The following is a 72089-nucleotide window of genomic DNA, read 5'->3' on the forward strand; positions in this document are numbered from 1 at the left end:
AGTGGATAGGTGCTCTAAGCCCCCCCACTATGAATCTTAAGCTCTGCTTCTCGATGAGTTTATCCCTGCAGAATGTTGGGCTTTCATCAGAATGCATCTGGAGGAGTTTTGTTTGGAGGCATTTTTACACACGATGCTATCTTACATTTGAAAATGACTCATCACATGTTCGCAGAGATACAAAAGATGAAGAGCTAAAGACCCTGAGAGTATCGGGTTGCCTGTTACCTTGTTGGTTCCATTGGCAGCCTCCGGTCTTGAGAAATTAGGCCCTTGTGGAAGTGTAAAATTGCAGTTCTTCAACTGTCCTCTTGATCCAGAGGAACCTACGAGACAAGGGAGCTCAGGGACTCCAGAAAGGTCTACGGTTAGTAACTTTAATGGGACAGGGAGAGGAGGATCCCAGTGTGTCAGTTCCCCCGGCAGTCTAAGCCTATAGCAGCATAACTAAGAGCTGGTCAGCTTTAAATATAAGCTTTTCCAAAAAGAAAGCCTACTCTTTAAAGAGCTCATAGTGCCCGATTACCCCTCTAGAACACTACGCTCCCAACATGCTGGTTGTAGCTAAAGTCTCTAAAAGTAGTATGGGAGGTAGAGCCCTCAGTTATCAGGTCCCTCTCCTTTGGAATCATCTACCAGTCAGGGTCCGGGAGGCAGACACCCTCTCCACTTTTAAGAGTAGGCCTCAAACTTTCTGATCAGGCTTGGACCAGCTCTTAGTTATGCTGCTATAGGCTTAGACTGCCGGGGGAACTGGCACACTGACACACTGGGATCCTATCTCACCCACTTTCCCCCCAAACCCCCTCATCACTTACTTTAACTCTTCCTGTCCCATTAAAGTTACTAACCATAGACCTTTCTGGAGTCCCTGAGCTCCCTTGTCTCGTAGGTTCCTCTGAGCTGCCGTAGACATCCTCCTGCTGCGGACGATCTGGACTCCAGCTGATACAGACGTGCTGGACTCCAGCGGCAACAGGTACTCGTCTCATCACTATAACCGATCCCTCTGTCTCTTATTCTCCTCTATCCCTCTTTCCAGACCAAACTCGTTCGATTGATTGATTGATTGATTGATTGATTGATTGATTGATTGATTGATTGATTGATTGATTGATTGATTGATTGATTGAAAAGTAAAAAGGGTGTCTCTGTCTACACCGAGCACTTCAGGTTTTGGATCTGCATGCCGCCTTCACATTTCTTCTTGTTAGTCAGGATGTGTGTTTGTTAAGTAAGGTACTTTTGGCTCCCTGTGTTGCTGCAGTGGAAACCAAACTACTCGGCCCAGATGTGACCTGTATAAAACTCATGTAAACTAGTCCACAGGGTCATGCTGACCAGGTTCCTCTCTGGGCTGCTAACTGGAGCTGATGCTCCGTCCAGATCGGCCCTCATCTGCTTTCTCTAAATCTAGCTACAGCTTGCTGCTCTATATGGGTCAGAGCGGGGTCACATTTGGTCCTCTGGTCCTCTGAGCACAACAGAGCGCACTAACACACACCCACATCCAGTCTGAAGTGGCTGAATCCCCTGATTGAAAATGATGTCAGAGGCAGAAATAGTTACTCTAAAGGTCAAAAAGAAGGCAGGACACTTCTTTCGGAGAGTCGAGAGGGAAGGAGAACTCCTCCCATTTTATACATCAAAGTGAGTCTAAGGGTGGAGGGTGCTGCTGATAAAGTGAATAAAAATATAAAGTCCTGTGTCTCCAGAGAAAGCATGCTAAAGCCTGATAACTAAAGTCCTCAATGCTGAGTGAGTCAGCAGTCGTTCTGAGGACTGAGAGATGGAAATGACAGAAATCTGAGGCTGTGGAGTTTCAAGGTGTTCACATACAACTAACCTGCAACAGGAAATGAGCTGCACAAGAAAATCACACAGACAAATATAACAGTTACTGATTAGATTTTATTTCTTGAATGCTCTTAATTCAACATGCACCGGGCAGGTTTAAAGACATTTGGGACACCACATATCAGAATAACTTACTGACAATGTATCTAAACTGCATTTTAATGTCTGCTCACAGTGACAACAGGATCAATGAAAGCAGCTTGATGACACAACTGATCCTTTTTGAACCTTTGACTGATTAGAGTGTGAATGCAAACTGTGGACAGTTGATTGGAAGTGTCCGTACACTCACACCCGAGCTCTCATCCCTGCACACACAGACTGTTTAGAACATGGATGTAGTCTCAGTGACGGTTTCAGCTGGTCTCTGTAGAGGTGTTTTGAGCTAATCGATGGTGGTGGCCATATTGATGACGCTGACTTGACCTAACCTTCTGTCAACCTAGACACAGGCAGAGTGGTGGACCTGAGGTGGTGGGCTTTTGGCTTCTTTGCAAGCAGCGCCCACATTTATGCAAATCTGTGCATTACTCTTAAGCCTGGTTTATACTTCAGCACTGAATCAACGCTGTAGCCTTCATGCGTAGGCCTGTGTTGCCCTGGTACATATGCAGAGGCCTACACATGTAGCCTGATGTGCACCTCCTCCAAAATGTAACTACAAATGAAATCAACATGGAAAGCAGGCCCTGTGATTGGGGTTGACGTAGAAGTATAAACCAGGCTTTAGCTTTGATATGATCAAAACAGATGAGTATTAAAAAAGTGAGAATGAATAAATGGATGTAGTCTCAGTGATGGTTTCAGCTGGTCTCTGTAGAGGTGTTTTGAGCCAATCGATGGTGGTGGCCATATTGATGACGCTGACTTGACCTAACCTTCTGTCAACCTAGACACAGGCAGAGTAGTAGAGTTGAGGTGGTGATCTTTTGGCTTCTTTGCAAGCAGCGCCCACATTTATGCAAATCTGTGCATTACTCTTAAGCCTGGTTTATACTTCTGCGTTGAATCTACAGCATAGCCGTCATCCGGAGGTCTGCATTGCCCCCGTACCTACGCAGAGGCCTACACACGTAGCCTGATGTGCGCCTCCTCCAAAATGTAACTACAAATCAAATGGACATGGAAAGCAGGCCCTGTGATTGGGGTTGACGTAGAAGTATAAAGCAGGCTTTAGCTTTGATATGATCAAAACACGAGTCTTAATAAAAGTGAGAATGAATAAATGCATGAGCCACTTAGACCAATATTCTTTTTTAGGTACCAGGCTGTAAACATTTTTTAATTTTGCTTTAATTATGGACATTTTCACATTGGTGTACACTGGGCTCAGGAGCCTGCCTCAAGTGGACACCCAAGGAACTGCAGGGTTTTGGACTTCTGTAATTGTGCCATTTCAGCATTATTCCACATGAATCTACTAAACTCAACTTTATTTTTAAAGCACCTGTCATACATACAAGCATGTGGCCCAAAGTGCTTCACAAAAGAATAGAGACAGAAAACAACAGACATGGTAAAATAAAATCAATATGGTAAAATTAATAGAATAAATAAGAGTAGAAATAAAACTTTGAAATCAGTTAAAGTTAAAAAGATCAGATAAATACAAGAAATAAATTGATAAATAAGATAAACAAATGTTACTAAAACAATGATTGTAATAATGCAGTCCAGGGCTAAAAACAAATTACTCCACATTAAAAAGGTCATTCTTAAGTTTACTTTGAAAATCATCCAGAGGCCATTCCAGCATCCTGAGGCAGAGAGCTCCACAGTTGTGGTGCATATAAACAGGAAGTTCATTGGCCGGCTCTTGTGATGGACTCATGAGGAACAATCTAGTATTTGATTCACTTTCAAAAGTGTTCTGTTGAACATGATCAAGGCAGCATTACGTTGTTACAGTAACATTATCAGCCGGCTTGTAGTCGACTACTCCTTACCTCTGCTCCATGCTCCAGGTTAGCACATCACACATCAGTCCTCGATCAGTCCCAAGGTTCATTTATCAATCAAACCAACATCCTCCTTCAACAAAATGCAAGCTAAACAGTCGATCTCTTAAGGTAGAGGTACAGAGGATGATTCATAGAATCTTTATCTTGAGGATAGAAGCAGCCCCTGAGACTCAGTACGGTGAACAGGTCAGACCTTTCTGCAGCTAGTCTGCATTGTGATGAGTTTGATGCTATGACAGTTTACTACACATGTAAGCCCAGACAACATTTGTACTACAGGTAAGAAAAGAGCCTTCAGCAGCAGAGAGAGCACTATATCTGTGTAAAGAGGAGTCCACCACTTGTAGGAGTAACTTCTGACTGATAACAAAACTTTCTCCCCTTTGTCCTCACATATAAAAAAAAACATGTTCTGACTGCGCAGAAAAAGAAACCACTTCAAAGAACTCCATTTTTCCCCAGGAGTGGCTCAGAAAGCCAAAGCTCTGTAGCTGTTGAAAAATAACTTTTTGTGTGTGTTTGTTAGCCGACTGACCGAGACTGCACATCCATCTTTCTTCTCTTCTGACATTTGGACAAAAATCCTTGCAGCAGTTTGGAGCCAAAAGCAAGCGTCTGATCTGAAAACAAATCAAAGTCCTCTGCCGTCACTCTTTTCTGCTTGACATTACACAGAATCAATTTAGTGAGAGAAAAAGCTTCTCTGCACCAAAACAATACAAACCTTAATAGTTAATAGGCACGGCTCCAGGGCTGGAGCTGAATGTAGAATGAGTACTGTGATGTGCTGTGATCTTCTGCTGCAGAGAAAACACTTTACATTAGCTCTTCTACATCAAATATGAGTCCAATGTGGAAGTGTTAAAAACTGCAGTTCATCGAGGATCTGCTTGAGGCTGGCTCCAGAAGTACCAGAAACCACATACACACCAATTCAAAACAGCCGATCTTTACAGCAGAAATAAACATGTTTACAGCCTGGTACAAAAAACAAGTGTAGTGTGGATAACTAATTTCTCAGGCAGTGTCAGGGCAAGTTCGGAGCCGGCGATCAATTGAGAACCGATTCTAGAGCGGATCCAACTCTCCTCATGTATGCGTGGGTTCTCCGGCTTCCTCCCACAGTCCGAAAACATGCTTACCAGGTTAATTGATCACTCTAAAATGCCCGTAGGTGTGAGTGTGTGTGTGAATGGTTGTCTGTCTATCTGTGTTAGCCCTGTGATAGGTTGGCGACCTGTCCAGGGTGTACCCTGCCTTCCACCCGAAGCCAGCTGGGATAGGCTCCAGCCCCCCGTGACCCCTAACGGGATAAGCGGTCAAGATGATGGGTGGCTGGCTGTATGGTTGGGTGGATGATGGGTGGATGATTGGTACATGGATGGATGGATGCTTGGATGGATATAATGTTGCATGGATGGATGGATGGCTGGCTGACTGGCTGGCTGGCTGGCTGTATGGTTGGGTGGATGATGGGTGGCTGGCTGTATGGTTTGGTGGATGATGGGTGGATGATTGGTACATGGATGGATGGATGCTTGGATGGATATATGTATGGATGTATGGATGGATGGATGGATGGATGGATGGCTGGCTGGCTGGCTGGCTGGCTGGCTGGCTGTATGGTTGGATGGATGGATGGATGGATGGATGGATGGATGGATGGCTGGCTGGCTGGCTGTATGGTTGGATGGATGGATGGATGGATGGCTGGCTGGCTGGCTGTATGGATGGATGGATGGATGGATGGATGGCTAGCTGGCTGTATGGTTGGGTGGATGATGGGTGGATGATTGGTACATGGATGGATGGATGCTTGGATGGATATAATGTTGCATGGATGGATGGATGGATGGATGGATGGATGGATGGCTGGCTGGTTGGCTGGCTGGCTGGCTGGCTGTATGGTTGGGTGGATGATGGGTGGCTGGCTGGCTGGCTGGCTGGCTGTATGGTTGGGTGGATGATGGGTGGATGATTGGTACATGGATGGATGGATGCTTGGATGGATATAATGTTGGATGGATGGATTCCAAGGCAAAACAGTGGTCGACCGAGGAGACAAGCTGCTGTTGCCCGCCATCGTTGTTGTTGTGAGGGAAAGTTTGCGCTAGCGCTGCTGGGAAAAGTGGTCACGTAAATCTGACGTCATGAGGTGCCTCTTCTGTGCATTACTCTTAAGCCTGGTTTATACCTCTGCGTTGAATCGACGCTGTAGCCTTCATGCGTAGGCCTGTGTTGCCCTGGTACATACGCAGAGGCCTACACACATAGCCTGATGTGCGCCTCCTCCAAAATGTAAGTACAAATCAAATGGACATGGAAAGCAGGCCCTGTGATTGGGGTTGACGCGGAAGTATAAACCAGGCTTTAGCTTTGATATGATCAAAACATACACAAACACAAACATATATTCTCAGTGACACTTTAGCTGTTGGCCAGGAGGCTCTTTACGCCACAATCACTCCACAGCAGCAATATCGCTCCCGCCGATGATTGGCTTCAAAACAGCGCTTCAGACACAGATGGGTGACGTCACGGAAACTACGTCCATTATTTATACAACATATAAGTTGATCTCACAAAGAATGAAACACGACGTGGTTTATGTCCAGGGAAAACTTTAATCCTTGTCATAGTGAACATGGTGACACCAGTGAAGCTGCTGAGAGGTGCTATGAGAACACATGAAAACAAACACCAGAGATCACATGTTCGGCTCACATGTCGGACACTTACTGCACGGAGGCCACTTCAAAACTAGATATTTAAATTAATGCATGACTGAATCTTGACCTCTGTCGTCACTATCACAAAAAATGCATCTGTAGTAGCTTACATTATTCAAAGGAATCTCCACTCAGTTTGGGAAACCAGACACAGGCTGACCGGTCGAGGGACGGACAATCAAGATTTGCTTCCTTGGATGTGTAGTGTTGGAAAATGAAGACAGTTTCTGCAGATGGTTAGAAAATGTCCAATTCAAACCATGCATTTCCAAATTTGATTACTGGATTAGAAACTAGTGGTGCAACGGATCATTGTTGATACAGGCTGTTACTGGGTCAGTTAGAGTCCAATGCTGCAAGTGCAATTTTTAACTTTCACTTTGTTTATGGAGCAGTTCACATATTGGCTCTTTGCCAGCTGTAGGACCCTAGAATGCACGAAAACGCTGTGATCAGCTCAAAGAAAAGTGGACGGTGAAAATCAGCAATTGAAAGAAGAATGGAGAAGCTTATAACCAGGATATCCCCCCAAACTCACTCTCAGCCATCTTTGGCATCCCCCCCCCCCCCCCCCCCCGACTCTAGCCTCCCTGTTGCGATGAAACAAGCTCTTGCTTTCACTACTTTGTTAGCTCGGCGGCTGATCCTGTTTGACTGGAAACTAGTTTGCCCCCCAACATATGATCGCTGGATCAGAGAAGTCCTCTGCAACCTTAAGCTGGAAAAACTCAGATTCTCCTTGAGAAACTCGTCTATGGAATCCTTTTCTAACATTTGCAAATTCCCTTACTTTAATTCCTGATTCTGATGATGAGTAATTCACCTTGCTCCCACTCTTTCCCCTCTTCTCCTCCAACTGCTGCACCTTCTGCTTGTTTGTAAGGGTTTTTTTCCTGTCTTTTATTAATTATTCATTTATTGTTTTTCTTTCTTTCTTTCTTTCTTTCTTTCTTTCTTTCTTTCTTTCTTTCTTTCTTTCTTTCTTTCTTTCTTTCTTTCTTTCTTTCTTTCTTTCTTTTTCCCTGTTGTGTGACTGTGTGTGTAGTGTGTGTCCACCAGCTTCCGTACAGTCTGGACCTGAACTGGGTGGATGGGGCTGTGGGGCTTAAGACATTACTGTAATCCTGTGCCTTATTAATCAAAGCAACTTGACATTGACTGTTAAAATGTTCAAAACTTAATAATAAAAGAGTTTGAATTGAAAAAAGGAAAGAAGAATGGAGTGAAACTTTTGAAGTTCCTCTGCTCCTTCATGCAGTGAATGAGGCAGGACTGGGCCCACAGACAGGGTGCTTTGCACATGCAGTAAATTTTGAGTTGAATGTTGTTTTTATTTAATGGGCAAAAGTTCACAAGTGTTTTAAAAAACAAATGGAGGACAAAGTTATATTTGTCTTCTTTTTTTTTTTGCTGATCTGAAAAATCTGATCCAAACCGTGAGTTTTTTGATCCATTGCACCCCTATTAGAACCTGAACCGTCTCCTGTGTAGTGTTGGTAAGAAAAGATGTCACTTTTTAAAATGAATGAAATCATATCAGTTTTGATAGAAGCATCGTTACAAAGCTAAAAAACAAACATCTGAAGAACTCCTTCACAGTAACAAGATTGTCTCAAACCAAGACCGTAACATATGTGGACTCTTAAACTGAGTGGAGTTTCTGTGGCAGTGAAAGAATAGTAACATATTTCTGAGACATTGTTCCAAGAGCTAGCATACAAAGAGAATACTTCATCACATTTCTGTTTGACGAAATCCAGACGGGCGCTCTAAAGACGACTGCATGAAATGGTTTGAGTCAACATTTGCATAACTCCATGATCAGACAATCCAAAGTCTAAAAGTGCCTAATTATGATTATTGTCAGCTAGAATCAACAATAACACCAATATTTAAAAAAAAAGTTCTGCAGGCGTGCATCATCATCATCTTGCCGTCACTGTCCTGTCGTTGCATTTCTTCCACACACACACACACACACGATGTGAAGTGCAGGACAGGTGATGAACTGAAGCAGGTCCTGTTGTGATGCATCTCAGAGATCAATCTGTCCCAGCGTGTGTGTGTGCGTGTGAGGCTGGAGATGTCTCAGTTCAAAGTTGTTCACGTTTCCCCCTTATCTTCAAAGTTCACAATCCATATAAAATATAACAAGAAAAAAAAGAGAGGGAGTCTTGAATACATCCTGATCACAGTGCAATAAAATCTGAGAAGATTCATTCAAAGTGAATCCATCATCGACTCAAACAGTGTCTGCTGGAGTCCACACTTTGAAATCTGCAGGAGCTTTTTAATCAGACCATCAGTGCTGCACTCTGCCTGTTCTCCAGCAGGTGGTGCCCTCGCACTGGGCTGCATATCATGACACTCAATCAATTAAATTGTAGGACTTAAAACAAAACAAAACCAGCATATTTCTGCAAACCTTGAGATTTTGAAACACAAACATCAATCTGTAACGTCTGGCTTGAGGTTGTTCTTATTCATGTGCACAGATCTGAGTCAGAGGACTGTGGACTGTGTTATGGTTTTCATTTCAAAGTGGTCCTTTAGCAATAAAACTCCTCAGAGTCTGGGCAGGACTTTGATGATGGAAGTGTAGATGTGTTCACTTCTTCTCCACTTTACAAAAAGAAGACATCTTTAGGTTTTAAAGGTGACATATTATGCTCTTTTTCATCAAAATATATTGGTCTAAGAGGTCCCCAAAACATGTCTTTAAAGTTTACTGCTAAAAAAAACACTTTGAAATCAGATTTTGGTCTGCCTGTAAACCCCTCTTTTTCAGCCCTGCTCAGAACAGGCTGTTTTCTGTGTCTGTGCCTTTAAATGAGAATGAGCTCTCTGACAACGACCCCTCAGGAAGTGGATGTGCCCTCGGCTGTCCAGCACGTTGATCTAATGTTTACATGTTTGCCGCTGACAGACCCGCGTTACTTCAACCCTCTGAATCTGATCCAGAATCTGATCCTGATGGAGAGGCGCCTGCAGCAGGACCTTTCTGAAGGATTGGTCACAGATTTAGTGTTTCTTGTTGTTTTATTTGTCAGTATGTCGACGTGTGTCTTGGTACACAGCTACGAACATGTAGCTTTGTGGCTATGCTAACTAGCGCTAGCACTTTTCTATGAAAAATAAAAATCATCCACTAGATCTTCAAATCTGCAGATGTGGGGAGTAAAACCGACCTTTGTGTTTATTAAGACAGCCTACAACTAGCATGCCTCCCTCCTAAGCTCCTTGTTAGCACACGTGTGCAGGAAATGAAAAACAGAGGAGGGGTTGAGTTGTATTTTATACAGTCTATGGGCTGAACAAGCTCCGAGCTCTGACTTCCTGTTACAGACCGGATGGCGTTGTGACGTTTGAAAAACACTGAAAACTGAAACCGCTCGTTTCACACACATTTACAGAAAGGTGGAGAAATCAGAACAGGAGCAGAATGGATTCTCATTTCATTTTCAGGGGGGGTTTGTAGACATGCCAGGGAAACGCTTCAGGTAGAGAACCATTAAAAAGTCGATTCTGCATGATATGTCACCTTTAAACTCTGAGCCTGCAGCCACACTGACCTCTGGTTACAACACTTTGACTCTGGCCTTGGTTCTCCCTTAGCAGCAGTAAATCCACCACCCAGAGGTGATCAGAAACTGAGACGTGTGTATCAAAGCCTGATGGATCTCACCGCTCCGTGTTGGAGAACTCAGTCGCTGATTTTATTTAAAAAATAGAGAACAGACATTTCCTTCATGACCTTGAACACACACTGTTTTTTAATTTGACCTTATCCCATGTTTACTGTCCTGTTGAGCTGTTTGAAGATCCTGATGGGATGCATCTATTCATCCTGTGTTCATAAAGTCACATTTGTAAGTGTGTTTGTAGATTTTAAGGCTTTAACAGGGATGAACAGGTTTGGGGGGGGGGCTACAGTACAGATGAAAAATAAAAACTAAGAATAAAGCAGAACTGTAAAGGTCTCCATGCTTCAGGAAGTGCTTGTTGGATGATCTGTGAGTGTCTTGAACAACCTGTGAATCAGGATCAGACACGACAGCATGAGCATGAAGCACGGACCAGGAGAACTTGAACACTCATGTTTGTGTTTTCTGTCTGCAACACTGTGATCTTGTTGAACTGAGTGCAACAGTATGAATGTCTGTGAGGTGACAGACTGAAACATCAAAGTCACCTGCGCACTTCTGCACTGCATCGCAAAAGAAGTCACGGTTCTTGTGGGGCGATGGGGGGACAGGTGCTGGTCTGACAGCCGACCTGTGACTGTTTCCTTTCTGCAGAATCTACAAACTGGAGCTGCAGGGTGTGTCGGCTGCTGAAACATAATCGACCAATGAGTGAGAAGACGTTCCAATAACAGAATGATGACGTGAGTTTGCATGGCGCCGCACACTGCTGGAGGCCTTCAGGATTCAGCACTGGAGCCAGAAATAAACCAACTTCTGTGCCCAGGTTCTGCAGGTTTTTGGTGGACTACAGGAGTAGATCTCTTGATAAGTGAAGTCTTTAAAAACTCAAGAGTCCACACTCAGGTAACAGCAGCCTCCTGTACAGAGCAGCAGACGGGCCTCCTTCAACACGAGGTGGAAAGGTTTAGATCCTGTTAATGTGAGCCGTCCTTCCTCTGGGATCAGAAGCAGTAAGTTTATTAAGCTTGATGGTTACCCGGACTGAAGACCGGATAACTTACTGTTTATGCTACACATGAAGCTCAAGGATGAAAGCTTCCAAGACTGAAGAAATGTAGAAAAAGAATGAAGGAGTTTTTTCTTCTTCTGACAATCATTAAACAACGCAGATGTTTTTAATCCGTCGTCGATGGTGTTCATAAAGGGCTGGCACCTTTAAAAAAAAGGGAGTGAAAGACAGAGAATTGCCTTCTTCTAATGACCTGATGCCTTCGACACACGAGCTGCTAGTCCCCGAGCAGCAGAGCAATCACACGCCAAATCAATGTTCCAGATTGAGAGGCTCAGAGGATGAGAACTTGGGCGGTAGTAACAGAAGAAGGACAGTCCGGTCCAAAGTGGAAGATTAACGGCGATTGATGGACTTCTTGCTCTCAGTGCACTTCAGGATAACCGTGAAGATAATCAGGTTATTCCAAAGTTAATGACCTCAGAGGGGGGTGGGGGGGAGGTGGGGGTGTTTGGGATCAACTACAGTTCAGAGTTTGTTCGTCTTTCCGTCTCGTCTTGTCTTTCCCCCCCCCCCGTCATCTTCCTCACCCCCTGCGTGAATCCCAGCGTCTCTTTTTGGGGAGGCACAAGAGTCGGTGAACACAGGCATCCACTGCAATGTGATGAGAAGTACGACCGTGTGTGTATGCGTGTGGGGGGGGTTAGAGGGGAGTTAGTGTTACCATATGTGGGATTCACAGTGAGTCATTTTAATAACGCCCACGCCTCCACCTAGCCGGCGATAGTTCATTCCTCCGTACAACCTGGAGAGGGACGAGTGGGAGAGGATGAGAAGAAGAAGAAGAAGAATAACATGAACATGATCTCTAGCAGGAGCTGTGACAGAGAAACAGAGACATCTTTACTTATGTCACAGCGGCACTCACCTCCATGTGTTGGCGTCAGGGTCATAGACTTCTATAGTTTTGAGGTATGTCGTCCCATCAAAGCCTCCCACTGCCATCAGCTGACCATTCACCACAGCCAAGCCCACCTACACACACACACAAACACACACGTAGACTTCAGCTTGACACACTTCAAAGCATCTTTTATACCGGTACATCAATGTTTACATTTACTAACTGATCCTTCTGTCTCTCTGGTTATTAATATATGACTTATGGTGTTCAAATTGAGGACGTGAACACACTCCTACACACACACACTCACCCCACTCCGTCTGGATGTCATGGCCACGACAGGAGACCACTGGTTGGTCCTGGGGTTGTATCGCTCAGCACTGCTGAGCTCTGTGGTGTCGTCTCTCCCTCCGACAGAGTAGATCATGTCCTGGTAGACCGCGCAGCCCAGGTGCTTCCTCCTGGTTCCCATGGGAGACACTGTATGCCAGCGGTTCTCTTGAGGGTTGTAGCGCTCCACTGAGAAGGAGAGGAAGACCAGGAGGGAAATAAAAGGAAACAGGAGGGTTAAAGAAGCTGTGTCTGTTTAATTAATCCTCACCAGAGACATTTACAAACATCTTCTGTTCCTCTCAATCTCATACATTCCTCCCTGTATTCAGCGTCACACCTGTGTTTAATGGTGACGTCCCATCAGAGCCTCCGACAGCATACAGGAACCCGCCCAGCACCGCCACAGCTACACCAAGTCGCCGGGTGCTCATGGAGGCCACACGCGTCCATTTGTTCTCCTTAGGATCGTATCTACAGCAGGAGACAAGCAGATGCTCTATTTACATTACCTCTGTAAGAATCCAACATCATATATCAACCCTTGTGAGGACAGATGTGACCTTTGTTGTGGTGTTGTGTTCAATATGTGCGTTGCTAAAGTATTAGTTAAAGCCACTGTTAGTGGGGGTTTATGTAATTAATGTGAAACATTTCTTGAAGTGATTGTTTCCTACTCAAAAGAATCTTTTAAGAAGTCTACACTTTGCTACAGGTGAAATGAAGGGATGTCCCGTCCAGCTTTTTTTATATTGAATATTTGCCGATACCGAGTCCCGATCCGATATGAGTTGAGCTGCACTGTTTTTTTTTTCCTTTAACAAAAATAAGTAATTAAAAAAAACAAAAAATATGTCTTATGTTTATTCCATTTAACTTAATCCAGCTAGCATTGTTGTACAACTCATCTGTTTTACAAGCTCTACTGTATGAGACCCATCAAACTGGTGTGCATGCATTACAGCATGCTTAAATCTGAGGCTGCTCTGAACGCAACTCTCAGGAGATGGTGCACGATTAACAACAGCAGCATCCGGCTGCGAGACGGAGAGTGTAAATATTGGGAGTGACAGCGAGATCGAAACATGCCCGGTTGCATGCCACTTGCTACGGAGCAGCATGCCAGTATAGAGACCAGCAGCTGCTGCTAGCTACGAGGATGCTAATGTAACAGACTGTCCTGTGTTTGGTTTGTGTGTTCACCTTTTTGAACCATGTGTCCCTGGAGAGTTATCATGGGGTGTGTACAGGAGATGTTTTTTCAGTAATGTATCTGGCGTTAAGGTCTGGTGGTGCTCATGTTCTACACTAAAATTGAAATCATGGCTTGAGTTCTACATCAATGTCCCATTTATTATTTTCTCATTATGTATACACAGTTAAGTGAACTCAGAACCCTCAGTTACACTCGCACCTTCAGCTGCAAATTCCGTTCAGTGACAGCGATGTAAATGATCAGCTAAAATACTGACCACACATCAATTAAAAAACGTCCAGATCGGCTCTGATCCGATGGCTGAGATCGAGATCGGGACATCCCTTGTAAGATGTGTTCTGTATTGAACTAATTCAAGTTGCTGGCTTCAGCTTCAGATATTCACTTGTGAAATGTATGTTTACACAACAACAAGAAATACCTTTCTACAATGTTGAGACAGGAAACTCCGTCTTGTCCGCCAACAGCATACAGGTAACCTCCGAGGACGGCCACTCCCACGCTCGTACGACAAGTGCTGGTGGGAGCCACGTCACTGCTCCACTGGTTCGTCTTGGGATCATACCTTCACAGGAGAGAGAGAGAGAAAGTAGAGCTTGTATACATTTTTCAAAGCCTCCTTTATGAAACATGGAATAATGAGAGTGTTCAGGTCGCACCTCTCCACAGAGTTTAGATACGATGAGCCGTCGTGACCTCCCACAGCATACAGCAAGTCATCCAGGACGCTGACGCCGACTCCACACCGCCGCTTACTCATCGAGGCAACCATGCGCCACTCATTGGTCTGAGGGTCGTAACGCTCCACGCTGGAAATGGCATCACCGCTACACCAACCGCCGACTACAGGAGTAGTGGGAGGAGGGTGAGTGTTATTATAGAGCACAAAAAGTCATGAAGGTGACTCATATCAGGCAGCATGAGATACCATAACACCGTCTTTCACATCTTGGAAAAGGGTTTCTAAAAGGAGGAACTTTACCCTGGAACAAGGGACTTTACACCGGAACTACGTCATTTCGACCGGTGGACCCAGGGTTTAAATTTAGTTCAGTGGTAGATAATCTCCCCCCTTAAAAGCCCCTGCTAGGGGGGGGTAGTACTTTGCTGAACGTGTCTGATTGGTAGATTAACCGCAGTGTTTTTATTCCTCCCTCCTTCCACAATAACATCACACACATCTGTGATTCACTTGATTTCTCTTTCTTTCATTAGTTTTTATTTGTTCTATATTTTTTGTATGTGTGTGTACTTTTCAAAAGAAGAAGCTGTGATTCTCTTGATTTAGCAGCTTGTAACAGTAGTCTTCTCTCAGCCCACCGTGAATGCGTCTCTCCCGGTGTTCCGGTTTTAAAAGTGACCCTGTAAACTGGAGACCCTCAGCTGAACGTGTCAGTGTTTGTGGAGTTTACACAGCTGTTGAAACACAGAGGGAGTTTTAAGATTTCAAAATATCCTCATCAGATATTTAATGATCGTCTAAAGATGTTTATGAGGGATGCATCCGGCTGAGAGTCTCCAGTTAACAGGGTTGCTGTTTAAACCAAAACACCGACCGATCTCTGCGACGGCGTTTTGAGTTAAAAGGATTTTAAAGCCGTGTTGAAACGTCTTTGCTACTCGCGCTTATCTCCTCTCACGTGTTGATTCAGTGAATCCATCTGTGATGAGATATAGCACCATCTTAAACAGCACCAGCTGAGTCTCTTCATGCTAACAGGCTAACTGCTGTGTTGCTCATAATGATACCTGCCTGTCCGTCTGCTTCTATGGTGTCATCTGTGATGAATGACATCCGTCTTTGTTTTACTGCCCTCTACTGGTCTGGTGGTGTAGTGCATTTACTTTTTATTTCCTCCATACGTCACTGGCCTGATTTGCACAATCTACCCGGGACTTCAGCCCACGGTCGAAACACAGACAACAATGGGGGCACAGGAACCTTTTAGTTCAGGGTGAAGTAGTTGTGGGGGCTAAAAGCACCTTAAAAGGTTGAAATGCACCTTAAGTTTTACTGACCTGCAAACAACACTTCACCACAGCGGATGGGTTTCCGGGGCCGAGTTCTGGGGCCCTGCATTAAAGGCCTCTCCTGTGGCAGCAGCAGGTAATTCTTCGCTTCATCAACCAAGTCTCTGAAATAACAGAGGAAACAGCACACCATGTAAGACTACTACTATTAGATTGAAGGTTAATCAGGCTTCTCTGAGAATTTAAATACATCCAGATCATCACCTGCACTCTTCGTCACTCTTAATGAGGGGATCTGACCCGACAGTGCCCACCAGGAACTTTGGGCTGAGCAGTGGAAGACGTACGTGCTGCAGGACCTACAGGACACAAACAAACCTACATCAGTTCAAAGTGTTCCTCTGCTCCAACTGAAGCCTGGAGGTGTGAAACAGACGCAGTGACTTTGTGCTGTGTGAGTTTTCCTCTCCACAAACCTGGGGCAGCTGCGGTCTGCGCTCCTGGATGCTGTATTTGACCCAGGCCATCACAGCGTTGAAAACCTGCTCCTCACTCCGCACGTTGAGCTCATCGCTGGAAATGATGTCAATCAACTGGTTGGCGGGCAGCAGCATGAACTCTTCACTTTCCATTACCTGAGAGAAGCAGAGCAGAGAGTCAGTCAAACACACACACACAGACACAGAGGAATGCAGTCTTACTCATCATCACTTCAGTGCTTTCTTCAAAAAGGGTTTATCCCTCTACAATACGACAGTTCAAAACATCACCCAGAAACCTGTGTGTCCGAATGTACTCCTCCTTCATGTGGTAATCAACAGAAGTCTGCCCATCGGAGAGGGAGGAAAGCTCTGAGCTAAATATTGATGATCCCACTCCAAACATTGAGTGAGAAGTGTTCCAGGACTCTGATGTGAAGCAGAATGACTCAGCAGTGAGATTAAATGTGTGACTTCAACAGAGCACAGTCACTGTTCATGTTAATCACTGACACCTGTTTTTACTCCTGCCTACTTGAAGGGCTCGTTCAGCCTGCAGGCACGTCACTGAGTTTACAAGCTCCGATCTGTAGAACATACTGCAGGTGTGTCAAGACTAGGGATGTCAATTTCAAGTATTTTCTGTTTTGGTCTTGTGACTGCATTCAAACTTTCTGGAAGGGGGTTCACTCTGTAATCCAGAAGGTGATTGGTAAACAGTTTTCACTGACTCCCTCTTTCTGTCTACTTAACCATGCTCCAGACATCCTCTTCGACTTGGACACTACATCTCTGTTGACAATTCTTTTGTTTCTGGCTAAAAAATTTTACTTTGCTGCAGTGGTCTACTCCTCAGGCCCCTATAGTTAACATGTGGATATCACAGATCTCTGCTCTTTTTCCTCTCCAGAAGTTGCCTCATGACCTTAATCAAAAACCAGACAAGTTCTGGAGGATCTGGGAACCACTGCACTCCTTCTTGCTGAAGACATAACTTATCATCTGTGCCTGGAAGATGAGGACTGTTTGCCCTTTCATTTATTTCTTGTATGTGCTCTTTGTTTACCTATCTCCTGTTGTCCTTTCATTTACTTACTTATTTATTTACTTATACATTTACTGTCTTGTGTATATGTACAGCGCATCGATCTCTGTTAGTTTGGGGTGGGTCTTTTTCTGTTTTCTATGTGTTTTGTTTTATTTTGTTCCAATGTTTGTGTTTATAAAATTGAAAAATCAAATTTAAAAAAAGAGTATTATAAAAAAAAAAAAAGTTTTCCATGTCAAAAACAATGCAAAATGCGTTTTTTCCCCTGAATTAAAGCTGGGGTTGGTGCTTGTCAGAGCCCCCATGGTGAGAGCTTTTTAGACTCTGATCCGGACTACAGTCCTGAGAAAAGCACTTCATCGGGTCAGAGGGGACAGGCCTGAAGTCGAGCGAGAGGGGCAGTTAATAGAGGCAGGGGACGTGGACTGAACGCCGGGGAAATGTACGCGCAGGAGGCGGGCAGAACGGCAGGACAGGATTTGAATGGTTTAAAATTATGGCACCCAAAAAACGGTGATTGGTTGGTGTTTTCCCAGGTTTACTCCGGCTGTAGATAGCAGCTTTTTTTCACTCTTTTTTTAAGAACACATTATGTATTGATTACCATCAGGACATAAAGATCATTTTAACCAGTATGACAAAAAGTGTATCTAAATCTGATTACCAACCCCAGCTTTAATTTTTCCTTTATGACACAATGTATATAACTGACAATATTAAACAGCTACTGATCGTATTGAGGTGTTAAAAACGTTAAACATGCTGAATATCAACATGTGGGGCAGGCTCATAATCTCTGCAGACATATAGTCATAAAAGTGAAGGCTCAGACTTCAACAAGGGGACTGAACAGAAACATATTTCAGACTCACAGTGTCCAGTTTTCTGTCTACTCGTTCTTATTGAGAAAAATAAGCATGTGAACGTGGTCAGGTGTCAGCCAGGAGTGCAACCAGGTCGAGATCAGTCCGGCAGCGGAGAAAAAAAGCGCTCGTGGAGACCTGTCACTCAGCCGCAGCCCCCAGCTGAGCGTCTCCGCTGTGAGTAACACCTTCAGTCAGCTGATTCACATGGAAACATGCTTTAAACTTAAAACACCTCCCTGATAGCTGAACGTTCCACGTGATAGAAAATCAAAACAAAAAAATGTGTTCAAATAAGTTCTTAACAATCAATCAATTAATGGTTTGCCTCTTGGTTGAAAGGGATGATTATAAAAGAACTTAAGAATTTAAAACAGTGCCTTATAAATGTTTTGCTTATAAACTCAAAAGCAGCAAAACGACTGTCTTCATGTGAAACAGAGTTTCCTTTCTTTCAGGCGGACTGAGAAAGGTTGCTTTTTGACAAACGCAGAGTGTGGCTGAAAACGAACAACTCTCTGTCAGGACCATCTAGGTGAAATCAACAAACAACTTATTCATGTAAATACATGTATTTTGTGCTGGACAGATTTGGCTCTTAGGAAAAGATCAAGAAACCTTCATTTGTGTTACTTGAGAAAATAAACTCAAAGGGCCTGATTGAAGGCGTGTCTCTCTCTCTCTCTCTCTTTGTCACATTTTCTGCAGTTTGTCCAGAATCTCATAAACCTTCATGACCATCAGTGAGGGAGTGAGGACCTTGGTAAAAGTTGGATATAAGACAACAAGAGATCAGCAAGGAGACAGTTCTGTGTAAGCCCCAGATCTCAACAGCCTGAAGCCTGTTTCCAGTTCCTCGTGACTCACAAGCTGCCGAACGACATTTTTCTGTATCTGCACGACTAAATTAAAGTCTTCAGGTGAAGGATTCCTCAAGTTTTCTTCTGTGTTGTTGTTTGAACTATCACAGAAGCAAAAGGTATGAAGGGCTGTGAACAACTGGAGTCTGACTGAAACAGAGAGCAGCTCTCCAGGAACAGAACATCAGCACCAGCTTGGTATCAGACGAGTCCCAAATTCAGGAATGGGCCGACACCAAGCACTGATCAACAACTTAATGTGGACCAGACTCATTTGGTGCAGCATACCAAGGTGCCGGGTACGCTGCACCAGAGGCATTTCCAATACTTGTATCAGTATGAAAACAGCTCCTTTTTTTAAAAGTCTGCCTTATCTCTCCATGCAGAATGATGATGTGACAGCTTCCCTTCTTCTGTACTCTCAAACCCTTCAATCATGCTCCCTCATCTTTGTCATCCTGAGTCAATAGACTGTACGGGGTTTTTCCATGTTGACCCAGTGAACCAGACACCAACAACTGTCTCAGAGTACGTGTGTATGTGTGTGTGCAGACGTCATGAGGGAGGTTTGGCAAACAGTGCTGAAGAAACTACGAGCGTGTGACGAGCTCTCCTGCTGATGACATTACATCATCGGTAAACACGGACACTTGTTGATTCTGGTTGTTTTCCAAAAGCTGTTTACGCACAAAGGATCAATTGGATCTGTAGTTTTCCCCACAGTGACGAGATACCAGAGATTTCAGAGTTCCTGGGATCCTATCTCACCCCCTTCCCCCCTAAACCCCCTCATCACTTACTTTAACTCCTCCTGTCCCATTAAAGTTACTAACCATAGACCTTTCTGGAGTCCCTGAGCTCCCTTGTCTCGTAGGTTCCTCTGAGCTGCTGTAGACATCCTCCTGCTAGCAACAGCTTCTACTACTCGTCTCATCACTATCTCCGCTCCCTCTCTCTCTTATTCTCTTCTATCCCTCTTTCCAGACCCAGCTCAGTCGAGGCAGATGGCTGTCTAACATGAGTCTGGTTCTGTTTGAGGTTTCTGTCTGTTAAAGGGAAGTTTTTCCTCACCACTGTAACTAGCTAAATATTGCAAGGTGCAATGCTCATGGTGGATTAAGGTGGGAACAGACTGAGTCTTACCCTGTCTTGGTGTTGGGTCTCTGTTCATAATTTGACAAAGAGTACGGTCTAGACCTCCTATGTTTGTAAAAGAGTCTTGAGATAATGTTTGTTGTGATTTGGCGCTATACAAATAAATTGATTGATTGAAATAAATGTAGCTGCATCATATACTGTGTTCTAACAAGTGTTTCTAAAGCCACTGAGCAGCTGTCCCTCTGTATGCAACCTCTTACCTCTTGAAAATTGTGCTGGGTGAACTTGTCTGCAATGCGGAGCAGCTCGCGGCAGGAGTGTGTGTCTGCGAAGGCCCTGATGCCCAGACAGTTGGAGGGATCCAGCTGTCTCTTGAGGAACTCGCAGCAGGCCTCCTGGATCTCAGCCAGCTGAAGGAGGCAGGCAGCAGGGAGCAGCGTCTGGACGTTTCCCTCCTCGACAGTCACCTGCAACATCAGAGTCTGGTCACATGCAGTCACAGAGCAACAGAGTTGAGACCGCTCACGCTTCAGTTAAAGTTGTTTTCTGTATCTTCCATCGCAGCTGTGGCACCCTGCAGCCGCCTCTCAGTCTCTACTGAGATCCTCATACTGACACTGGGTCACACCAAACTTGAAAAGTAGCATGAAACTAAATGAAGATAAAAAGTAATCCTCTTTTAATGCAACCACCAACAGGGCAGGTGAAATCTACCTCACTGGTTTATTGAAGATCCAGATTAAATCAGGACTACATTCTTATTGAGGTCACACATATCTTATTGCATTGAGATCCTCTCGGGCAGAAGTTTATCGTGCATTCTAAATACAAAAATGAAAATGTAAGGGGACAGGGTGTTCGCAGTGAGGGGTCCAACACTCTGGAACCATCTGCACGAGGAGATCAGGTCTGCTGAGTCAGTGAGCTCTTTTAAATCTCTTCTGAAAACATACTTTTATCACAGAGCCTTTCCTGATTTTATCTGGATTTAATCTAATTTAATTTAATTTAATCTGAATTTAAGCTGAATTTTATTTTATTTTGTTTGTTTTTTTTGGTTTTGTTTTTTTTGGTTTTGTTTTCTTTAATTTTGTTTTATTTTATTTCATTTTATTTTATTTTATTTTGTTTTGTTTTGTTTTGTTTTGTTTTATTTTATTTTATTGTATTTTATTTTGTTTTGTTTTATTTATTTATTTTTTGTTTTATTTTGTTTGGGGTTTTTTTTGGGTTTTGTTTTATTTTGTTTTATTTTATTTATTTATTTATTTATTTATTTATTATTTTGTTTTGTTTTGTTTTGTTTAATTTAATTTTGTTTTATTTAATTTTGTTTTGTTTTAGTTTATTTTGACTGTTTTAAGAAATATATTTTAAGAGTAGGGGACTTTTATGTATTTTAAAATATGTTTTATTTCATTATCTTGACTTGTGTGATTTTATGAACTGCCTGTTTTATTTTGCTTCCCATGTAAAGCACTTTGTAACTTGTTATTTTTTTTTTTAAGTGCTCTACAAATTAAATCATTAAATTAGTATCATTACACCAAACATGAGAACTTCCACATCATTTAAGCAAGATGAAAATTAAACTTCTCTTAAACCTTTGATAGAACTTAATTTTAAATTTAAACTCTGTATAAACATTAGAGCTTACACTTACAAAGGTTTAACTTGATATTTTATGATTTGGCCATCATTCTTTTTGAGTCTGCACCGACTGAAATATCGAAATCAACAAGATAAATTAAAAATTGAAAAATAGGGGAAGACTTGAAGTTGAAAGTTCTCCGCTCTAAATCCTTGTAGCCGTCAGATTTTACCTCCTTGGAGGTTCTATTAATCATCATTACTGGCCCACAAGCATTTCTCACTGAACAAGATATCACAGCAGACATGTGAAGTATGCTACAGGACTAGCTTGCTGGAAAACAGTTTTTATAGTCTCATTTTGCTCTGTTTTTGTTTTTGTTACTGTGCTCTTTAAAGACCGGACCGGACATGGATCTAGTGGAAGTCCCATGTAAATGTGACCTTCTTTGTGGACATCATGGACCCTGCATCCTCCGCTCTCAAGAGGAGAGAGACCACCTAGCTTTTTGTCAGCGCACAGTTCAAATGCAAGCATCCATGATTGCATGGGGATGCATAACATGGGTAGCTTACACATCTGTGATGGCTGCATTAATGCTGAACATACAGTATATACAGGATTTGGAGCGACATATGCTGCCATCCAGGGAAAGCCTTTTATGGGGAAGACCCGCATAATGCAGGAGGAAGATACCAGACCACATTCCGCATGTTTTACAACAGCATGGCTCTGCAGCAGAAGAGTCCACGTGCTAAACTTGTCACACATTGAAAATATTTGGCACAAAACATATGACAAGGGAGTTCCTGAAGTGTTCAGCAACTGAAATAGTTATGACAGGTATGTGGTTATATTTGCATGTAAGGTGAATCATTCCTCACTGATGAAGCTCATTTACATGAAAAAGCACTCTCGTATGTTTTTGCTAAAATGCTTAAAAATAGAAAAGCCTTGAGGCGCTGACGCAGATCCTCACAGATAATAATATCTTGCCTAGCGAGTTCTGCAGGAGCACATACAGCCATCATATGTTGTACAAGCTCCCCTTAGCTTTGTCATGTTCAGTGGAATTAACAGAACTGAGCAGAAACAACACATCAGCCTAATATCAGTGAACACAGTCCTCTGCTGCTGTTACCTGTGAGGTGTAGGCAAAGTCAATAAGAAGCTCCATGGCTCTCTCATCGATGTCCCGGATTACCACTTCAGTCTGCCTGCTCTCTGCCAGCTCTCCTGTGAACATCGCTCTGAAAGGAACACACACATAAAGAGATGCTACCGTGCCAGCTGCAGCTCTATTGTAATACGGCTCCGTCAGATTTCACATGAATGAAGAACACAACAACGCGGCGTCTCTTTGTACCTGAAGTAGGGGCTGCAGGCGGAGAGGATCACACGGTGGGCGTAGATCTTCTTAGCGCCCACCACCAGCACCACGTCGCAGAGCTCCCTGTGTTTCCTCAGCAGGTTGATCACCTCCAGGGTCTGCCGGGGATGTTTGTCGGAGACGTAGGGCATGCGCGCGGGCTGGGGGACCCCTTCAGGGAGCTTGTTGGGGTCCCCCAGAGTACAGCGGCTGGTGATGTCCATTCCAGTGGCGTCTTGGCGTGCGCTGGTGACCCTAAAACATCAAACAGATGATGAAATGATGACGCAGGGTGTTTTGAATGAATTAGAATACACACACAAAGAAACAAAGTAAATACAGGTGTCCTTGAAGTCGTTCTTATAACTTGTTGCCTTATCCAAAAAGCACCTCCCACCATCCTTCAGTCTAGAAATAATTATAATAATACTTTATTTATATAGCACTTTTCAATACAAGTAACAAAGTGCTTTAAAGTGGGCAAGAAAAACAAGAAGGGCAAAGCAAAATGAAGCGATTAAAAATAAAATGAAATAAAAGCTTAAAAACATACAAACTTATAAAACAGACTCTTAAAATCAGAGCTAAAATGAAATAAAATCACACAATAAAAGCTCTCCTGTAAAAGTGCGTTTTGAGTAATGACATAAAAACACGGGACTGATTCTGCAGGACTGATCTCCTCTGGCAGGCTGTTCCAGAGTGTAGGAGCCCTGACTGAAAAGGCCCTGTCCCCCTTTAGTTTTTAGTCGGGTCCTTGGAACAGCTAGTGTAGATGAGCTAAAATCAGGGTGATGTGGGCACATTTTTTAGTTCCTGTTAAAAGACGAGCTGCGGCGTTTTGAACTGTTTGAAGACGGTGGATTGATTTTTGACTAAGACATGTGCACAGGGAATTACAGTAAGCGAGACGGGAGGATATGAAGGCATGAATACCTTTTTGAAGACCTTTTGCTGACATTAAAAGGTGACATATCATGCAAAATGGACTTTTTAATGGTTCTCTACCTGAAATATGTTTCCCTGGCATGTCTACAAACACCCCCTAGAATGAAAAAAATCCATTCTGCCCCTGTTTTGATTTCTCCACCTTTCTGTAAATGTGTGTGAAACGAGCCGTTTCAGACATCCGTGTTTTTGTTACGTAACAACAATATCCGGTCTGTCACGGAGTCAGAGCTCGGAGCTTGTTCAGCCCATAGACTGTATAAAATACAACTCAACCCCTCCTCCGTTTTTCATTACCTGCACACATGTGTGGTAACAAGGAGCTTAGGAGGGAGGCATGCTAGTTGTAGGCTGTCTTAATAAACACAAAATCGGTTTTACTCCCCACATCTGCAGATTTGAAGATCTAGTGGATGATTTTATTTATCATGGATAAGTGCTAGCGCTAATTAGCATAGCCACATAGCTACATATTCATAGCTGTAGCTGTAGCTGTGTACCAAGACACACGTCGACATACTGACAAATAAAGCAACAAGAAACACTAAATCTGTGACCAATCCTTCAGAAAAGGTCCTGCTGCCTTTCTGGTAGAGGTCGGTTTTACTCCCCACGTCTGCAGATTTGAAGATCTAGTGGATGATTTTTATTTATCATGGATAAGTGCTAGCGCTAGTTAGCATAGCCACATAGCTACATGTTCGTAGCTGTGTACCAAGACACACGTCTACATACTGATAAATAAAACAACAAGAAACACTAAATCTATGACCAATGGTTCAGCAAGGTCCTGCTGCAGGCGCCTCTCCGTCAGGATCAGATTCTGGATCAGATTCAGAGGGTTGAAGTAACGCGGGTCTGTGAGCAGCCGTGTATATTCAGCCAACATGTAAACATTAGATCAACGTGCCGGAGAGCCGAGGCACATCCACTTCCTGAGGGGGCGTGGTCAGAGAGAAAACAGAGTGTTCTGAGGAGGACTGAAGAAGAGGGCTTTTCAGGCAGACCAAAATCTGATTTCAAAGTGTTTTTTTTAACATAAACTTTAAAGACATGTTTCGGGGACCTCTTAGACCAATATATATTGATGAAAAAAGCGTGATATGTCACCTTTAAGGACTTGACTTTGGATATATTTCTGAGCTGATAAAAACAATACTGGACAACTTTTTTCACCTGTGGCTCAAAACACAAATTCCAATCAAAAATCACACCAAGGTTTTTGGCTGATGGTTTGACATTATTTGAAAGCTCACCCAATTTTGGCAGGATATGATCCCTCTGTGCTGGGGGGGGGCAAACACAATGACTTCAGATTTCGAGTCATTCTGTTTCAAAAGGTTGTCTGCCATCCAAGATTGAATTTCTGACAGACAGTTGTGGAGATGAGTGATTTCTGATTGGTTATTATGTTTTATTGGGATGTAAAGTTGCATGTCATCAGCATAGCAATGATAACGGACATCGTATTTATGAATTATATGGCCAAGGGGGAGCATGTAAATGGAAAAAAAGAGCGGGACCCAGGACTGAACCCTGTGGAACCCCATGTGATAGGTTCGCCATAGATGAATATGAAAGAAAGAGCCTTTACTTTACACTGTATCTGTTTTAGACATGTGTCGCTTATTTTAAATGCACTAACATATTCAGAGTACTTGTCAATGCAAAGTCCACTCATCATAACACACCTGATCTTCTGTCTCAGTGTGGGGTATTTAAATATAGCTGTAAATGTATCTCCACGTCCGCCCTCATGTTGTGGACGTGGCTGACGTACGCTGCTAACACTAAACCCTGCCTCTGGAGTAATGTTTGACTTTTGTTTCTACACATTAACGACTGGAACTTGTGTCAAAGTCGGGTTGTTTTTCAGATTTAAGTGATGAAATCTTTACAAATCTCAGCAGCGTATTTAAATCTGATCTGACTCACCGACACAATATCTGAGTCCGGCAGGCTGAGGCGATTTGAAAGGAGGAACTCCACACACTTCCTACACAAAGACCAGTCTACTCTTCACAAAGACCGGGCTGCTGTTCAGCCTGTGAAAACTGCCGTATAATGAGCTTTCTATGATGTGAAATAATCCTGATTACATAATCTGGGTAATCTGAGCTCACATTAAAGACTGAAAACTTTTAACTCCTGCTTTGCAAACTAGAGTTTTGTGTTTGAAAAACGTGAGATCATCCAGTCATGGAGGGAGCAACTAAAACATATGTGATAGACTGCTTATTACAGGTATACGACACATCAAGTGGGCACAGGTCATCTGCTAACACAGAGTACATGAAGTAATTATATGATGTTCTTTTTAGAGGATCCTCTGCCTGAAATCTTCTCCTCACAAACATGAGATCAAAAACTGATAGTCTTTTAAAAAGTCAGAAACACACACTGATTCATTTCTCTTACATGTTGTTATGTAATCACTGTTTGAAACTTGTTTTTTTAATTTTGGTGCCACATGTTTGTGACCATTTTGTTTTTGTTCCCATTATTCTTTAATTTAATGCTATTTTTTGTTTGTTTGCTCAATTACTTCATTTTAAGGATGGAACATGATTTTCAAATGCTCGAATATTCGTTCACGTATGAAAATTTAAGAGTTAATGTGAATATTATCTCATTTCAAAAGTTTTTCATTGTTTTTTTTTAATTAACTGTCATCATGGATAAAACAATATTACAATATTACAAAACAATATTCTATATTCTTGTCTCTCTCTCAACCTTACAGGTTAGCTGTCTTTCCAACAGCATCCATTACAATTCAGATTATGCAAACTAAGCGATGACGTCATTTAGCGACTTCTAGGACAGCCAATAGCTACTTTCCTTACTGAGGAGTTGACAACCCTGGTTTGTTAGGTGTTGAAGAAGGGTCTCAATACTGGGCAATGGCATATATGCAACCAGTAAGTTTGCAACACAACTAAAGGCCAAATTCCACCAGATCCGTCTCTGATCTGATGATCTAGTCTTGCCGGATGACGCACGATGCATCAATCTCAAAAGAGCAGATGGAGCGGGACAGGAAGTCAGGCACCAAAACAAAATAAAAACCTGGTTAATTTTCAGAATAAAACACTCTGTGTTATCGTTTGATTGTTTTTAACTTAACTATGACAAAAAAAAATGTCATTTTGAGCGGAGGCAGGCCAGGAGTCAACAGGTCAGAGGTTTTCAGAGGACCAGAAAGACAACATGGATGAGGAGAGGAGGAGGGGAATCCTTGATTGAGTGATTGCCGTGGGAAAACCTCGGTCATTCCAGCTGTCCGGCGGTCCTGCTCCGTGCTGTGTTCTGAAAACGCAACCAAAGGGTGTTGACGGACGAGAGAGCACAAAGTAGGACCGCAGCGGATCAGAGACGGACTGGACACGGATCTGGTGGAAGTCCTGTGTAAGCATCAAGGGTTGCTGCAATAATTGATTTATTTATAGAACTGTTTTTCAGATCTGAAATCATAGATCTGCTGTGACAGATCAGAGACGGACCAGACATGGATCTGGTGGAATTTGGCCATAACTGGGCAGGGCAGTGATGGATCAACGTCTCCTGGGTTCTGCAGGGTTAGAGGACTCTTTTTGTCAATAGAATCAGGTTCTACTGAAAACAGCACTCTGCTTTAAAATGAGAATCTTACTACTGACAGAACGTTGGATCTCTGGAGGAATGTTTCCAGTAATGGTGTCACACTTTTTGAATCACAAGTGAGCCAGTCTTTTAGTGGGCGTATTAGTTTGGGCACAGCTGCCTGCAGGGATGACACTGATGGCATGTCTCCCTGCTGCCAGATGAAGATCTGGAGAGATTCCAAAACTTAGAAAAGATTTGACTACTAAATATCTCACAGAGGAAGGGCCCAGGTTTTTAAAAGTACTGAAATCCTAATGTCATCCAGCAGAATCAGCATCTACAGAGTCCTTCACACACTGAGAGCACACGTACCTGCGCATTGGCTTTGCGTCCATGCACTGAAGATCAATGATTGGTCCCACAACTTCAGGTCAACCTACAGAGAGGACAGAAGAGTCAGACAGTCTTAGTGATCCACCTGATGCAGTGTTAGTCACAGGGTCCTTTCATAATCTCCCTGTTGTGGATTTGGTTTTTGATACAGTACAGTGTGACAGGGGTGTGGTGAGATCTCACCCAACAAGATCATGAGATATTAAAATAATCATCAGACTAACGCGTGAACGATGACACTTTTCTTTTACTGCGTTTTGTGATTCATGCTCCGTCACATGATGATGAAGAATCTTTTCATAATGGACCTGAAGAGTTTTGTGTTTGGACTTTCAGTGGATCTATTAGATGTTGGGTGGTCAGGCACCCTGTGTGGGTGTCAAGAGGTCTGAGCCAGCTTCAGGCAGCGGCTCCACACAGTAAGGATTCAATGTGTGAGTCTGAATCCTTGGGAAGAAGTTCTGAGATGAACTGATTATTAAAGGGTTCATTTCGGTTCAAACAAGACCAGTTGTGATTCTTTGTCCGGTGGGAGAGTAAGACTCTACAAGTTACAGACTTCAGAGCAGTGAGGGGGGACGATTATTTTGAGAGAGGGAGAGAGGGGGAGAGAGAGGGGGGGGGGGGGGGGGGGGGGGGGGGCAGACAGACAGAGAGACAGACAGAGAGAGACAGAGAGAGAGAAAGACAGACAGAGAGAGACAGACAGACAGACAGACAGACAGACAGACAGACAGAGACAGACAGACAGACAGACAGACAGACAGACAGACAGACAGACAGACAGACAGACAGACAGACAGAAGGAGACAGAGACAGAGAGAGAGACAGAGAGAGAAACAGAGAGAGAAACAGAGACAGAGACAGAGAGAGAGACAGAGAGAGAGACAGAGAGAGAGACAGAGACAGAGACAGAGAGAGAGACAGAGACAGAGACAGAGAGACAGAGAGAGAGAGAGATGGCAGGGATTGGTTGGTGTTTTCCCAGGTTTACTCTGGCTGTAGATAGCAGCTTTTTTTCCACTCTTTTTTAAGAACACATCATGTATTGATTACCATCAGGACATAAAGATCATTTTAACCAGTATGACAAAAAGTGGATCTAAATCTGATTACCAACCCCAGCTTTAACTGAAGTCTTACTGTCCCACCGGACACAGAATCACAACTGGTCTTGTCTTAACCAAAATGAACCCTTTAATGAATCAGTTCATCTCAGAACTTCTTCCCAAGGATTCAGACTCAGACATTGAATCTGTTCTGTGTTGAGTTGCGTCCTGGAGCTGGCTCAGACCTCTTGACACCTCCCGCAGGGTGCCTGACCAGCTGCCCAACGACATCCAATTTAAATATGACATTAAATTGTAAAATATCTCATTTAAAAAATGACACTGAACAAACATAAGCATTAACACATAAAAAATAATTTAAATATATAATTAAGAAAGACAGAGCGAAGGGCACACTTATTATTTTACATTGATAATTACAGTTTACAGCACCCTGCTGTCCTTCTATCTTTCATATCTGACCTGAAGTAAACTCCCCATTAAGTCTGTACTCAGATTTGTGTGTTTGCTCACACTGATTGAACACCTAACAAAACAGACACACCTGTCCGTTCTCAATAAATCAAACATCACTGCCCTACAGTGAACCCGGCCTCTGCAGAGTTTATACAGTTGTTGTCAAACAGGTGTTGCACTGGAGGCCTGTGTGGTGACACTTCAGCTTTTTCTGTTACATAATCACATCAATTAAAAACATCAACATGACATTACAGGTTTAATGCATTTTCTGATACTGTTTGGAAGAGATCAATTTGCACAAGATCCACCAGGGCTGCATTTCCTGAGAGGCACTCTGAGCAGCAGATATTAGAAACATGGACTTTCATAGGAATTGGAGCTGTGCAGCTGAGCTTCCAGACAACATCACACTTAAAGTACTTAACCTATCACAGATCAGGATTCATTAGTGGGAACCAGGACAGTTAAATGGTTACTACTGCACGCCATCAGCAGGACAACAGATGTTAATTGGCTTCCAACATTACCTTCCAAATATTCCTCTGTATTCCTTTAAAGCATATATTTGTATATATAAGGATGCATTCTCACAGGTACTAACAAACCTGCTAACACTCCAGATTTAGGCGGGAGTCTACCGCTTTTTAACTTATTCTCCCGAGTTGTTATTTCTCCCGACAATCTCCTGTTGATGTCAATCAAATGAGTGTCCCTCAACTTCTTTTTCAAGCAGTCCGCTACTTGATCCCTATATTCAAACCCCCAAAAACATCCTCCTCTCCTCTCCCTGTTGATGGTTTGATTCAAAAGACGCTGCATGAGATGGTTTTTGACAGCAGGTAAACACAGACACAGAGCGACAGGTAGATCTGTGACACCGGTCATGAGAATTTGTAAGAGTTCAACAAACTTCTGCACTGTTTAAAGATTTCATCCATCCCTCATTAAAGTGGGTTAGCCCTGTTCTTCCTAGCTAACTTAAGTTGTGACGTGCAATAACGCAGCATCCTCTTTAAAGTTCATGAGGAGAGTTTAGAGCTGTGCGACTCTGATGACAGTGAGAGAGACTATTACAATATCACAGGTGAAGTTATTAAATCACTAAACTCTATCTGATAACCTCAGGTGGAGATGCAGAGGAAGTCTCTTCCTTCTTTAAATAAAGAGCAGAAACCAGCTGAGGATGCAGAGGTTACTGTAGGTCAGATCACATGTAGCTGTAGGTCATGAATAGGACTTAAAGGACCCAGATAAATGACTTTAAAAAGCACACAAAGATGTAGATTCATGTTACAGAGACTCCTGCATTGAAATAATACCGTAATGGTATTAACATCAAAATATGGTGTCAATGCAAACCTCTACCTGGAATATGTGTGTATTAGTCCTCACTGCAATGGCTCACTCTCCTCTCACTCTTCAACATGTTTATGAAGTTTGTCATATTTCTAAGACATGGACTTTATTAATTGTTTATGTTTTTATTGCTAGTTTTTAGTGCAAACCTTGAATTTAAGAGACATTTAAAGTATTTGACTTACATATCTGTTTTTTTTAAATGTATTAATCTGTAGTTCAGGGTCATATATGGACAGGGTTGCATGGGTATTGGTTGATTTTACCATACTCCCTATAATTTCCCTATTTTCCACAGTCCAGTGTTTGCAGGTATGGCACTAATGTGGGCTACGTGTGTGTTTTCAGCAATTTCAGCAGACAGACCCGGTGTTCCGGCTTAATCAGTGACCCTGTTAAGTCGCGACTGTCTGCCCTAACTCGGTAGGGGTTGTTTCTTGCAACAGCTCATGAAAACGTCCACCTTGATTAGTTTTTTCATTGAAGGCACATCCCATCAGTGTAATTTGGCACCATTAATACTAAAAAATAAACCTGAAAGCTTTCTCTGGAACTCTATCCGTGTTTTGACAGCTGTTGTATCCACCACAACCAGTGACATACTTGGCCGAAAGACGCCAGTTAACAGGGTCACTCGTTGCACCGAAACACCGGATGCGAAGTCGGCTAGCTTGGTAGCTTATCTCAATTCCTTCTGCCTTAGGATTAAAGTCCCAGTAAGTCACAAGAATAGAAGTAAAAAACAATTAACCAGAATGTTATTTCAGGGTATTCACGCAAGAAGAAGTCATTATCTGAGGGAGCTAAGGGGGAAGATGTCTGAGGACGCCATGTGCTAACGCTGCTAGCACCAGGGTTAGGAATCCACAGGCGGCTCCCCTCACAGGATAAATGAAGAATGTAAAGTTACTCGACAGGATGAAGGGAAGACACCCTTTAATTAACAGTAAACACATCCCTGAGAGGAGTGGAGTGTTGGAGTATCTGCTTTAACAAGCCTGCCTCAGCCTCGGATCACACAGCAGCTTTTAAAGTTCTAAACTGGGACGTTAATGCTAACGTAGACTCACTTGTTGTCAAAGACCGCGAGAGTTTGGTCGGTATTAACAGAAGACATGAAAACTAGAAACATTAAAGAAGGTTTTTACCTTATACTGCCATCCCAGAGACGCAGGAGTCCCCCGGGTGTCTAATGTTTACAATTTAATGCCGTCAGTGGAACACTGGAGCTTTTCTTCCTCGGTGTGATTATGCGCATGCCAAATGCCAAGCGCAACTTCCGGTACAGGTTTTTCACAATAAAAGCACATGACGTCATTCTATTCTTGGGTCCGAGAGCTGAGCCATATGTGGGAACCATAGAGGGAACTATCACACCCTGCATATTAAACAGGGACGACAAATCAGAGGAAATGGACCACTAAAAGTAAGACCAAATTTAGTCATTAAAGCAATGTTTAATGGCTCTCCAGTTTCAAAACAGATCATATTTTATTCTGTTTTTTATAAAAGCTGAACAAGTGAACAAACAATTCTGGTTACTTTTTTCTACAACTGATTAAGAGGAATTTTAATGAATGTGTGAGATTTTTCACTGCTTTCCTCATTCCTGGACGCAGGGGTGCATCTGGCTCGGCTGGTGGTGAAGCTTTCAGCAGTGTGTCTGCCCCCTGGTGGCTGGCTGCAGTATCGGTCAAAAAATCCATCTCCCCATTCATTTGAATGGGGGAGCAGTCAAACTTTAAAAAATAAATACACGTCGTACGAATGTTTCTCCCATCCGTATGCTGTGGTGATATGTAGTTAGTATTTGAGTGTTTTGTGTTCAAGGCCTCTTTTTTTCTGAAAAGTTTCTTTTTCGTTAGTTATACGAGTGTAAAAAACGGGGTTTTACTTCCTGTTTCCTTTGATTCACAGCCGCCGTAGAGGGAAACTTCAAAGGATACACAGCGTCTTATGACGTTACGCTGTAGGGCGGAGCTTATTACAGTGGCTTCACAGGCTCTGGCTGCACAATGGCGGCGCCCAGGAGAGGGATTTTTTGGCTTCAGAACCGTACAACGGGAAGAGGCGGAGCAACGCTGTCCATTTTTATTTACAGTCTATGCCTGGACCTTACTCATTTCAACTCATTCTTCACCTGTCTCAGTAAAACATCTCTAAATTGATTATGATAAGTTCAAAACACAGCAACCAGACTTCTTACCAGTAGTCATCTCTACACTGGCTTCCCATCAACTTCAGAATTCATTTTAAGATTCTTATTTTTATCTTCACAGCCTTGCACGGACAGGCACCTGTCTCTATGGAGGAGTTGTTGCAGCCTTACAATCAAAGCAGGCCTCTGGGGGTTGTCTGATCAGAGTTTGTTGGTTGTTCCAAACTCCAAGCGTAAGATCAGAGGAACTCTCTGCCACTGAGTTTAAGATCAGTGGACTTAAACCTCCGGCCGTGAGAATTTAAGCCAATGCGGAAGCGTTAAAAACTGCAGTTCATCGAGTGTCCACTTGAGGCTGGCTCCGGAAGTACCAGAAACCACATACACACCAATTCAAAAAAGACGATCTTTTGGGGCTTTTAACAAAAGGGTCATATACCTCTTCAGTTCTGCTTCATCATTCATGTGTAATATTCTGCAAAGAAAATGATTTCTTGTAACATTTTAACTCACTTTAAAACTTGAATGGGGAAAATGTGAAAAAGTCTCTTGTGTCTGCTTTGGTAGAATCTAACCAGATGGTCTCAGTCGAAAAGGAAAATAAACACTCCTCACGGTACATTTAAGATTCTCTGAATAACCTGAGCAAAAGCAGCCCGTGTAGTTCAGTCCATGGCTCACTTTGTGAAGCCTTGTTCCAAGAAGCATAGTAAACTTTGAGAAATAAATCCAGCTTTGTGGTGCAGCCATGAACTTTTATTTCCAGTTTCTTATACATGAAATGAGACAATCCATCTTTTCCCAGTGTGCAGTTTAATCATGGCTTATAGTGGCTTCTAACATTCCCAATCCAGAAAAGCAATTACATTTCTTTTGTTCTCCAGCCTTATAACATGCTCTACAGAAAAGCATACTATTAGACGTGTTGTGTGTCCTAAATGAGATACAGTATGTGAATGTTTGGAGAACGATGAACTGTGCACCCGGCGGTGAAGATTGGTCCAGATGGAGACAAATTTCAAACAAAACATCATCAAGAAACAGAGGAGTCTGTGTGTGATCTCTGGTGGTTTTGATTCACCACACTCTCTGAATATGTCATGAGAGAAGAAAAACTATTTGATACCGTCTTCATGAGGCCGAGGTGACATTTCTGTTCTCCTAAAACACACATTCAACCATCCAACTAAACACCATCCAACTGAAAACAATACCTTTACTTAAGCTTACATCATTCTCAAAGTGCCTTTTCTCATTAAATTCTCCAAATAAATTAAAGACAAAAATAATAACATACATGTAAACACAGGGTTCATCTCATAAACACCTGTGTTTGGCTTGACTTTCTAACATGTGAACTCTGCAGGAAGTTATTCATTGACCCGAATTCATCAAGCACCTGAATGGTTCAGAAATTAAACTTATGATTGTACTTTCTTTTCTTTGTTTTGACATTTAATCATCCAATCCTCTGTTCATGGAAGACCTGGGATCAGCTCTTTACCTTCCAGTCAGCCAATCAATGTCTTCTGTTTGAGGAGGCGGGCTGTGGCTCAGGCGTGGCTGACTGGCAGCTGTGTCAATGAATGGGATATGAGAGGCTGAAGCAAAAGTGGATCTGGGTTTTGGACTGAGGGAATCAAAAGAAGGAAAGACAAATGTGAGTGTTCATCAACAGACCATAAAAGAGACCATAAAATTAGTTTGTTTTTTCCAGTTTTGGACGGTAACAGTAAATTTACTTGAGTACTGTATATATTTTTTTTATTGTATTGTCATTATTGTGTGTCTATTTGAATGTTTGTAAAAACAAATACATTTCAAATCATAAAAATGAATTAAGCACAGCTGTTATTCAGCTCCAAAAACTGATGCATGGATTGTAAAAAGTCAGGGATGATTCTGATGTTTAAGATTTCAATTTTAATGCCCCCGGTTTGACTTAGTGGTTAAAGCGCTTGTCCCATATACAGAGGCTTAAGTCTTCATTGCAGGGGTCACCAGTTTCAGTTCTGGCATTTGCTGCATCTCATCCCCTGCTCTGTACTCTTATAGGGGGAAAAAAAATAATAATAACTGGAGAAAAAAATAAAATAATGATCAATTTAGTGAAAAAAAAAACTTGAGTACTGTCCTTAAGTACATTTTTTGAGTATCCAAACTTGTTACTTTTGCTCCACTCCATTAGAAAGACAAATATCATTGACTCCACTGCATTTCTATCAATGCTCTAGTTACTCACTACTTTTGCTTTGAAGTCAGCTGATGAATTTTCTTTTCAGATCAGTCCGTTCATTTAGTCGTGGTGATGATGGCTGTGACTGAGATGGATGATGATTCTCTACCTGAGCACCACGGCCATATTTTAAACCCACGTTTGAGGTTTTTGAAATACAGACTGATTGTTTGTATTGTTGTAAATCTCTGATCTGTTTCCCACACAAACTTCATCACAGCCTACAAAACATCACCACCATCTAACCTGAGAAAGCATGTGGAGGTCTGGAGCTAACACACTGCTTTGGTTCCACATGAACATTGTAAACTTGTCTGTGCTTGTAGTAACTTAGTTTATAATTCATGGTAGACTTTTTAGATATGAAGTCATGTTTTCTAAATAATGTTCACCCATGCATTCCTGACTGCACTCATGCTTTGTGAAAATACGTTTAGAGATATCTAAAAAAAGTAATTTGAAAATGTCAGTATTTTTAAAAGCAAGTACTCCAGGATTTTAACTCAAGTCATAATCTGACTGAACAACTTTCACTTGTATTGGAGTAACGTTTGACCAGGAGGATCTATACTTTGACTTCAGTAATGAAAACGTCTATAGTCCGCCACTGGTTATTTCTGTAACAATGACCCTGGCACTACATGTTTTTCAAAGATAACCTCAAATTCAAGAACTGGAATGATAACATGACTCCCCCAGATGTGGGCCAAGCTTTGTGACAACCCCTTGCTATTCTATTAGCACAATCCTAATCATCATATTTCACCAAGTGTGTGAGCTTAGGGCTGCCCAGATTTAAAACATAATGTGCATGAGGGCTTAGAGGATGACTTTAAACCATCTGCAGACCTCCCTGTAGGACCGTCCCATCGTTCATTGAGATATTGGGAATGTGTAAAATTTGTTTGTCCTTAACCAAACTGTGACAGCATCCGGACATTTGTGTAGCTTATTATGTTCAAAAGCAAACATTTAATTGGACGTTCATTCATTTTGGTATTTAGCTAAATGTATTAGACTTTCAGAAACAAACAGAGTCTGGTTCATGTTGATGCTTGTTCAGTAAAAAGTTTTTGTCATCTCAGAAATGAGAGTTTTCAGACTATATACTGTAAATGTGTGTGAAAATGTTTCTTATGGGGCGCTGGCGGCCTAGCAGTCTAAGCGCCCCACATACAGAGGCTGCAGTCCTCGTTGCATGGGGTCGCCGGTTCGATTCCCAGCCGGTCGACAATTTCCTGCATGTCTTCCCCCACTCTCTACTCCCCACATTTCCTGTCTCTCTTCAGCTGTCCTATAAAATAAAGGCAAAAAGGCCAAAAATATAACTTAAAAAAAAGAAAATGTTTCTTACCATCCATGTAAGTCAGAGAAGTGAGGAGTGGTGCGTCTGGGGAAATATAAGTAGTGTATTGCAGATCCTCCATCAGAGGTGGGGTCATCTGACCAGGAGTTAGTGATGTCATCATAGTGGAGCAGACTGGATTTGGGTTGATGTATTTCTTTTGACGAGCTCGGCAGTTCTGAAACCAAACCTGCCAAGAGAAAGGATTAATAACTGCTATAGCATCTCTCTGATAGTCTGGTCATCTGTTATGTTAATCTACAGCTGATACATGTTGCTGTTTATCATACAGACATGATTACAGGGAAGAATAGAGAGGAGGAAATGAAATACAATGCCGCCTAGCCAACCAATCACAGGGCTTGAGCTCTGTAAAGAAACACCTATCAATACAAATTCCCGGGCCCTACAAAGACCCCTCTCTTCCTCTTCCTCTTCAGAGCATTTCGCACAGCCACTAAATACAAAAAAGGCATATGCTACTAGATGTCTGTTCTATACTGTGGAAACATGGTGGTACAACATGACAGCCTCTGTGGAAGGGGACCTGTTACTTATGCTGGCATGCTGATTCATTCTAAGTTCACTGAAACAAAATATTAAGTTGATTCTTCACTGGTTTAAACACACTTATGAACATTCATTTCCATTTCTAGCAAATCTGCTCTGCTAAATGTCCCTAAATACTACACACTGCACCTTTAAAGCACAAAGGGAAGAGCCTAATTTAATTCAAAGATACAAATACTTCGGCTGTTAGTTGAATTTAATTTATCTTCAAGTCTTTGAGTCGTTAAATATCACCCTGCTAAAGTTTCAGGCACTTCTTCACTGACGATGCATTTACAGCTTTAGTGCACCTTAATACCTAATATGTTGTTTGTTGCACAGAGCCTGAGTACACAATTTAATCTCATGCAACTGAAGTTAATTCTTAGTCATATAAACAACATTGATGAGAGGAGAACTCTCTCAGAGGCAGCACTGATACTAACCTGAATAACCCTGCGGCTCAGACCCGTCCTCTCTGCCAGTTTCTGGAGCGTTTGGGCGTCTGGGTTGTTATCTTTAGCAAACTGAGTCTGCATCACCTGCACATGTAGAGATAACAGAGGGGGGCATGACCATGAGATGACCACACAGAGAATGTTTTGAAATACAATGCACTACCTAACACTGACACCAGAGGGCAGAAAACACCATTGGTCATATATCACAGTAGAGGATAGCCTCAGTCCTTACTGGAAGTTGCACATAGTACAGTCAGTGGTGGGCCGTACCTGTAACTGGTCAACAGTGAAGCTGGTCCTGGCCCTCTTGGCAGGTCTGGGCATTGTGCTGGACTCCTCCTTGTTCCCCACCTCTTCCTCTATGCTCGGTTGGTCTAAAGGAGAAGAGACATCATCTACAAAGATCAGGGATGGCATATGGATCATATAGTGTTACAAGAGGTCCTCGAGGGGGCATCTAAAGCTGAGCTTTTTTTAACTTTAGAGATGCAGATTTGTTCACTCTTGTGGTCAGGCTGCAGAAATAAACCAGTATTGATGATAACCATCTGTTATTAGACACATTTAAATATTGATATTGTGCTATAAATAAGCCTCTGGTGACCCTTGTTACCCATCCATTATCCAATCATCACTCCACGCATACACTCACCACTATCCTTAGCACGCTTGATGTTCTCCATCATGGCGTCATAGTGGGGTCGACAGAAGACCCTGTTCTCTAGAAGTCCACATTCCTCCCCAGTGGACAGCTGGCGCTTGCAGGAGGTGCAGGAGAAACAGGCCAGGTGGAAGGTACTGCCTCGAGCCCGCCGCACCCAGTCACTGGAGTGGATGTTACGGCCACAACGGGCACAGCGAGTCCCATACCTCCTGAGCACAGATGTGAGACAGAAGCAGAGGCAGAGGATCAAGACTCTTCAGATAACCTGACTGACAGGATTTCCTGCTGATTCATTATTCACTGATAGTTATAAGTCTTTCTCCTGCATATATACAGAGACTACAAAATTAGTCTAAAACCCAAAGAAAACACAGAAACATACACTAACAGTTGAAGTGCAGGGGAGAGATACAGCACTGCTGGCCTCATTTCTTCCACTTTGACAAGTCTTTCCAATGCATGTATCAAAATGTGGCGAAGCACAGCCTACCTGATTTCATATCCTGCACCACAAATCACTTCACATTCTGCACTGTTCTCTGGGTTTACCATATTTAAGTTACTGTGCTGACGTTTGACATTCAATATTTATACTCCAAATGAGGCCAACAGGAATAATTTACAATGCCCGATACCTGGATCACACTAACCCATTATTCTTACAGTCAAGAGTCAAACAGCACTAATGGAAATTAAAGCAAAACACAATATTTCACCAGGAAATATTCAAAACCTGTTCAAGGAACAAGATGGGGTTTATAATTTGAGGGGAAAGTTTAATTTAAAAAGAAGGTGATGGCAGGGATTCATAGTTATTGGTTATTGTGCTTGTATTAATATGTATCTATGAATATGTAAATAATTATTTATAGGTATATGTATGTTTATTTGTAAACTAGCATGTAGGTATGCATGCGTATGTTTGTGGATGTGTAGATATACATATATATTTATGTATAGATTTACAGGATATATGCCTGTGCATGTGTATTGTCATACAAAAAAATGAAGGTAACTGGTCTGAACTTATATCTTTATAATGTAAAATATATATTTATGCAGAATTATCAAGTAAAGTCAATAAGAAACGGATGGAATAAACTAATCTTTAAAAAGACATGATTATTGTTTATGTTTTTATATAAAAGGGAAGCTGACTGGATTATTATATCACGGAGATAAGGTGTGTAGGAAACAGTTTAATACATTTTTTAAAGTTTGCTTTTTTGTGTCTGTTTGTAGGTTTGTTCTTTTTATATGTTCAAATAAAAAAATCTATTCGATATCATTTCAGTTCAAACATCAACACTGAACCTCAGGCTGAAAGGCAGAAGCAGAATACCGTCCTCTGTTCGCTCACTGACAGAACATGTATCATCTACACACATGGACAAAATTGTTGGTACTCTTCCGTTAAAGACAGAAAAACCCACAAATGTCACTTAAATAACTTGAAACTGACAAAAGGTAATAAAAAATAAAAATGTAACGAATCAGACATTACCTTTGAATTTTGGTTCAACAGAATCATTTTAAAAAACAAACTAATGAAACTGGTCTGGACAAAAATGATGATATCCCTCGAAAAGATAGAAAATAGTTTTACCATAGAGACATTTTAAACTTAGGTGTGTCCTTTTAGTAGCAACACAGGTGTCTTCAAACTTGCAATCAGTCAGTCTGCCTATTTAAAGGGTGAAAAGTAGTGAGGAGGTGTGTACCATACTGAACCTAAACCACAGAAAGCTAAGGAGAGAGAGGGCTCAGGAGATTAGAGAGAAATCTGTCTGATTTTCATTAGTTCATTTTCAGTAAATGTTTGTATTCTATTACTTTAGTCAGTTTCAGGTTATTTCAGTGACATTTGTGGGTTTTTTGTCTTTAAAGGTGACATATCATGCAAAATTGACTTTTTAATGGTTCTCTACCTGAAATATGTGTCCCTGTCTACAAACCCCCCGAGAATGAAAAAAATCCATTCTGCCCCTGTTTTGATTTCTACACCTTTCTGTAAATGTGTGTGAAACGAGCCGTTTCAGACTTCCGTGTTTTTGTTACGTAACAACAATATCCGGTCTGTCACGGAGTCAGAGCTCGGAGCTTGTTCAGCCCATAGACTGTATAAAATAATACTGAATCCCTCCTCCGTTTTTCATTACCTGCACAAATGTGTGCTAACAAGGAGCTTAGGAGAGAGGCATGCTAGTTGTAGGCTTTCTTAATAAACACAGAGGTCGGTTTTACTCCCCACGTCTGCAGATTTGAAGATCTAGTGGATGATTTCTATTTGTCATGGAAAAGTGCTAGCGCTAGTCAGCATAGCCACATAGCTACATGTCGTAGCTGTAGCTGTGTACCAAGACACACGTCGACATACTGACAAATAAAACAACAAGAAACACTAAATCTGTGACCAATCCTTCAGAAAGGTCCCGCTGCCTTTCTGGTAGAGATCAGTTTTACTCCCCACGTCTGCAGATTTGAAGATCTAGTGGATGATTTTTATTTATCATGGATAAGTGCTAGCGCTAGTTAGCATAGCCACATAGCTACATGTTCATAGCTGTGTACCAAGACCCACGTCGACATACTGATAAATAAAACAACAAGAAACACTAAATCTATGACCAATCGTTCAGAAAGGTCCTGCTACAGGCGCCTCTCCGTCAGGATCAGATTCAGAGGGTTGAAGTAACGCGATCTCTGAGCAGCCGTGTATATTCAGCCAACATGTAAACATTAGATCAACGTGCTGGACAGCCGAGGCACATCCACTTCCTGAGGGGGCGTGGTCAGAGGGAAAACAGAGTGTTCTGATGAGGATTGAAGAAGAGGACTTTTCAGGCATGCCAAAATCTGATTTCAAAGTGTTTTTTTGAGCATAAACTTTAAAGACATGTTTTGGGGACCTCTTAGACCAATATATATATTTATGAAAAAAGCGTGATATGTCCCCTTTAACAGAAGGGTACCAACAATTTCGTCCATGTGTGTATTTATTCCTGTTTCACAGTGCTTCATCTGTTGAGCCTGCTTTTCTCTTTGTACAGTTTTCTTCTCCTCACTCAAACACTGACCACATCAATATCTATAAATACTGAGATTATAAACTGATACTCTTTTTTTTTTTATTTAATTCTATTTTATTGAGTGTACAGGTCCAAATACATCAGTACATCCTGTGATTCAAATAATTAGTCGTCTTGATTCCAAATAATAAAAAATAAAATACAAATAAAAACACAACAAACAAGCAAAAGACAGAAACAAAACAAAGAAATCAAATTTCATTTCATAGATTCTGTGTTGTTCATTCACATTACAGTTATATTAATTTGATCTCACAGGTAGTGGGTATCCCTTACACCCACTCTGACATGTTTACACTTGTCCACCATACACCTTCACCGACATATAGACTCACACCAACACTAATACCAACACCCACATCCACCCACCCTCACACCCACCCACACACCCACCCACACACCCACACACACACACACACCCACACACACACACACCCACACCCACACCCACACACATACACACACACACACACACACACACACGCACACACACGCACACACACACACACACACGTGCGCTAATACAACAAGTCTGAGGGGGGTTCCTTAATGTTTATGGTACTCAGGTGACTTTGTGGCTTCTCTCGTCTACAGAGCTTCATAAATCTTGCTCCATATACTGTCAAATAGTTTTCCTTTATTGCTGTCCTCCGATATTGTCCTTTCAATACTCAAATAATATTTCATGAGTGTTTTCCACATTTGAAGCGTAGGTGCTTCCTTATTTTTCCAATTTTTCAAAATAAGTTTCTTATAAACTGATACTCTTAGATGGTCTTTTCATGTCCACACAAATAAAATGACTATTGAAATCAATTAATGCATCCTTTTTGTTTAAGTGACAGATATGTGTAGGCTACTATTAAAATAACACTGGAGTATAAGTTGTGTTAGGTGTGACCTACCTGAAGTAGTCTAGTTTGCAGAAAACTTGCTTCTCCTTGATGTAGCAGCTCACATGTCGCCCCAGAGATGTTTGACACACACTGCACGAGAGGCAGCGCACATGCCAGCACAGGTTGTTTACCTTGGATGGAAAAAAAGATGAGACTGCTAAAGATGAGTAAAATCCGGTTTTCAGGCATTTGATGCATGAATGAGATTTTTTTTAGTTACATGTTTTATCATTAATGACATGTTGCCTGGATGTTTCTTCATTCTATGATCTTTTCTCATATAGAATACTGTAGAACAAACTGGTCAAATACAAATGCAACAACACTCAAACCAATAGAATCTCTTTTCAAAAAAGCACTAAAGGTCTTTGACAGAAAACCACTTAGTTTCCATCACTGCATCATACTTCAGAAACATCACCTCCTTAATTTTTACATTTTTAAAAAGTTGAAGTTTGTCTGCTCGATCTACAATATCTTGCATGGACTTGCTCCACCGCCTCTCTGTGAATATATTAAACTTAAATCTAGTGACAGAACCGCAACCAGAGCCTGCACTAGAGGAGACTGTGTGATACCATATAGCCATACTATATTTAGTCAATCTGTGCTGTCTGCAATAAGGGAATGCCCCACTTCCCCCACATTCACAACCCATCTTAAACGATAGCTCAAGACACATCAGATCGGTAATCACTAATCTGTATCCATTGCTGTCTCTCTTTCCCTTTGTGTGTGTGGGTGTGGGTGTATTGTGTGTGTGTTATCTTAAAGGTTTAATGTATGCATTTGAACTTGTGTGATATTCTGATATGTTGGTCCATGTTTAGTTGGTCAAACTCAGGACATATTACTTGATTATGCTGAACGGCACTTTAGTGCATTTACTTGCACTTTTGCATAACTTATATATGCTCTTGTGATGTATTGTTGTTTTCTTTGTCATGATATCATGATGTGCTGTTTCCATGAATTCTGTTTCGACCTGCTGGGAACTACAGATGAAAATTAGCCTTATGGCTAACTCTGGCATATTTACATTGATGCAACGCTGAAATGTTCATTAATATGAACTGTCCCTTTAAATAAATACATAAAATAATGAATTATGGTGCATCATTTTCAGTTAAAATAAAGCTGTGTATTTTTGGTATTAGCTCATTATCTGGTCCAAAGGCTGAACTGCTCAATACTATGTTGTACGCCGCCCGCCTTTCAATTTTGCAAGCCTGGCTTGATGCACATCCACCTACATTGTCAGTATGGTACGACAAATTATTACCTATTGTTCCTCACAAGAGATTATCCCATGTACTACAAGGAACCCTTGATGACTTTATCAAACAGTGGTCCCCCCTCAGTTTGTATCTTGGCGACAAGTGGTTATCAATTATACCTGCAGTGGAATAGACTGGGAATTATTACTATTATTATTTCCTTTTATCGACTTAAATTAATCATGTAATACTTCAATATCTCCCACTTTAGTGTTTAGTGGGTTTTTTTCCTTTTTGTCTGTCTGTGTTCTTTTTTTTGTAATGTGCTTCATGATTTCATATGAAAAATAAGATTAGACAGGCAGCACTTATACTGTTTTACAATCATTAAACCTGAAAATATTTCACCTTTTGCATGAGTTATTATTTGTGCTGCAAAGAAAAGTCACTACTGAAGGTATTTGGTGACACCTTTACCATAGAATGAAATCATTAAGGCCTCTCACTGAATAAAACCAGAACAAATACCAGAAAACAGATTTACTTCAATGAAATGAGCAAAACCTACAACAGGAAAGCCAACATCTCAGTAAGTAGCCCACTATACTCTCACTTGTTGATTAATGTTGCCCTCATGCAGTGTGTGAGTCTGACCTTGAGGAGGTATCGGTCCGCTATCTCCTTGCCGCAGGAGGTGCACAGAGTCCTCCCCGGCAGGGAGGCCACAGTGGGGACTGAGGAGGAGGACGAGGACAGGGAGGACGGAGAGTAGCAGTCCTCGTCGAAGATATCTTCAGGCCCAGAGGAACCCTGACGGAGGAGAAAGTTTGAGACATTATCAAACTATTAACATGCGTAATGTGTGCCATTCAAATACCAATGCTGCTTGGTCAGCTTCTGAGCGTCTGGATTTATATCAGGTCAAACATTCTGCAGAATAGACCTCTATGCATGTACCGTTCATTTTCTAAAGTGTGTGTAAACTCATTATTCTGTGAGAACACCTACTGAGTCGAAAAACAGATTCCCCTGCAGCTGAGTGAACACAGCCTCCGTGGGTCGCCTGTCTCCCTCCGACATGCTGTCAGTGAAGTCCATGATGCACAATGACGACAAGGTGAGCTAACCTCCCCTCATACTGTATATCCATGACAACAGGGCAGGTATAATTACCCCACACACCCAGAGAGCTCATCCCCAAAAACACATGCTCTGTCGGCCTGTACATATCTGTGCCTGGGTTCATTTATTTGGACACGTGTTTGCATGTTATCCACTCTTACTGAAGTGTTTTCGCTTTATTCTACAGAGAGCATTTGAAAACAGTGGGTAGCTTTTTGCAAATAAAAATATATCCAAGTTGAAGAAAATGGGGACCGGTCGCGTGAGCAGGTGAATTCGATTTGGACTGATTGGTTTCAGCTGCGCACGCGTGATGAGGTAAAGAGCCATCAGCTGGGCCAGGTGTGCAGAGATTGTTGGAGTGGTTCTGATGCCTCCCTTAGGATGTTATGCGATATTTTGCACAACAAAACAGCTATAAAAAAATAAACTGTCTTGCATGTAGCCTATTTTTAAAATATAGGCTAAATTAAACGTTGTGGGCAAAATTAAAATAACTAAAATACATGAAATCAAAACTTCATAGATTCCCCCATGAGTTACTTTATACCATATAGATCATATTAGAATTACTGTGCTTTATTAGATTACATTATCCACATATAGACCGCTGTTGATGCAGACTAAAGTACCTTTTAGATCACCTTTTAGTGAGATGGTACACAATAAAATACTCAACAAAACAATTGAGCCTATGCAAAATCAATTCCCCTGATTTCACCTGGTAGGCCTAACACCCTTTAATGATCTCAGTAAATGTCAGGTTTCCCTAAAATAAGTTATAGCCAAGTGGCTTTAACATAGGCCTGTATAATGTCACTTATTTGGATTGTCTGTGTCTGTGTTCTTTTTTTTTTTGTAATGTGCTTCATGACTTCACTTATTTAATTTTTATTTATCTACTCAGTTTTATTGATATTTTATAAAATCTATTTGTTTTAACTATTTATTTATTCTTAATTTTAATGCTTTAACTTATTTTAATTACACATATTTTATTTTGGTGTGCATTGGTCTCTATTTTATTTTATTTTATTTCATGCTGTTCCTATTTTTAATTTGTATTATTACTATTTTTCTTCTTCTTATTATTATTGTCCCCTAATATGTCTTGCCATTGTTTCATTTCTGCTTCTTTCTCATTTTTCAATCGCTGTACAGCACTTTGGGTTGCATTTGATTTGTATGACAGGTGCTATATAAATAAAGCTTCATTGATTGATTGATATGAAAAATAAAATTGTTTTAAAAAAATAAAAATAAAGATTAGACAGGCAGCACTTATACTGTTTTACAATCATTAAAATCAATTTCCCTGATTTCACCTGGTAGGCCTGACACCCTTTAATGAGCTCAGTAAATGTCAGGTTTCCCTAAAATAAATAAATAATAGCGAAGTGACTTTAACATAGGCCTATATGATGTCACTTATTTAGATTGCATGGTGAAGTTGCTGGCCTATTACCCTTGGTTATATGACGTGAGGATAATAATGTGGCAGCAAATTAAAACCACTTTATTAGCAGAGTAGCTGTATTTTACAGTGTTGCATAGAGCGGATATTGCCTCTATATGGGTCTATTTATGTATATAATTTAATGATAAATACAATTACACTATGAAACTATGATGTAATGTTGAAAAGTTTATTGTAGCCTGCAACCAGAATTCCTTATGCCTTTATTCAGATCCCAATTAGCTGCCAGTAACAGCAGCTACTCTTCCTGGGGTCCACATAAAACAAACATAACATACAAAATATACATGAAATAAAAAGCTGCTAAAATGCAACAAACATGAAACACAGGAACAGAAAAATGTAAGATACAACAACTGGAAATGCTACAAACCTAAGATAGAAAAACTGACTTGTGAAAAAAAAAGCTTCTCTCCAGCTGTAAAATGAATAAATAATACAGTCTACAGGAAGAGCATGAAGTTCCTCTGGGAGCATAATAATAATTAATAAAAGCAGAGATTTCCATGCACAGTAGACCAAGTGTACAGTAAGCTGTGGGTTATTACTCACCCCACTGTTCGAGTTAAACATGTTCACGGAGCTCCAGCGCGCTCCCCCGGTACATCCAGATGTTTGTATTCCACAGCAGCAGCAGACTCAGAGGCCGGAGTCTCCCCCCCTGTTAATAGTCCACTGTCCTCCAGCCTGCTTCCACTTCTGGCTTTTCTCTAAACTTATTTCTCTCACCGGTTCCCCTCCAGTCTACTTTGAGTTCTTGTCATTTAAAGCGCACCGCCCACAGAGAGGGCCGTCCGTGAACAGGCAAGGATCCTATTGTGCAGGTCTTTGGATTTAGAGATTTGATTTCCTTTCTTCTTTGGGTTTTATTCGTTTTCTTTTTGCATATTTTTTTTTACCTCTCTTTTTTTTTTAATCTGTGAAAAAAAAAGTTAAAAAAAAAATCAAACAGGTGAAGCAGCAATGCTGAAAAACTCATAGTGGATTCAAACTTTAAAAAACCCACATCCATATTAACCCTCCTGTAAGTTACCCTCAAATATACTAACATCTTTTATCCATGGGGTCAATTTGACCCTCCAGAAACTGATTGTTACCCAGGTTTATGTGTCAGGTACTTTATGTTTCTTTGTTGACTACCTAAATAACACTTTAAATAAAATATATTTCAAGCATAAACAAAATTTAAAGCATTCAGAAGGACTTTATTTTAAAACAGAACATCAAGCAGGCTGTTCAGGGTCATTTAGTTAAGAAGAGACCAAGAACTGATGCGGTGAGCAGATCTGTTATGTATAGAGCCATCACACTTTGGAATAATTTACCAGTCACTATAATTAAGGCCCCATTAAAGCCAGTTTTAAAAGACTCTTAAAGGAACACCTTAATCATAACTCTAACATTAATGAATTTTAATGAATTTTAGTAAACATACTGTTTTGTTTTTTGATATATTTTATTGCATGTTTGAAGCATTTTCATTTTTTCTATTTTATGTTTGTAGCATGTTTCTGTTTTTTGAATTTCATGTCTGTAGCATTTTTCTGTTTTTTTGTATTTTATTTCTATATAGCATTCACAGTTTTTCTTTGTAATGTTTGTAGAATTTTTAGTTTTGTATTTTATGTATATTTTGTATGTTATGATTTGTTTTATGTAGACCCCAGGAAGAGCAGCTGCTGCGTTAGTGGCAGCTAATGGGGATCTGAACAAAGAATAAAGAATAAACTGCTGAGAGTTTGTCATGCTCTCGTCAGCTCTGCCTTGTTTCTATGTGATCAAAACATGACACAGGACAGGATATCCACATATATGTATGCATATGTGTTCTTATGTATGTGTATGTACATATGGATATGTTTTATATATGTACATTTTTTTAAGTTATATTTTGGGGCTTTTTGCCTTTATTTTATAGGACAGCTGAAGAGAGACAGGAAATGTGGGGAGTGGAGAGTGGGGGAAGACATGCAGGAAATGGTCGACCGGCCGGGAATCGAACCGGCCACCCCTGTGACGAGGACTATGTATGTGGGGCGCTTAGACCGCTAGGCCACCAGCGTCCCTGTTTTATATTTTTCATACTAGCTCCTTAAAAGAATTCTGCTGGCAATCACCAGGAAGAATCCCCAAGCACTCTCTCTGTTTTTGTCTAAAAAATGTTGTATTGTCTGTTTGTCTGTGAAGCCGAAGGCAATTTTCCACATTGTGGACAAATAAAGGTTCTAAGTCTAAGTCTAAGACACATCATTGAATGTCTTCAGAGACATGGTGGCTGGAAATATTATATCTCAATCTAAAGGTTGGAGGTTCGATCCCAGCTCCTGCAGTCACATGTGGAAGTGTCCTTGGTTATAGTGACCTCAATATCATTCAAAACAACCAAAACTAATGTGTGTAAAATGTTGATATTTCTTATGTTATATACAGCTAAAACAGCCTGGGGTCAAATTGACCCCAAGGAACACTGATGTGTAATTTCTTTTACACTAAATTGGAACATATGAACATTTTAATTTCATGTTTTCCAAGTTTTCCACATTAAATTAGTAAAAGTCATGAAATATGAAGCCAAATAAATTATGTTAGTCATTAATTTAGAGACGTTAAACATTGAATGGGGTCCAATTGACCCCAAGGATAATAGGAGGGTTAAAGAATCAGTAAAATAAAGATTTTAAAGACAGAAGCAACAATGAGAAAAATCTCCTCTAATGCATTAAAACTTTAAAATAAACTCCTCAACATGCTTTAAGTTCTTCTGAGCTATCAAGCGTTATTAATAGTCAACCTTTTCCTGTTAGAGGCACTTAGTCCTGTGTGACATTATCAGTGTTCCTCATCTTTTCCTTTCTCACCATCAGGGACACAATGAACACAGCGCAGCTCGAGTCTGGGGACTAGTTATATTTATGTAGACATCCACACCAGCACTCACAGAGCAGCCCACTGACACAGACACCACTAAGGGCTGCACAGACACCTACAAGACTTACACTACCTAAGAGCCTTGGGGTTTTATTTTTGTGTTGCTGTTGTAGTTTAATCTCATATATATTGAATGGAAATATCTTAAAGTTATTGCTTAATTTGTCATATAACTCATTTTTATGTGAATATAACTAAATGTTATAATTATATGAATTGATGATGTTGTATTCTTTAATGAATTCATTAGAAATAACTTGCAGTGTGGGTCTTCTCAGAGAGGAGAGGCTGCTCTTACTTCTTCAGGGCATGCTGTCAGATTTAAGTGAGGATGATGGCTCACCAAAGTCTGGGGGTCAAAAAGGCATGAATGAAACATTTTCAGAGGTCACTTAGTGAATGGAGAGGTAACGGACTGGGTCTGCAACCTGATACCTCAGTCCCCCCAATCCTTCCAGACTTAAGAGAATATTTAAAGGCAGGGAGGTGGGCTATGGTGTGTTTGATAAATGGGGGTTTAACCAAAAAGTCAAAAGCAGCCTTTAAAAAATTGTGCTATTATAGATTCACTAATATAAATAAAGCCCTTAAAGTACAGCTGACCTTGTCACACAGCAGAATAAATCAGAATCTGCTGCAGAATTAAGTTTTTGGTTTCATTATGTTAAATCAAATATCTGCATCAGTTTGTTGGATGTCCAATTAGTGACCCTCTATGCTGACGGGGTCTTCAGGCTGATAAATTAAACAAAATTTAAAACCTTAGTCGATGCCTGAGCCTCATAAAAATCTAATTCAGAAACTTGCTGTAAATTCTTAGATTGTCCTGGGCTTCATTACATTTTTTATTTACTCATGTAAAAATAAAAATAAGGCTTTTGGAAGTCTTATACGATGTAAAAATGAAAAATAAACATATTAAGTGTGTGTGTGACGTACAACATGTGCAGCCTCTTCGTGGCTTTCCCATCAAACAAACAAAACAAAAGACAAGTTCTTCCATTTATTCTTCACAGTGTGCTCTTCATGCTGCCAGATATTGCCCATCGGAATAGATCTGATTACCGGTGATGAGAACACATTGACTCATTTGAAGGCATTTAAAGGAGTTTTCATGTTGTGTTGATTCTGGTGGATGAAATGGGTAGTGCTTTTTCAAGTTGAAGACTGCATTTCCCATGAGTGTGATCATCAAGTGTGGTAAAAATGTGGCTCTCACTAGCATGTGGAAACCATAGGCTGTTTCCGAAATCGCCTACTATACTAGCAGTACGTACTGATTTGTCCAAAATTCAGGATGTAGTAAGTAGTATGTGAACGAGAGCAAAATCTGCAGTATGCTAAAACTCCCCGGATGTCTACTGATTCGGGAAAATATCTCAGCATGCATCAGACCAGTCTGCCTCGCGTACTGTTTCCCACAATGCACAGCGCTCGTTCTGCTTTTTCTTTTTCCTTATTTTTTGACGGGGGGAAATTCGTTTTTGGGTGCTTTGAAAGTTATCAAATTACATATAAACCACTTCCTAACTTTTTAAATCATAAGTGATGCTAAAGAAGCATTTTATTTATCGGCTTCGCCGTTGTTTACTTCCGCTTTCCGAAACCGGAAATCCAGCGACGTCTGGCTCAGCATGCTGCATGACAGATCGAACAGAACAGTCACACTACATACTAAATTCAAATGCAGTATGTAGTAGGAAATACCTACTGACTACTACATTAGTAAGTAGTATGTAGCAGGCCATTTCGGAAACAGCCATAGACTGTATAAAATATGGACGTAGTATCCGTGATGTCACCCATCTGTTCCTGAGAGCTGTTTTGAAGCAAATCGACGGCAGCAGCCATATTGGTAATGTGGAACTCAACCAGGCAGAGTGTGACGTAGTGTGAGCCCCTTAGCCAATGGCTGTGTGTTCCCGACCAGGAGTCACGTCAGTCATGTCCTTATTTGGGCAAAACTCGTAATCTTAATATCTTCTGAACCGTCACGTTAGAAAAAAATTCACCCCCCGTACAGTGTGTGCCATTAGAGAGATTAGCTTCATAGGGCCAAGACGTTTTTTGAACCAGGCTGTAAACATGTTTATTAATGCTGCAAAGACCATTCATATCTACGTAGTTTCCGGTGTTTCTGCAGCCAGCCTCAAGCGGATTCTCGATGTACTGCAGTTTATAGCACTTCCGCATTGGCTTCATCGTTTGAGACCGGAGTTTGCCGCTTGGTGGAAACAAACAAAATATAAATCCTCTGTTTAACACTACTTATCTTTGTTCAAGGCAACTTTTTGCAGGATGCAGATTGATGAGGTAATGTATTGATTTGTAGCTACGTGAAGTTTTTAACTTTTAAAAACGACTAAACTCTGTAAACTCTGATTTATTACCATTAGTTAGCTTACAAAAGATTAACATCACCTGTCATAGCCTTGGTGTCATGATGTGTGTATCCCAATGAAAGTCTGAATCATGTAAATATTCACACGATTGAACTCTTTAGTCTTCAAAGACCAGTGAAGCATTCATATGCTAGCACAAATCCATCCCGAATTCAGGCAGAGAATTCAGGAGAAATATATAACTAATGTTGTTGCTGATAATCTTAATTTACTATGTAAGATAAAAAGGCTTCAGGTTAAGAGTGACTCAATCTTTAACCCTCCTATTATCCTTGGGGTCAATTGGACCCCATTCAATGTTTAAGGTCTCTAAATTAATGACTAACATCATTTTTTTGGCTTCATATTTCATGACTTTTCCTAATTTAATGGGGACAACTTGGAAAACAAAAAATCAAAATGTTCATATGTTCCTATTTAGTGTAAAAAAAATTACACATTGGTGTTCCTTGGGGTCAATTTGACCCCAGGCTGTTTTAGCTGTATATAACATAAGAAATCTCAACATTTTACACACATTTGTTTTGGTTGTTTTGGATGATATTGAGGTCACTATAACCAAGGACACTTCTGCATGTGACTGCAGGAGCTGGGATCGAACCGCCAACCTTTAGATTGAGATATAATATTTCCAGCCACCATGTCTCTGAAGACATTCAATGATGAGTCCTGTGTCATACGTTTTGATCACATAGAAACAAGGCAGGGCCGACGAGAGCATGACAAACTTGCAGCAGTTTGATGTTCTGTTTTATAAATAAAGTCCTTCTGAAGGCTTTAAATTGTGTTTATGCTTGAAATATATTTTATTTAAAGGGATATTTAGGTAGTCAACAAAGAAACATAAAGGTCCTGACACAATTGGGTAACAATCAGTTTCAGGAGGTTTAAATTGCTGGGGTCAAATTGACCCCAAGGATAAAAGATGTACATTTGAAGGTAACAGGAGGGTTAAGTCAAACTCCTTGTAGTGCTTTTAAACTCTATTCAGTGCTGAATAATATTGCTGTTGTGTGAACACTGAAAATTAAAGTTGGAATTTGGAGTTTCCACGACCTTTGTGAAGTTACGATGTCATGTCTTTTTAGAGAAAGAACTTGTGCAAAAATACACATTCTGTTAAAACTTTGAAAAAGGGAGGCAAACTGTATCCTTGTTCCACCAGGCACACAGTTAGCGAACAGAATACTTCCTCCTCTCACCTCCTCCTTCCTCCCCTCACCTGAGGCAGACCACTCCACTCCACCGCTCCATAATCCTCCTCACAGGGTCTGAGGGTTTAGGACAACACTCCTGCAGACATCTGCTGAGTAACTGAAAGAGAGGACAAGGGGGTGTGTGTGTGTTTGGGTTCTGGGCTTTAGCTCTCTGAGTGTTTAGGGTGACAAGCCCCCAGACTGCATACTAACAGGACTCCTGACCTTTTCTTTGGAGCAGTTTAAAGTTTCTCCTCAGATAATTGCAGTGATTGTAATAATCTCTGGTTTATAAACCTGCAGGAGTCACATGTACCACACAGCTGCCTTTACTCCCATTTGTTCTGAAACGTCTGTGAGTTAAGAAGGTCTGAGAGCTTTGGAGGACACACACTCTGCAGACACCTGCTCCTAATGAGAGGGTGGGTAATGTAGCTGTCAAATCTGAAGAGTAGGTCATACAGCCATTCAACAGAAGGAGTATATATGTTTTTTAATGTGGCTTACATTTGTCTGGGACTTCCAGAAAATATTGTGAAAATATGCTTTACCATTTTACCAGTATGTTAGATAAGTAAGGGATAATGTATGGTTAGAAGATAGTTTAACAGATTTAACATGAAACTGTCCTCATTCAGCTCTCCTTCTTCTCTGAGCTCTGTGGTTCACACACCTTTAACCCTTTTTAGCCGGTATAATATACCCAATAAAAAGTACTTGTCGTCAAAATACACTGCTCAAAAAAATAAAGGGAACACTTAAACCACCCATCCTAGATCATGATTAATGAAATATTCCAGTTGAAAATCTTTATTCATTATAAAGTTGAATTTCTTGAGAACCAAATAACATAAAAATGATCAATGGAAATCAAAATCATTAACCCATGGAGGTCTGGATTCAGAAGCATACTCAAAATCAAAGTGAAAAATCAGATCACAGGCCGATCCAACTGAGGCTCAGTAGTGTGTGTGGCCTCCACGTGCCTGCATACACTCCCTACAATGTCTAGGCATGCTCCTGATGAGACGACGGATGTTCTCCTGAGGGATCTCCTCCCAGACCTGGATCAGGGCATCAATCAACTCCTGGACAGTCTGTGGTGCGACGTGGTGTCGGTGGATGGAACGAGACATGATGCCCCAGAGGTGCTCTATTGGATTCAGGTCTGGGAAATGGGCAGGCCAGTCCATAACATCAATGCCTTCATCATGGAGGAACTGCTGACACACTCCAGCCACATGAGGTTGGGCATTGTCATGCATCAGAAGGAACCCAGGACCCACTTCAGCAGCACATGGTCCTAAATTGATTCACAATAAGGGTTGCTTCCTAACTGGACAGGTTGAAATCTCTGAAGTGTGATTGATTTGGAGTTACATTGTAATTCTTAAGTGTTCCCTTTTGAGCAGTGGATATCAAAATATGACAATACATGACAAATTAGAGTAGTGTTCTTTCATTTTAAACTGTGCCATGTCTAACAAAATGAAAAAATGTATCATGGGGGGACCCTATAAAAGTGCTCAAAAATTACTGAAAAATTTGGAATTCAGGACCAAAAATTCATAAAACTAAAAAATGATGAAACTGGAAACTTGGTGTTCAGTCCACCCATTCCTGGGACATTTGAGACTTCCCTGGTGAAGGCACAGAAAAATCACCCAAACACGTGCCTGTAGGAAACAGACTTGTTTTGGGGACCTCTTAGACCAATATATTTTGATGAAAAAGAGCATAATATGTCACCTTTAATAACCAATGTCAAGGGGTTTTGACCAATCAGAATCAAGCATCTAACACAACCGGAAGATCAGTCGAGAAGAGAGTCGGGTAATAAACTAAATAACAATCACCACATGCATGTGTGTGTGTGTGAGTGTGTGTGCCACTGGAATCAATGCTACAGCTAAGAGAACATGTTCTGATATTTGTAGCCTGTGTGTGTTACTGTAAAATTCTGATCAAATGATACCTAAGAGCTTGATGGCGTTTTCTCCCCTCTGAACTGCACAGTGGCCAGTTTCTCATCGTGTCATCAGGGTTCGTGACGGCGGCCGTGTTTGTCAGAGGGCTTGGTTTCCCTCTGCAGCCAAAAACATCCCAGCATCCCACAAACACACACTTGTTTATAGTTTGAAGCAGGAGTTGCTTTTGGTTAGGTCATGACATGCCGTGCTTATCTCCCTGCTTCCACTGTCACGATACGGGTGTGTCACCATACATGTGTGTGTGTGTGTGTGTTTTTGTGTGTGTTTGTGTGTGTGTGGTTGCAAATGCATCTAAGATCACTTAGCTTGATGTCAGGGAGAGTAACTGCTGAAAGATTGGATGTGAATGTGTAAGGTCTGTGCGAGGGAGAGAGAGGGACAGAGGTAGAAGGTCAAAGTTCAGCCTCCGTTTGGACATCATTTTGCATTCAAGGGACAATGATACCTTCTTCCTTAAGATCATAGACTGTATAAATAAGGGGCGTAGTACCCTTGAAGTCACCCATCTGTTTCTGAAGCTCTGTTTTGAGACCAATCGGCGGCAGCGGCCATATTGCTGCTGTCGAGCGGTTCTGACGTAAAGAGGCGGGCTTTGAGCCTCCTAGCCAACAGCTGCAGTGTTCCCACCTGTCAATCAAGTCGGCTGTGCCTCTCATTGGAAGACTCATAATCACCTCACTGAGATTATTCTTCTTTCATTGTGTTGCTAATGACCTGCAGAGATTCATAATCACACACACACTTAATCTAATCGTCTACGAAACCAGCATCCAAAAAGGTGGATGTGCTTATCCATCTCCATCCCACCCTTTAATCTCTGCTACAGCACCCCATCACTTAGACAACCACAATAAACAGTGGCATTCTGGGTAGTGTAATGCAGTGACAACAGAGGGGAAAGGGGGCGTGTCTAGACAGGACCAAAGGATTGCCACATCTGGGCCTCATTTGCTTCATTGGCCAATGACAGACGACTTGTGTTTTGCAGAGTGACACAGCGTTAGGCTGGACGGTGGTCCACTTGGACAGAAAGGGATATGACATCATTAAGGGGAGCTGATGTTTCCTGGGCCTCATAGTCCTCACGTCTGGACCAGGATGGATTAAAGCAGAAATAAGTGTCTGGTTAAGGTTGTGAGAAAAGAAAGAACATGATGGGTGGGTTGGTACTATCAGGAGACACTTACCTCTCTGCTGACATGCTGCAAACCTGGCATGCTGGACATTTTACTTTGTAATAATCAGCCTTAAAGATTTCAGTGTCCACACATGCAGCCCCCCTGAAAAATGTCCAGATATGTTCTTGTATGCGATGTCTCTCTGAAGAAAAGGAGGTCCTCCTTTCCCTTTGGAGTCTTCAAAGCGTACTTAACTGGATGCTGTTACAATGAATAAGATAATGAAGATGAATTAAATCCAAAGTTTAAAGGCCAAAGCAAAGTTGGCTCGGTTATGTCCTCTGCTCTATTAAATAACCATGCATCTGTCATCTCTCACTCATAAAGAATCTACACTTAACTGATATATCATCACACTTTGTTATGTTTTCTTCCCCCATCATCTGCAGTCAAAACTCACTGGATACTTCAAACCTCCCTCATCGCTCCAAAGGAAACACTGTTTTCTCCTAAGAGGCATGTTGGCGTGCTAGCTCTCTCCTGAGATCTTTGTGGTCGGTTGAAGTCTTTGGGTTTTGAGCCTGAGCAGTCCATCTAATGTAGGCGCTCAAATACTCAGATCATGAATTATGGATCGAGCTGTCATTTGTCTGGTGGTTGTGTTTCATTTTGTTTTGACAAAATCCTTAAGAAGTATCATACGGTCTTTAAGCTGAAGAGTTCTGCAGTGAAGCCACACACAAGGACATATGTTTTACATGTGCATTGAAATTGAGACAAAGACAAAACCTTGGTTTAGTGTAATGTGGTCATTAGAAGATGTATTAGTTATGTTTTTATTGGTTGTCCAATACTTACTGGAACCAAATGCTTACACTTTGGTGCACGGTGACTTTTCCCCCCAACACACTGTTTGTTCTCTTCTCTTCCCTGTCAGTGTCAGGCTTTCTCATAATGCTGCTAAATGAACTGCATTACCCATAAGGGAACTACACAACACTTCACATTCTTAGTTAGCAACTTTAATCTGGCTGGAACAGGAGTATGGATGTAAGCGTGAGACTGCTGCACTGACCAAAGAAGCTGCAGATGATTAGCTAGCAATGAAAGAAGCTGAAATTAATATCAATGCCTCCAAATGATCTAAAAAAAAAAGCAGCAACAAGATTGATTATTACCAATTTGTTATTATGATAGCCTGAAACCACTGCTGGAGGGTACATGTCATAAACAGCATGCTAATGAAACCACCTTTTTTAAAATTTCCATGCAATTTCCTTAATTTCTCTGTGATATTCTTTGTGTAATTGATTTACACATGGTCACTCATAAGGACTTCTATTATTATCTCTGTTAACATTGTGTTACTGCTTCACTGAGGTCAACATGCCAATCAATCAATCAATCAATCAATCAATCAATCCATCCATCCATCCATCCATCCATCCATCCATCCATCCATCCATCCATCCATCCATCCATCCATCCATCCATCCACCAATCAATCAATCAATCAATCAATCAATCAATCAATCAATCAATCAATCAATCAATCAATCAATCAATCAATCAATCTTTATTTCTATGGTGCCAAATCACAATTTTTTTTTATAATATATGTAATAATAAACTTTATTTATAGAGCGCTTTTCTTAACAAGGTTACAAAGTGCTTCACAGCAAAAAAGCAGAGAATTACAAAGCATAAAAAAACATGCAAACAGGGGGGAGAAAAATGACAGATGTAAAACAAGACGTCTGAATGCAGAGCAAATTCAAGGATTAGGGGTGGAGAAATGCCTTCTTATATAAAAATGTTTTTACTGAGGATTTAAAAGCAGTTAAGGTTGTGGGCTGTCTAATCGTCAGTGGCAGGGAGTTCCACAAACTTGGAGCTCTGACTGAAAAGGCCCGGTCACCTTTTGTTTTAAGGTGGGATCTTGGCACAACTAGAAGAGATGCATCTACAGATCTGAGGGGCCACCCAGGCACATAAGGGGTTAAAAGGTTATCTGAAGACTCTAGTGGTGAGGCGGATAGTAGTAGTTGTAGCAGCTGGAGTCCATCTACGGCAGAGATCCAGAGGAACCTACGAGACAAGGGAGCTCAGGGACTCCAGAAAGGTCTATGGTTAGTAACTTTAATGGGACAGGAAGAGTTAAAGTAAGTGATTGGGGGAGCTCGCCCAGCAGTCTAAGCCTATAGCAGCATAACTAAGAGCTGGTCCAAGCCTGATCCAGCTCTAACTATAAGCTTTATCAAAATGGAAAGTTTGAAGCCTACTCTTAAAAGTGGATAGGGTGTCTGCCTCCTGGATCCTGACTGGTAGATGATTCCAAAGGAGAGGGGCCTGATAACTGAAGGCTTGACCTCCCATACTACTTTTAGAGCTTTCTGTTTTTTTGATATTTAGTTTAATAAACTCTGACTCACTGTAGGCCGCCCGACAAGACGGCAATAGGATTATATTCATTAATGTTTTGGTGTTCATTCTTTTTACCATCTGTTGTAAAAGCCTTAAGAGGCCACTTAAGGGTCTGCAGTTTTAGACACTTCAACATGGTTTAATTTTCCAGACCTGGATGTTACCTCAGAGTGTCAGAGCAGCAGCAGCCTCAGTGTTCATGAAAGCCCACACACAGGCGACATCAGGAGAGCCACTTGAGTCATTTCCCAGCCTGTACCTGAAGCCAGTGAGCTTCAGGATTTGTCTGTAACTTAAACAGCTTACTTCATCGTTCCATGTCAATCACTGACTAAGACTCAATGCAGATACTAATCATGGATGACAGTGAAATATGTTCTACATGTAGGGAAGAAGGATCTTTGTGTGACTTGTGTTTCAAGACATTATTAAAAAAAAACACAAAACATTTCCTTGTTCAAGTAAAAAACTGCAAGCAACAGATATTTCCCAAATCTCCGTCCAAGTAAGTCTGGAGGCCTCGCCGTGGTGCTGAGTGCTGAGGCCACAGCTTCAAAGCTCCGTCTGTCGGTCGGGTGGCTAACAGGACTGAGAACCAGACTCACTGAAAGCCTCTTGTTAGTGTTGACAGACCACTTTCATCCTATTTCTGTATTCCTCCACTGGCACACGCAGATACATTACAATAAACCTGAGAGCTATGGGCAGAAATTCCCCTCAAAGTTTGTGTGTATTGGCCCGCATGTTTGATAGCCATCAAGATACTTCCTCCGTCTGTCGATGTAGTGTAACAAAACACAGAGTGAACTTCAAACAGGCCATAGAAAAGGCTTGATCTTCAGTATGTTAACATGCAACACAGAGGCATGAGAGACATACAGGAAACCAACTTAAAGACCATGTCAAAATTCACTTTTACCTGAAGGTATAGTGCTTGTTGATTTCAGCTTTTTTGTTATTGTAAATAACAAAGTGTTCTAGATAATCTACTGTGACAAGAAAAGGAGCTCAACATTGTCATTTTTTCCCCCTTTTAGAAAATTATCATTATGATTTGTTATATTTTTTTAGGCATTTTTGCCTTTATTGGATAGGAAAGCTGGAGAGAGACAGGACATGTGGGGAGTAGAGAGCAAGGGAAGACATGCAGCAAATGGTAGAGACCTGGGCTTGTATGCACGTCCAGCCATTACACAAACGGAACCATTAGTCTTAACGTACCAGTATGGAATGGCCCATTTGGACGTAGCATTAGCCGCATGCACGACTGCAAATAATTGGCCAATTAACTAATTGCGCCATGAAAGTGAGGCTGGTGCAAAACGTCATATGTCAAGGGAACCTCCTAGAAAACCCCAATCCAACAAATTCCAATTACGCGTGCCTACTACCCATAAACAACAATAAACATGGCGAGCGGTACCGGTGTGGCTGAGAGAAGATCAAGAAAAAACAAATTTTCAGTGGAAGAAGAAATGGACATTTCATTAGAAGAATATAGAATATATAATATCAGCAAGTCAATCATCAAAGATAACAAACAAGGAGAAAGGGAAAGTTTGGCTGAAGATCTTGAACCGGGTTAATGCGTGTGGTGTTTCTGAGCGTGCAGTAGAAGCACGATGTCCGCCATCCTTTAAACATCCTAACAGGTGTGGTAATCCTGCCGTTAGCACCTGTAATGGTGGGGTCTACCTCCATTAAATGTAATGCTTTGTTGGGGCGTTAACCTGGATCATGCGTACCGCTTATCTTTTTTTTTCCACCATTAGTACAAATGGCCCGTTTTCATTGCTAATGGCTGGACGTGTATACGGGCCCTGGAGTCGAACCCATGACCATTGCAATGGGGACTGCAGACACTGCACATGCCGCGCCTACACCGCCAGGCCAACTGCTCCCCAAGTTCATTGTTATTGTGCCTACATCTAATTAAGTAATTTATCCAGCTTGCCCTTATCTAACCTCATTACCCAGGTGTCGTACTGATCTTCAGGTTGTGCAAGTTGCTTGATTCTGATTGGTCCAAACCCCTTGACACCCCCTTGACGACGGTTATTAACTTTCACTAAACATGAGCAACACGTCATGTCAAATCAATCCACAGTAAAAAGTTCCGGCACATTTTGCCTCTGCTTGTTGACACCATAGAGCACGGAAAAGAGTTCCGGCACAATAGACCGTAATGTGAGGTAAAACCGTTAGCTTCTGTTAGCATCAAAACAATGTGGCTAAAATGTTAGTTTTGGTTAGCATGCTAAATCAGCAGGCTACTGATCTAAAAAAAAAAAAAAAAAAAGACACTATTACTGTGTGAGAGAATTGTTAGGTGGGTTATTGAACAAGTTTTAGGACATGAGAAAAGGTTTCTCTGATCCAGACTGAAGCCCCGCTCAGTCAGAACCTCCTGGCTCATTGTTTGTGTATCACCCCGCCAACTGACCGGACGTTTACCTCCATTACCTCGCTATGTTTACCTCCACAGTTCGCCCAGAATAACCTGTCACTCAGCAGCCACCATTCAGCCATTTCCTCCAATAGCGTGACTCTGTTGTACAAGGAGGCGGGAACTGGATTAAAACAGGATAGAATGAGGAAAACAAGATGTGACAGAGAGGAGGGTTTTACAAAGGACAGGAAACACAGAGACATGTCAAAGAGAACAGGAGGGAGAGATGGATGGAGCGATAGAGGAGAAGGGCTTGGGGGGGGGGATAAGTGAATGGATATGGTAAATGGGAGAGAGAAGAGAGAAGTGAAGACTGAGAGGAAAAAGGAACATGTACGTAAAGAAAGATAACGATGAACAAAGAAAGAAAGTATGGATGGTGTGACGGACCATATACGAACGTAACCCTCTTCAGCTTTGAAGTCCTCATTAAATACAAAGTGGTTTGTTGTCATTATGATATGATATGATAAACAGTGGGGTCTTACTCTGAGTGCCCTGCAGATGAAGTGATGAAAGTTTTCCAACAACAGAAGTGAGTCAAAGCTTTTGGTTTTTAACAGCACAGCTCAGCAGACTGACAGACACAGCTTTGATCTTTCACTTTGATCCTCAGGGTCCAGACCTGAACTCAAGAATAAGGACTTGCGTTAGTTCAGACACACGACTGTGATGTCCAGAAACACAATCTACTCTTTTTTCAGTCATCAGTCCTTGTTCAAGTAAGAAGCGACAGCAGATCAGTTGTATTTGTCTTTTTCATCATTCAATTTCTCCACTAACAGAGTCCATTCCAGAGCTTCATTTAAACTTGAGCTTTTCAAAGCAGCCCAAACATTTTCATCACACTTACGCGTCTACACCTTCAAAAGGTCAGCTACTTTCTATAATTAGAAATATCAATTAGTTCTGTTTATCATTACAAAGTTAAATAAGAGTCCCATAGTTACTATACTGCTCTGTGTGATTCTGAGGCACCAGCCTGATCACCTGCAGTGATTTGTTAATAATACATCCTGCAGTGATGCTACTCCAGCTTTTTCACATGCACAAAAAACACAAACACTCACACACAAATGGAAGCTAGATTTAGCATAATCCTCCAACATACCTCCAGTGTCATTTATCACACAGATTAAAGATTGTTCCCTTTGCATACACTCCATAAATTATTCTCTTTTTCTCAGATGTCTCCAGACATGATGCTCTGTACAAAGTAATAGAGAATAGAATATAATATAACAGAATATATAACAGCACTTGAGCTCCAATCTCCGAGGTAAAAGTCCTGCTCTGTTTGACCCCCAAAGATTACCATGAGTTGCCTTTAATATACCATGATACCATGATACCATGTCATGACTACATCACTGCCTGCTAAACTTTCAAACTGGCTCACAGTTACGGGGACTGTACACCTGTTATAGAGCATCAGTTTTCATGTAGGTGCAGACAGTGGAAGAGGACAGACCGGTATATTAGATTAATTAAACTCAACTTGATATTTGTGTACCAATCGTACCAAATGTTGAGCATGACAATGTACGGTACAACTGGAAAAGAAGATTTTTAAAAAAATGTATCCTTTCATTCCATCTGAAATATCAGGATGAAGTTTTACAAACTTTAGTTTCAAACTTGTGAATGTATCCAGAATAGTTTTTGCAGCGTAAAGATTCAGATTTTTGTTTAAACGTCAGAAACTCTGTCTGTGATTTTTTTCCAGCAGGGATTGGAGAGTTTGCCGTCCAAGTCACAGAAGATAATCTCTCTACAGGCTCAGACAGAGGACACACTGCTACATTTATTGGTAAATAAGGGTGTGTGTGTGTGTGTGTGTGTGTGTGTGTGTGTGTGTGTGTGTGTGTGTGTGTGTGTGTGTGTGTGGTTGGAGGCCACACATTGTCACATTGGTGTAGTTGCCTGTGTTTTGTTATCTCTCTCTCTGTATATGGGCCCCTCAGTTATGGCTGGATGCTGTCAGAGAGATTACTCTGGAGTTACTGGAGATACTGGTGGAGAGAAAAACAGCCTAAAAACTTAAAACATGTCAAAACTTAAAACATGTGAAGTGTTTTATTCTGAAATAAGTTTAATTAAAGAGTGCCAATAGACTCTGTTTTGTATGATGATGCAGATTTAGTTCAGATCAGAAGTAACTAACTGCACATAGACATCCATATCACTGTGCAGCACAACATGGAGAGCAACAATTAAATGCACTGTTGTATTTTTGAGTGAGGTTATGAGACACTTATCAACAGTAAGTGCTCTACATACAGGAGGTAACAGTCAGCACAGTCCTCTGTATGGAGAAGACAGACGCAGTACACTGAAGCTAAGCTATGTGTTACTGCAGACACAGTCTGTTGGTAACACTTTATAATAATGGTACTTTTTTTGGTGAATTAAAGCTTAATTCACATTGAAGTAATGCATGAGTTGATGTATGAAGTAACTGTTAATAAACCTTAACTAATGAGGTGTTACACACATTGTCATTACATGAAGTCACAGTGACATGATCATTAGTTCATGGTGAACAACAGGAATTATAGTGCACCCTTTATTAATTCATACAGAAAATCATCATGAGTCATGCATTACTTTAACATGAATTAAGCATGAATCTGCAAAAGTGGCATTGGTCTGTTGAAACTCATACTGTAACCACTAAGAAGTCCTACCTGTAGACAATATTTCAGTGTCTGTGTGAGCTGTTTTTGTGAATTCTCTCACTGCTTCACCTTGACGTAAGCAGCCCTTTCCTTTGGGACTATGTTTCTACCTGCACAGTGATCCTGATTAGCACAATTTAAATAGTAGTGGAGAGTAGTTGGTGCTCTGCTGTCACAGAAAATAGCTATCCCTTTCAGAATCACCTCACTAATCCAAACAAAAGAGTAATATTACTAGAGTTAAATGCAAACATAACAACATATATTCTGCCATGCATGCTTTTTTTAACCAAAAGTCTTAGTAGTATTAGAAAGTTATAAAAAAAACTAACCTTTATTACATTTATGCTTGCAAGGCACTTGCATATGTTATGTAAATAAGAGTGCAGGTCAGTGTGAGGACCCTCAATATCTACAATGTTTAAAAAAAGTTACTATTCTAAGAGGTAATATGCTCTGGTGGGTATTTATGCAAGTATATACATTACTCACAGTTAGCTGTGTCCTGTAGATATGTGGGTTTGTTCAAAGACAGATGAAGGGTCCCAAACTATTAAGACTTCTTCTGATGTTAGCAATGTCAAATTCAATGATTATACTTACTCCTCCTGGTAACATGTCTTTATACTGACAGCTGTGGTAGACTTGAATGCTGTTGTAATGAAGGTTTTGATGAGAGAGGAGAAGTGTGTGCGTCAGTGAGAGAGTAAGGGCCTGTGTCCACTGACTGCTCTTTTTGCACTCGCAGCACCTTTGACTCAACTTCAGAGTTCATCCCACCAGCGCTTACTATTACTATGTTACTTAGAGTGTCTGGGGAATCTGGTCCACCCCCGATCCATCACGGGAAGTAGGTTTCTATTCTAGTCAATGTTTTAACTTCCACTGGATCCACTCCGGTGCATTCCAGCTGCGTCTCTGATCCGGCAGGTCAGAGCCCTCCAGATTAGAGATCCCTTGGACTGTATCCGGTCCATCTCTGAACCACTGTGGTCATTCCTCCTGGTAACATGTCTTTATACTGACAGCTGTGGAAGACTTGAATGCTGTTGTAATGAAGGTTTGATGTACAGTTGAAATGAACTCTTCTTCCTCTGCCTTCAGTGGACAGACTGACGGGGATGTGAGCTTTGAAAGAGGCTTGAGCTGTGGAGGGGAGTGCTCTACCAAAAAGAGGAGAAGAATGACTCCCGGCAGTTCCAAAGGTATCTCACTCACATGTGTGAATAAGACACGGCAGCTTGTCTACACTGTTTCACCTCTGACCACAGCAAACTGAGGGAGCTGAGAACATGCAGCAGTGAGGTTTCTCTGTAGTCTTTTAAATCACTGCAGCAGTGTGGACAGTAAAACCACTGGAGGTCACTAAAGACAAGAGTAAGATTGTGCTTCATCATTTCATGTGTTCCTGGTTTCACTGACAGAGCACCTTGAACTTCTTCGACACAGTGATGTCGTCAGCCTGTGCATAATGTAATATGAATGACATCCAAAATGCTTAATGCTTTTAGTACATGTTCTTACCTTTATTAATTCTGCTGTGAGTGTCTTTAATATCAAACCACAAATATTTTTTTTAGTAATAAAGCTTTCAATATTCCTCAAACTCATTCATGCAAAGACGGCATGTGGGGCTTCTAGACAAAACAACAGAGGCTACTGCTGCTGTCAAGTTTGCAACAACCCCACGTATCCTGAGTTCAGAGGGTAAAGGAGACGAGGGGAGGGTGAACGGAGGAGAAAGGGATACTGTGGGGAAAGGAAGTCAGGAGAGACCTCTGGACCCTCTCTGAGTGTTTATATAGTGCTGGTAGGATATCCTGCTACATGATGAAATCATTACAGACCTGTGGAGGCTGAGTTTCTGAGTGTTTGTGTAGACTGAGCGATCATGGCGTGGGTCAAAGACATTGGTGGGTATAAATCCTGCAGTCTGTGCTGTGCAGGTTAAAGTGATAATAAAAGTACTGCATGTTTATTATGAGCAAAGAGCAATTACTCTCATCTATTTGTTTGCACAAACTCACCCCCGGTGTTTTCTTTTATGCCGTCATCTTTTTCTTTTTGCAAAGTTTCCTATGTTTGAGTGAAGACCTCCAGGAACAGACGTGGTACAGACAATTAGTTCAGTTTTTGAAAGAGGCTTCTCTTATTGTGGGATTTGTTGCAGTTTAAAACCCAGTCCCATCCTTTCAGTGTCTTTCTACATCACAACATTACCTTTCAAGAACTCACCTGAGGTCTAGTTCATAGCACCTTCTTGCAGAGTCCTTAAAAGCCTAACTAGCTAAACACAAATCATTCAAACCACTTTAATGGTTTCCAGAGTTGTATGTGTTTTACTTGAATTCTTGAGGATGTAGGCGTGTCTCAACACTTCAGCTGGTCTGACTAAACTCTGCAGATCTTTGAAATGCTCCTTTAATCTGCACAGCTGAACCATTTCTAACATAATGAATAAATACAGACAGACAGGAAGGAGCAGGAGGTCCTGTGACTGCACTGTCATGAAAGATCAGAGAGAGAGAGAGAGAGAGAGAGAGAGAGAGAGAGAGAGAGAGAGAGAGAGAGAGAGAGTCTGAGGTGATATAGCCTAGATCACCTTTCAGCAGGGCTAATTTCAAGGAAGTGAGAAAGCATGCTTGTTTGTGGTGTGTGCACAAGTTTGTGAGAGTGTGTGTGTGTTACCTGAGCTATCTCTGTGGTGTTGCCCTGCTGTCTGCCTCGCATCACCTCCAGGGAAGAGACCAAGTAACCAAGTGTGTAGTGAGTTTTTGTGTTAGTTTGAGTATTGACTAACTCCTGGAGCTCATTTGGGAGCCTGAAGTCTTAGAGGCAGCTGAAAGAAAGACTGAGTAAGTGGACGGATGAAAAGGTTATGTAGGGATATCGGGACATATACAGAAGGATGATTGGAGCTAAAGATATCACATTCTTATTATCAGTCTGAGGGAACTGACATTTCAAAGAGGGACAATGTTGGAAAGTCACAATGTCAAGACCAAGTTTTTGCATTGTTAAAAATAAACAGTTTTATTGCTGTGATTGAGTCTGAACTGTGTGTTTGGACTGATGCCAGAGTGTTTCTTTTAGTTTGTTGTACTTTTGATGTATTGTGTTAACAAGAAGGAACAGCAGCTTATTTTTTAGTTGGTTTTCATTTTAAAGAAGCTTTGGTTTATCAATATCACTCTCTTTTCTTTATTCCTTGTACGTTTTCTTTAATTCTCCTCCTCATCCTCTTGTGTTTAAGATAATTTAACACAAACAAACAGGGATCTGGTTTAATAACACTTAGTTTTTGATGTACATACATTGTTCTCAGTTTTAGATGATTTATATGTTCATGTTGCCTTTAAAACACAGACCTGACACACTCATCATTTCCCGTCTGTGTTGTTCCTTCATTCAGTCATCGAGATGCTTTGAAGTCAGCAGCTATGTTCTCTCTCTGTTCCTTAAGTGTGAGAGTCACAGATTGTTTCTGAGACAATAACAGGCACGCTACGTTTCCTCGTCTCATTTAGGAGGAAATTTTACATTTATCAGACCCACGCCTGTCCGTCCGTCTGTCCTATAATCTGCCCCCTGCTTGCATAAAGTGATGTAGAGAGTAGGAAGGTGCTGAAAAGGAGAAAGAAACAACTTATTCAACAATGAAGCGCGTATGAACCGGAGACTTGCTCACACACACACGGAGGTGAGAGAGGAAACTGGACTGAATGGAACGATGACAGAGAGAGTAAGATGCTGAGAGAGGAGAAGTGTGTGAGTCAGTGAGAGAGTAAGGGCCTGTGTACACTGACTGCTCTTTTTGCACTCGCAGCACCTTTGACTCAACTTCAGAGCTCGTCCCACCGGCGCTTACTATTACTATGTTACTTAGAGTGTCTGGTGAATCCGGTCCACCTCCGATCCATCACGGGAAGTAGGTTTCTATTCTAGTCACTTCCACTGGATCCACTCCGGTGCGTTCCAGCTGTGTCTCTGATCCGGCAGGTCAGAGCCCTCCGGGTTAGAGATCCCTTGGACTGTATCCGGTCCATCTCTGAACAACTGCGGTCAGCCCCATGCTTTCTCATCCATCAACACCCACCGGTTGCGTTTTCGGAACGCAGCACGGAGCAGGACCGCCGGACAGCTGGAGTCATGTGACCGAGGTTTACCCGGGGTAATCACTGAATCAAGGATACTCCTCCTCCCCTCCTCGTCCATGTTGTCTTTCTGGTCCTCTGAAAACCTCTGACCTGTTGGCTCCAGGCCTGGCTCTGCTCATCATGACGGTTTGTTGTTGTAGTTCAGTGAAATACGATCTGGTGATAACACAGAGTGTTTTATTCTGAAAATTAACCGGATGCTTTCATTTTGTTTTGGTGCCTGACTTCCTGTCCTGCTCAATCTGCTCTGTTGAGATAGATAGATAGATAGATAGATAGATAGATAGATAGATAGATAGATAGATAGATAGATAGATAGATAGATAGATAGATAGATAGATAGAATGCATTTATTGTCATTGCAACAAGTACAACTAAATTGAAAGGTGCAGTCCTCATTAGGTGCCAAAAACACGGAGCAACCAGCTGCAGCGTCCATGCGTGCAGCCATCTTGGATCAAGAATTTCAACAAGAATATATATAGAAAAGAAATGTTCATCAAAGACGACAGATTGGCATTGAGATTGATGAGATCTGATCCGGAGGGCTCTGACCTGCCAGAACGCAACAGGGCAGATCCAGTGGAAGTTAACACATTGACTAAAATAGAAACCTCAGATTTGTGGCTGTGACAGATCAGGAACAAGAACAAGATCATGCTCTGAAGACATCGAAAAAGCCTCAAACATTTTAATTTTTTACCACATCACTGTTTGTGCACTTATGATTATCAAGTCTTTAAAAACTCATTAAATTAGATAGACATGAAGATGTGAAGTAAGGGTACACCCAAGTGTAAAGTTCAGTTGACTTTAATCACAAGCTCATATTTAGTCACTTTCAAAAATGTATGCCTAAAGGATTTTTCCCTCTTTTTTTCATGTCCTCTCTTCTATCGTGTGGCAATAATAAACTCAAGCCCCTCCTTCTTTTAACTGCATGACATCCATCATCATCATCTTCATCATAACATCCATCAGCTGAAAAAGAGATCAAATTATTGAAAGCATTATGAGGCTGCAAGCAAACCTTTTGCCCACTAGATGGTGCTGTACATCCATGCATGATGATAGGATTACTGTGTTGTGCACAGATCTGAACCAGATTGAACTTGTTGACCTGCAGCTCCAACAGGAAGAGACAGAAACAGCAACAACAGATCTGAAGCTGTCTTTAGAGTTCAACTGATAGTTTTGAAAGGAATGACTTCAATCAAATTCTACTGATGATAGATAGAGAACAATCAATTAACAGTTTACTGTCATGCAAGACATTTTACAGGCCTAATGTTATTGTCATCTCATTAGCTCTTGTTCATTTCTTCATCTCCTCTCATCAGACATCCCTCTCACGGTTTTTATACACATTTTTAGAAAGATGCAAATAATTTCAGGACTTAAATGTCTCTTTATTTTGTCAAAACATTATTTTCAGTCACAAAAGGCAGAAGAAAGAACAGCAGAGAAAATCCTCACACTCATTCAGAGTAAGCTCCAGAGACCCTTGAACCCTTGCATATTTAATACCCTCTCATGTCTTTTATGGAAGAGGGGGATGTAAGAAACCAATCACTGCATCAAAAGATGACATGACCTTTAGTTCTTTTCCAGCAAAGACAAAGTCATGCAGTGTGTAGAGGTTGTGTTTTTGCTTCGTGCATTTATTAGACGCTGCAGTGAACACTGAGAACAGAAATGTCAGACTGCAGAATGTCAAAGGTCAGAAAGACTTATCTATTGTCATTTTCTCGAAACAAGCCCCCCCCCCCCCCCCCCCTGTCCCTCTACTGTTTAAATATGCAATGTCCCTTTAGAGAAACTTACATTCATACCTGAAAATCACAGGGGGGAGAGGAGACCCTGCAACCCGGGAATAGTTGCAATATTCATATCATTGTAAGCAGCAGTTTGATGTTCTGTCTTAAAAATAAAGTCCTTCTAAATGCTTTAAATTGTGTTTATGATTGAAGTATATTTTATTTAAAGGGCTGTTTAGGTAGTCAACAAAGAAACATAAAGGTCCTGACACATAAACCTGGGTAACAATCAGTTTCTGGAGGTTTAAATCAGGGGTTCTCAAACTTTTTGGAGCCAGGGACCCCTTACAGGTGACAAAATTGTCCAAGGACCCCCTCATAATTGACCACAGATTAAGCACATTAGTGATGTGTCATGATCAAAAGCTGCGGCTCTGAGAGTCGATGCTTTATAGTGAATCAGAAGAGCCGGCTCGCATCAAGAGAGAGCCGACTCCCAGTTTTCTCCTTTCACTGCTTAGCTCTCACAGTGCTCAGTCCCAGCTCTGCTCACAGCAGAACTTTGTTTTGATTGGTCAGCATGGTGGCCATGCAGCCAATCACATGTGAGGATACAGACCATCCAAGCAGAGGGATCTGATTTTTCTCAATGCCAACCTGAGGACATTAATAATGTTTGCTCCAGTTTGGTTCTGGTTCTGTTTGCTTGAGTTTGGTTCTGTTTCTGTTTGCTTTAGCTTGGTTCTGGTTCTGTTTCTGTTTTCTTGAGTTTGGTTCTGGTTCTGTTTGCTTTAGCTTGGTTCTGGTTCTGGTTCTGTTTGCTTGAGTTTGGTTCTGGTTCTGGTTGAGTTTTGTTCTGGTTCGGTTCTGGTTCGGTTCTGGTTCGGTTCTGGTTCGGTTCTGGTTCTATTTCGGTTCTGGTTCGGTTCTGGTTCGGTTCTGGTTCAGTTTTCTTGAGTTTGGTTCTGGTTCGGTTCTGGTTCGGTTCGGTTCGGTTCTGTTTCGGTTCGGTTCTGGTTCTGTTTGCTTGAGTTCGGTTCGGTTCTGGTTCTGGTTTGGTTCTGGTTTGGTTCTGGTTCGGTTCTGGTTCGGTTCTGGTTCGGTTCTGGTTCGGTTCTGGTTCGGTTTGCTTGAGTTTGGTTCTGGTTAGGTTCTGGTTAGGTTCGGTTCTGGTTCGGTTCTGGTTCGGTTCTGGTTTGGTTCTGGTTCGGTTCTGGTTTGGTTCTGGTTTGGTCCTGGTTTGGTTCTGGTTTGGTTCTGGTTTGGTTCTGGTTTGGTCCTGGTTCAGTCCTGGTTCGGTTCTGGTTCGGTTCTGATTCTGTTTGTTTCTGTTTGGTTTTGGTTGTTTGAGTTTGGTTCTGTTTCTGGTTCTGTTTGCTTGAGTTTGGTTCTGGTTCTGTTTGCATGAGTTTGGTTCTGGTTCTGGTTCTGTTTGCTTAAATTTAGTTCTGGTTCTAACCCTAACCCTAACCCCTAACCCTAATCCTAACCCTAACCCTAACCCTAATCCTAATCCTAACCCTAACCCTAAACCTAATCCTAACCCTAACCCTAACCCTAATCCTAATCCTAACCCTAACCCTAATCCTAACCCTAATCCTAACCCTAACCCTAACCCTAATCCTAACCCTAACCCTAATCCTAACCCTAACCCTAACCCTAATCCTAATCCTAACCCTAATCCTAACCCTAACCCTAACCCTAATCCTAACCCTAACCCTAACCCTAATCCTATTCCTAACCCTAACCCTAATCCTAACCCTAACCCTAACCCTAATCCTAACCCTAACCCTAACCCTAATCCTAACCCTAATCCTAACCCTAATCCTAATCCTAACCCTAACCCTAATCCTAACCCTAACCCTAACCCTAACCCTAATCCTAACCCTAACCCTAACCCTAACCCTAATCATAACCCTAATCCTAACCCTAACCCTAACCCTAATCCTAACCCTAACCCTAACCCTAATCATAACCCTAATCCTAACCCTAACCCTAACCCTAACCCTAATCCTTATCCTAATCCTAACCCTAATCCTAACCCTAACCCTAACCCTAACCCTAACCCTAACCCTAATCATAACCCTGACCCTAATCCTAACCCTAACCCTAACCCTAATTCTAACCCTAACCCTAACCCTAACCCTAACCCTAATCATAACCCTAACCCTAACCCTAACCCTAACCCTAACCCTAATTCTAACCCTTACCCTAACCCTAACCCTAATCCTAACCCTAACCCTAACCCTAATCCTAATCCTAACCCTAACCCTAATCATAACCCTAACCCTAACCCTAATCCTAACCCTAACCCTAATCCTAACCCTAACCCTAATCATAACCCTAATCCTAACCCTAACCCTAACCCTAATCATAACCCTAATCCTAACCCTAACCCTAACCCTAATCCTAATCCTAACCCTAACCCTAATCCTAACCCTAACCCTAACCCTAACCCTAATCCTAACCCTAACCCTAATCCTAACCCTAACCCTAATCCTAACCCTAACCCAAACCCTAACCCTAATCATAACCCTAACCCTAACCCTAACTCTAACCATAATCCTAATCCTAACCCTAACCCTAACCCTAATCCTAACCCTAACCCTAACCCAAAACCTAATCCTAACCCTAACCCTAACCCTAACCCTAATCATAACCCTGACCCTAATCCTAACCCTAACCCTAACCCTAACCCTAACCCTAATTCTAACCCTAACCCTAACCCTTACCCTAATCCTAATCCTAACCCTAATCCTAACCCTAACCCTAACCCTAACCCTAATCATAACCCTGACCCTAATCCTAACCCTAACCCTAACCCTAATTCTAACCCTAACCCTAACCCTAACCCTAATCATAACCCTAACCCTAACCCTAACCCTAACCCTAATTCTAACCCTAACCCTAACCCTAATCCTAACCCTAACCCTAACCCTAATCCTAACCCTAACCCTAACCCTAATCCTAACCCTAACCCTAACCCCAATCCTAACCCTAACCCTAATCCTAACCCTAACCCTAACCCTAAC

At 41.5% G+C, this 72089-nt stretch overlaps 2 protein-coding genes across 3 annotated transcripts; both read right to left on the reverse strand.

The window, feature by feature from the left end:
- Nucleotides 1–10217: 10217 nt before the first annotated feature.
- klhl20 (kelch-like family member 20) lies at nucleotides 10218–32029 on the reverse strand. Its single transcript, XM_034703808.1, has 14 exons — nucleotides 31892–32029; nucleotides 27838–27901; nucleotides 22930–23187; nucleotides 22705–22813; nucleotides 20233–20439; nucleotides 16101–16259; nucleotides 15889–15983; nucleotides 15673–15788; nucleotides 14313–14496; nucleotides 14075–14218; nucleotides 12778–12911; nucleotides 12418–12626; nucleotides 12132–12238; nucleotides 10218–12008 (listed from the first exon to the last, which is right to left on the reverse strand). Exons 2-14 carry the CDS (start codon nucleotides 27858–27860, stop codon nucleotides 11924–11926), a joined length of 1830 nt encoding a protein of 609 aa, XP_034559699.1. The 5' UTR covers nucleotides 27861–27901; nucleotides 31892–32029; the 3' UTR covers nucleotides 10218–11923.
- Nucleotides 32030–33635: 1606 nt separating this feature from the next.
- LOC117827277 (LIM/homeobox protein Lhx8-like) lies at nucleotides 33636–44639 on the reverse strand. 2 transcript variants are annotated; one of them, XM_034703809.1, is made up of 8 exons: nucleotides 44367–44639; nucleotides 44013–44168; nucleotides 42151–42272; nucleotides 38145–38365; nucleotides 37763–37887; nucleotides 37478–37573; nucleotides 36492–36672; nucleotides 33636–34531 (listed from the first exon to the last, which is right to left on the reverse strand). In XM_034703809.1, exons 1-8 carry the CDS (start codon nucleotides 44454–44456, stop codon nucleotides 34455–34457), a joined length of 1068 nt encoding a protein of 355 aa, XP_034559700.1. In that variant the 5' UTR covers nucleotides 44457–44639; the 3' UTR covers nucleotides 33636–34454. The 2 variants fall into 2 exon arrangements, with proteins under 2 accessions (XP_034559700.1, XP_034559701.1); XM_034703810.1 differs by having other exon boundaries at nucleotides 37763–37866; nucleotides 44367–44623.
- Between the last annotated feature and the right edge of the window lie 27450 nt (nucleotides 44640–72089).

Source organism: Notolabrus celidotus, chromosome 15 (assembly GCF_009762535.1).
Source record: "Notolabrus celidotus isolate fNotCel1 chromosome 15, fNotCel1.pri, whole genome shotgun sequence".
NCBI classification, from domain to species: domain Eukaryota; kingdom Metazoa; phylum Chordata; class Actinopteri; order Labriformes; family Labridae; genus Notolabrus; species Notolabrus celidotus.

Bases quoted from the DNA above. Each gene is read 5' to 3' on its own strand.
- LOC117827277 (XM_034703809.1), bottom strand. From the start codon at position 44,456: ATGGACTTCACTGACAGCATGTCGGAGGGAGACAGGCGACCCACGGAG. The intron at 42,273-44,012 runs GTCAGACTCACA...TTTCCATCCAAG, and splicing joins CGGACCGATACCTCCTCAAG to GTAAACAACCTGTGCTGGCA. The intron at 36,673-37,477 runs GTTAGTATCAGT...TTCTCTTGGCAG, and splicing joins TGAGCCGCAGGGTTATTCAG to GTTTGGTTTCAGAACTGCCG.
- klhl20 (XM_034703808.1), bottom strand. From the start codon at position 27,860: ATGGACGCAAAGCCAATGCGCAG. The intron at 23,188-27,837 runs GTACGTGTGCTC...TTGATGTTTTAG, and splicing joins GACGCAAAGCCAATGCGCAG to GGTCACCAGCGCACGCCAAG. The intron at 15,984-16,100 runs GTTTGTGGAGAG...TGTGTCCTGTAG, and splicing joins GCAGACCGCAGCTGCCCCAG to GTCCTGCAGCACGTACGTCT.